Source organism: Cydia splendana, chromosome 11, assembly GCF_910591565.1.
Source record: "Cydia splendana chromosome 11, ilCydSple1.2, whole genome shotgun sequence".
Classification (NCBI taxonomy): Eukaryota; Metazoa; Arthropoda; class Insecta; order Lepidoptera; family Tortricidae; genus Cydia; species Cydia splendana.
In genome coordinates, this window is record NC_085970.1 from 8041522 (window position 1) to 8113610 (window position 72089).

A 72089-nucleotide genomic window follows, 5' to 3' on the forward strand; every position below is an offset into this window, starting at 1 on the left:
CAAATGAAGACACAAACGTACATTTTCTGACTCTTAGCACCCCGTTTTCGTACCAATGTAACGTTGAGCGGTCCACACAGATCCACTCCAGTATGAGCGAAAGCCTTGGAGATTTGTAGTCTGCATTCTGGCTGATTCGCCATTGCAGGTGGCGTTATTCCCTTTGGACGTGCCTTGAAACACCGCAAACACGAATCGACTCTGGAGCGCACGATCACTCTAGCAGACAATATCCAATACCGAAGCCTTAACAACGACAACAAATGCTTTTCCCCTGCATGGCAATTCTTGCGGTGCGTATTATCTATGATCAGGTTAACGATATGATCCTTCCGTGGCAGCAGAAACGGATGTTTGTGATCAAAGGTGAGATTAGCGTTGTCCAACCTACCTCCTACTCGCAACACTCCATCTACTAGGATGGGTCTAAGCTTCCGCATAGCCTTCGAGGCTGGGGCTTTGCCAGTCGGATTGGCCTCCAAATATTCCGGAAAGTGCACAGTCTGAATAGCCTTGATAGCGGCTAACTCAGCCGCCTCCGTGTCTTCTGTCGTAACAGCGCCTTTGGATGACAGCAATTTTATAAAGCGTAACACGTAAACGATAACGCGCAGGTATCTAAACCAGGATGATATCCTTTTGGACAACGTGTACAGCACAGGCTCCTCCGCTGGAGGGGCTACAGTAGCTACAGTGGGTAGGGCTATTACCTTTTGTTCTGGTACTTCACCTTCCGAGCTCGCCACGAAAGGTTTTATAGGCCACTTTGAACGTTCCAGTCGAGCCCACGATGGACCTTGTAACCACAGCGGATGTTCCAATAGTTGGGAGGGTGTAAGCCCACGCGACAGGCAATCACTTGGATTCTCCTTTCCTGACACGTGAAAGAAACAATCCGATGACAAATTCTTTTGGATCTTTGCCACCCGATTCGCGACGAATATTTTCCATCGGTGGGGGCTGGAATGAATCCAGTGTAGGGTCACGGTCGAGTCCGAAAATGCATAGATATGAGAGAGTGAGATGCGCGTGCTATAGTTATCCATAACTACTCGAACCAATTTCGACATAAGCCAGGCTGCACATAATTCCAAACGGGCCAGGGACACAACCTTCATCGGGGCCACCTTGGATTTCGCGCACAGAAATCGCACTGATATGCTTTGATTAGCAACCACATGTAAATACAGTACCGCACCGTAGGCCTTCTCACTCGCATCTGCGAAGGCTAAAAGTGTAACCGTGCAGGAAGACGTTACACCTACGTGACGCGGTATTCTCATTTGGCTCAGAAGCGGTAAATCTCTAACGAAATTAACCCACGCGTCAATAACAGCTGAGGGTGGGGTTTGATCCCAGTCGATGTGTTCCGACCATAGCTGTTTTATCATAAGTTTAGCATATAAGATCACTGGAGCCGCAAACCCTAAAATGTCCCACAATCTTGCCACCACCGATAAAATGTTGCGCTTGGTGCATCGTTCTGTATTTGAATTTACTTCGAATGAAAATGAATCGGATCGCGGCTCCCACTTTATGCCTAAAACCTTTTGATAAGACCCGTCACCAAACTCAACCCAACTCGGGTGTAGATATTCTTTAGGTATGGCCTTGAGGAGCTCTGGTGAATTACTCGACCATTTCATCAGATCATATCAATAAGCTGTGCCGCCGTTTCAGAAGCTATTTTTTCAGACGGTGCACTGGATGCAACATCGTCCATGTAGTAATCTCCTCGCCTGATAAGTTCAGCCGCGCGTGGATACTGGGCTCCCTCGTCAACCGCTAATTGTTGAATGGTTCGTAACGCCAGATATGGGCTCACGGATAAACCGAAACAAACACGCTCAAACTCGTATAATTGCAAAGGATCACCAGGTTTGAACCTATACAAGATTCGTTGATATTTCCTAAACTCGGGGTGCACCTGAATTTGAAGGTACATTTGTTTAACGTCGGCACAAAAGGCGACGGGAAATAATCTGAAATTCAACAGGACTAGAAATAAATCCGACTGCAGATTAGGACCTGGATTTAAAATTGAATTCAGCGAAACGTTCTTGTCGGTCGGCGCACTAGCGTCCAGGACTAGACGCAACTTGGTAGAAATTTTGTCGTTCCGCACCACTCCATGGTGGGCAATTACATAACCTTCCTCTCTACTGTCCCCTGTTACGATGTTCAAGTAACCCTTCTCTAGGTACTCTCGTACGATGTCGTCGTAAGCGGTTCGCAAGGCTGGCGTGGAGCTAAATTTCCTTTCCAGCGATAAAAAACGTTTCTCGGCAAGAACCAGCGAGTTCCCAAGTTCCTCTGGACTGCTCTTAAAGGGTAATGCTACCGAATATCGCCCCAAGTCATCCCGAGTGGTAGTATTCTTATAATTTTCCTCACAGGCTTGTTCATCGGCGCTCATGAATGTGGAAGTACAGGTAGGTACTTCTTCTAACTCAAAAAAGTTTTCTACTAATTTGTTTAGCGGTGCCCCCGTGAACGCACATAATGCTACGGATCTTGGCTTAGACTGTGGTAGTGCTACGGGAGTCTTCCCCATTACTAAAAACCCAAGTGTGGATTCCAACACGTCAGGTGAGCCGGGTGGGCCGTGAACGCGACCGCTCATAAGCAAGGTCCCAAATAATTCGACTCCAATAAGTAGGGCGATGTCTCCGGTAACGTGGAACTCATCATCCGCGAGCGGCACTCCGGACAAGAAAGTCAGCGCGGCGCGGTCAACTCGAGCGGTAGGTACGGGCAGCGCTATGCGGTCCGACACTAACGCCGTTATGTCGTAAGTTACATCCTTCCTATAGCAAGATCGGATCGTAAGTTGGGCTTTACCCTTAGTAGCATTAGGAACCCCTCCAAATCCACTTACTGTCGTCGGTAATTCTTTATTTAAATAACTTAATGACAGCTTATTAAAGGCAGCGGTAGTTATGAAATGATTTTGTGACCCGTTGTCAATCATACAACGCAGATAATGTGTTTTCCCATTTTTGTCTATTGCGGTCACCTTGGCGGTAGCTAACATTGCTGTCGTTACTTCGGGCGCGACGTTTGCTTGTAAATAATTATACGACACATGTACGTTATTTGTAGTATCCGCTCCCGAAGCAGTCGCAGAAACGGGCGAGTCCAAATGCGCGGGCGAGTCCATTATCGCGGACGAGTCCACGTGCGCGAGTATCTCAGCGGCTGTGGGAGACAGAGAGGGCGCGGGGAGCGCGTTGCGCGCGCGCGCTCCGCCGCACTGACAAACTGCGCGATCTCCTATCATTGCATTACTTGGTGTCACAGCCAACGAAGGGGCAGCTACCTCAGTTGTGGTTAGCGATGTCGATATATTTTCCACGAAATGTAATAACGAATGGTGAGTATTAGCATTACAGCTATCACATACTTGATTGGAACGACAGTTCCCACTCTTATGTTTGTGGCTAAGGCACCTTACACACGCACCATATTTTTTAATTGTATTGTAACGTTCACGCGGATTTAACTTTTTAAACTCTTTACATTGATAAAAATGATCGTGTTTTTCGTTGCACAATTCGCACGTAGCCGTGTTTTCCAAAGTTGTTACAAATGATTGAGTGCGCTTCGCGATCGGCTGTTTACCCTGTGACTTTCCCGTACGCTGGGTCGAATTCGCACATGCTACATTAGAGGCGGGACCCGGGTCCCCGCGACGTTCCAATATTTTGGCTTGTTCCTTAATGAACGTAAGAAAGCTAGCGTATTTAGGCAGTTTCTCTGAACGCACGGAATTTTCGAACATACGCCCGGTTTCGGGATCGATCTTCTTTAACGCTAAATATAAGAATATGAACTCTTTCTTGTCCGATATTTCCAGTTTATCGAAGGCCGCGGCAGATGTTACAAAACAATCTACAAAGTCATTTAATCCTTTCGCCGACGGTGATTCTAACTGTTTAAAATTGAACAACTCGTCCAAATATGACGTACCTAACAACCTCACGTCTTCATATTTGTCCACCAGCGTATCGTAAATCAATTTATAGTTTTCACTACAAGGAACAATTCCAGCTATTGTTGCTAACGCCTTACCCGAAAGTTGACCACACAGGTAAAACACTCTTTCCGCATCCGTAAGGGCCGCATTACGATGCACCGTACTATTGAAGCACTCGAGAAACGAAGCGAATTTTTTTTGATCGCCATCAAACGTCTGAAGAACAATGGGAGGAAGCTTTAAATTAGGTTTAAGATGCGCCGGCGAGGCTACTGGCGCCAGCGGCAGCGCCCCATCGGACTTGCCGGGCGTCAATTGTTTTATGACATGTTGAATGTGCGAAAACATTTCCTCAAAAGCTTCCCATGTTTGAAACGACGGTACGTACTCTTCATTAGCTTGCATACGAGCAGCATTAAGCTGTTCTACCAGGTTATTAAATTCCGAACGTAGTACATCTACTCTTGCCGATTGCGACATAAACCGTTCTTGCGTCTTGGCTGTCGCGACGTGCGACGCCAAGTCATAGATACCTTGTAATCTACCGAAATACGCCTGAATTTTAGCTTCTAATAACTTAATATTAGGCCCTACTTTTTCCTCGGTAACGGACATTTTTAACCAACACGTAAAAATAGTATATAAGTAGACTGCGTATACAATTATAACGTACAATGATACCCAATTTTGATCTGCAATGATTTCAGATACCTACCTATTAAAATACGTATATGAAACCACGCGTAAGTCGATAAGTACCTACAGTCGACGGTAACCCAAACAGCTGACCGTGTAATTGTACCGGCCGGCGGAATATTCACTGCCTATATTTATATACCTACTCCCAACGTAATGTTTACTAGACGACGACTTAAGATGTAAGTAAGTATCGATTCGAATGTATTAATTTACTATTTTGCAATGCAACGCGTCTTCTACTTATTTCTTACAAAAGTATTTTACTGTCCGCTATTTAAGTACCTACGCGTAAGAATGGCGTGGGCAAGATGGAACCCTAAATTCGCGAACTATACGGAAGTAGATATTTAGGTAAATAACCCTAAATGACGACGTAATTAGAATTAAAACTATATCAAAATACGCTTTATTGCGAATAGGCACGTACAGAACGTCCGATACTCACTAATAGGAATGTATGTAGTTTATAGGTTAGTTTGGTATGTAAGAAATATACCTTACTTATGTGTATTTAAAACACTGAACTGATAATCCAAGGGCGAAGGACCATTAATATGAATGAGCCACGGGCTCGTAAACTACTGCCACTCTTGGTCTCATAAGATTTGAATTGAAAAATAAATAAATATTCGTACGTTTTCGAAAAGAAAGCTACGAACGCGGAAAATGAAGGCGGGGTTTGCTATACTTTCGCCGATTAAAACCGAAGAAATGACTTTGCCTTATTCTAGGGGCTTACTTGGTGGGTCCTTGTTCTTCTCTCAGGCGTAATCCGCAGGAAATCTGGCCTTTGCTGGTGGAAGCACCTGGTAGCCCGCCCGATGACGAAAACACTGTCACTTCTCGGTCTATATCACAAAATCCGATGTTGTCTTCAAAATTCACAACCCCGGGGCGAAATATATCACAAAAAAACACTAAATAGTTAGTAAATGCGGTGCTACGGCGGCGATGCAATAATTTGCTTGCAGAACGTAGGAGTATCGAGCGAAAACTGATCTTAATCATGGCCGCGGGCGTTTACGCCGTGTCACCCCTAGGTGGCGCTGTCATACTCAGTTTCAATAGACGGGTATAGCATTGGCTCGAACAGGCAATTTGCAGCACAGAGAAACTATGCGCCCGTTGCTGGCGGTTTTCTTAATGCGATGCCTTATTTCTATCTCCTCTTCAATTTGGAGGTCGGACTTCCTAACCCAACCAGTAGGGTTCGGAAACTGGACCATGGTCTCATCTGTAATCCTTCTAAGACTTCTTTCCAACCCTGACCAGTCTTGTGGTGAGCTCTTTATGAAGTTCCTGATTATAGAAAGCGGCGAGAGGCAGGTCATGCCAACTGTGTGCATGTACGTAGCAACTGAGAGAGGCCGACGGATTGACAGGGCCAGGTCACCCCTAACACACCCCACCTCATGCACTATACACAGGTACTCCTCTCCTGCATACAAGGTCCACTGTGTTGCCGGCAGGCCAGCCACTTTTTGAAACACCACTCTGGACGCAGGATGCCACCCGGCGGGAGCGGGGGACCCTACCCTCTCCTTGAGTAACAGGAAGCACTCTTCTGGTCTTGTTATTCCGCACCATGGCAGGTGTTCTCTCCCTGTGACTATCCACAAGGTAGGGTGCTCAGACTCTTCTCTCCGTACGGGGTTGGTAGATCCGATGTTCGCCAGGAACTCTCGTTGGTTGTAGATCAGGTTGCAAGGGTCTCCTGTCACGTACAAAGGGCCTGTTTCCAAAAGCGTCTGCAGCTCCTTATTAGAGGGCACCCAGTAAGGAAATCCTCCCTTCACCACTTGTGGCATCATGTGACACATTACTGAGTATAGCATTCCACCTGGGTCCAGGGTGGTGATTAAGTTGAGGCCTTCCCCCGCAAAGCCATTAAATATGTCTCTCAGTATCACGAGGGTTTCGTAGAGTTGGTTGGCGTCTCTGCCTCCTGCTATACACCAGGATGCCTCCTCTACATCTTGGGAGACAGAAGATCCCATCATGATGGGTCCATGTGAATGTGTCGGAGAGGGGAGCCTCTCTATCGGTCCTCTCCCTGGTCTCTCGGTCCTCCTGACCCCGGCTATGCTTTCCTCTTCTGATAACGCCATGGAGGGCAGCCTGAATTGGGTGTTCATCTTGGCAGCCCTTTTCTTGATCCCCTTTATCGCCGCCGTCTTGTTTTTCGGGTCTGACAGCGGGAACACCATATAGACACGGAGGGCAGAATATAAGGTCCTTATCCACTTGACAGAGAGGTGGTCTTCTTCTTCAGGGAGCATAACCATCCATCTCATGACACACTTTACCGGTCCTTCAGTGTAGAGTGCGCGGATATGGCTGCTCAACGCCACCCTCCATCCATCCCTGTCCCCCAGGTCCAGCACCGACACATGGGCCGCCTTACAGAATTTATGGGTGAGGCCACTGAGCTGCAAGGTGTCTATGAGGTCATCCATCCCTGTACGATGCCTAGAGGACCGCAGCTCGTTCAGCAGGTTCTGTGGTGTTAACGCACCAGCGGTCAAACCAGTCCCCGAGGGGTGAGGGCCAAGGGGCATGATGACGTCACGACCGCGGTGAGTGCTCGTCGCGGTCGTGACGTCATCATGCCCCTTGGCCCTCACCCCTCGGGGACTGGTTTGACCGCTGGTGCGTTAACAACCTGCCCCCCTTGAAAGCTGCTGCTTTCAAGATCGTTCATGCAGGGGAGGGAGCACACTCGGTTGAGTGCTCTTCTGACCACGCCCTTCTGCGTGGTGAAATCTGCAACCCTGCAGACTCCGTCAGCTCCTGGATAAAGGTGTAGGACTCTCCCGAGTCTCCATTTGAGTGGTGGGGTGTTCTCCTCCTTGAACACCACCAGGTCTCCAACCTTGAGCTCCTTCTGCCTCTGGCGCCATTTGGTACGTTGCTGCAACTCGGCCAAGTATTCGTTCCGCCATCTTTGCCAGAAATGCTGGCGCAGCTGCTCGATCCTCTGGTACCTATCAGGGTTTTTAAGACAAACGGGGGGTGACGGCAGTGAAGTCATGGGTCTCCCCACCAGAAAGTGCCCTGGAGTCAGAGGGTAAAGATCAGTAGGGTCTGACGAGAAAGGAGTGAGGGGTCTGCTGTTCAGGATCGACTCAATTTGAGAAAATAACGTGCTCAGCTCCTCAAACGTCAGACTAGCGTTACCCATAATTCGCTTTAGGTGGAATTTGGCCGATTTAACAGCTGCTTCCCAAATTCCACCGAAAGTAGGAGAGTAGGGAGGAGAAAAAATGAATTTAATGTGTTCCTCATTGCCAAACTCATAAACTGAATTTTGAGCGGATCTTAGCATTCTACCCAATTCGTTATTTGCCCCAACAAAGTTAGTGCCATTGTCGCAATAAATTGTATGCGGTCTACATCTACGAGCCACAAAACAACGTAAGCTTAGGATGAAGGCATTAGTGCTAAGATCGCTGACTGCTTCCAGGTGGACGGCCTTAGTTGCAAAGCAGACAAAAATGTTTAAATAGCATTTTGTTAAGGGTAACCCCTTTCCCTTTTTGCTGGAAATCATGAAGGGTCCCGCAAAATCAAGGCCGCATACCTGGAAGGGGTAAAACGAAGTAACCCTATCTGCAGGTAGATTGCCCATCAGTGGCTTCATAGCTTCACCTCGAAGTCGTACGCATGTTACGCATTTATGAACAACGCTACGCGCTAAAGCCCGACCGCCTACTGGCCAGAATTCGTCGCGTATGGAGCTAAGGAGCAACTGAGGGCCAGCATGTAGTAGACGTAGGTGTTCGCCTTCCATCAAGAGCCGTGTGAAGTGATGCTTACCGTCCAATAGGATCGGGTGCTTTTTTTCGTAATCGCAATCGGCATTTTGTAAGCGACCACCTGCTCTAATTACGCTGTCACCGTCAACAAAGGCAGCTAACTGCAACAGATATGATTTAGTTTTAAGTTTCTTTCCCTGTAAAAGTGTAGTTAATTCTGTAGCATAAGTTTGATTTTGTGATAGTTTTACTAAGTAGGTTAATGCGTTGTTTATTTCTTCTAATGTTAAGGTTCCTTTTGTTTTAGTTTTAGGGTTTTTACAGTTGTGAATAAAGCGAAAGATGTATGCTACAATTCGTTTTAATTTATTTGCCTTCGAATAGTTTTCAAATCTTATCAAGGGCGATTGCTCAATATTAATCATGGCAAATATTGAGTTATCGCTCTGCTCTTTCCTTTCAGGTAAATTGGTATATATAGAACCTATATTCTGTGGCCAGTTACTCTCATCATGTAATAAAAAGGATGGGCCATGCCACCATAAATTCAGTTCTGGCAATTGGCCAGGTTCGACTCCTCGCGAGGCCAAGTCCGCAGGATTTAAGGCGGTTGGCACATGCCGCCAGGAATCTCTGGTAGTTAATTCATGTATATCATTAACACGATTCGATACAAAAGCCTTAAATAGTTTTGGTCTGTTGCGTATCCAGCCCAACGCCACGGAACTGTCAGTCCAGAAAACCTTGCGGTCCAGAGAACAGCGCAATGCATTGGTGACCTTGGCTGCTAGTCGCGCGCCTAGCAGCGCTCCCGATAATTCAAGTTTTGGGATCGTTAATAGTGCCCTAATTGGGGCCACGCGCGTTTTGGCACATACAAGATTAATAGTCACATTGCCAGCGCCATCTGTCGACCGCAAGTAGATACACGCCGCATAAGCGGCTTGAGAAGCATCCACAAAACAATGCATTTCAATTGAAGTTGGGCTAGAACACAAAACGTGTCTAGGTACCTTAGGGTGATTCACTTTTGTATGGAGAAAAAAAAGTTGTAATATTTTTCCTGACTTTGCTCACCAATGGAGCCTCCCCACACTAAAAACTATCTATTTCAATTTTCGAAAGAATCGAATAACGTTTAGAGGTTGCACAAGTTGAAAAGGTAGAGAGAGAAAGAGAAGTGGAAACTAAATAAAACTCGTAGCTCGTAATAAAATTGTAATCTTGCCTAGTATTGTTCTATTTGTTATTGTAATTGTAACTATTGTTTGTAATTTCAAATTCTAAATGTGCTTGTTATTTTCCAAATTCTAAATGATGCTTGTTATATATATATATATATACATATATATTTTAATTGTTCTTGTGGAATATCTTACTTGCTGAATGTTACTGTTTAACCAATTTCTAAATTCAAAATACTTAATAATTGTACTTTTTTTCGGAGCAAAGGAATTTTGTATTAGCTATAAGTGGAAACTGTTTTGGCTTATGTTTTAACTATATCTTTTACCTTATTGTATTATTATGTGCTGTATGTTTCCCAAATAAAAAAAAAAAAAAAAAAAAAAAAAAAAAAAAAAAAAAAAAGCCCCCATACATTGCGTGAAAATGAACTATGTTCTAAAATGACAAAATATAATGAACTGATACTAAAATCGAATGAGAAAACTGAATTTTGCGTCTAAAACACGATAAGCACTTTTCCTTTGGAAACAGGTGGAAAAACTGAAAAATCTTAATTAGAACATTTATCAAGTAACCAAAATCCAAGTTTACTACTAATTTTAAAATTTATTTATATGTAGAAGGTTCAGTATCACTCTACTCTCCGCTTGGATGGTATCCGCTTAAACCATTTTCTACCCTCCGATGTAGAGTCGTTGGTTATTTGAAAAATCTTTGTTGATGTTGTGCAACCTCTAAATGTTGACCGATTTAAAAAATTTTTAACGAATAATATTATTTTATCAGTTAGAACAAGAATTCAAGCAAAGTCAGATGAAAATCGAAAATTCGGAAAAATGAAACACCCTAAGGTACCTTTAGGCTCGCCAGAACATGCACGTTTGATAAAAATTTAAGCCAGATTTTTTTTACGTCCATTGGTACTTCATCTTCCCAAGATAATTTAAGAATCCATAAATTTTGAAGTAATATTTTTAGCCTTATTGTGCATGCGCTGAGCAAGCCCAGTGGGTCAAATATTTTGCAAGTATTGGACAAAATTACCCGCTTTGTTATGGCACAAGTATTTTTGTCCAATTTTACTGAAAACTGTAGGTTATCATGATCAGGAAACCAAATTAAGCCTAAGACGCTGGCCTGTTTATTTAAATCTAATGACCGAGTTGAAGTACAGTCATCTTCGAAAATTTGTGGACAATTTGTTCGAAATTTGTGAATAGGAAAGCAAGCTGAGGCAAGCGTTTCTTTAACTATCTCGTAAATGTGCCTTAGCTCGTTTTCACTCTCAGCGCCACTCAGGAAATCATCATAATAAAAATCATGTTTAATTATTTCTGACACTACTTTGTCGGGACATTCATTTGCCAACTGTACTATACACCTCGCGCTTAAGAAAGGCGCTGAGCTGGTACCATAAGTCACCGTATTTAGCCTAAGTACATCAAGCGGTTTGGTTTTATCGTCCCTCCAAAGGATTAATTGTAGATGGCGCTGCGATTCGTCCAAGACAATCTGCCGGTACATTTTTTGTATGTCCCCAGACAAAACAAATTTATGTTGGCGAAACCTAATCAAGATATCGAATAATTCGTCCTGTATAACGGGTCCTATATGCTGTATATCATTAAGGGATATTTGTGTGCTTGATTTAGCACTACAGTCAAAAACTACCCGCAATTTTGTAGTTTCGCTGTCACGAATAATTGGGTGGTGGGGGGCGTAATAACCGAAGTCGGGTTTATCAATTTTACTCAAGTGACCTAGTTCTTCGTACTCCTTGATAAAGTCGCAATACTGTTTTTTAAGTCCTTGATTTTTTTCCAATCTAGTTTCTAAGTTCAAGAATCGTTTTTTCGCCATATTAAAACTATCGCCAAGTGCGGTTTCCGGATTTTCACGTAACGGCATTTTAACTAAGAATCGACCGTTATCTAAACGCCGCGTATTATCTAAAAAGTGTTTTTCGCAAATATTATCCTCCTCGCTATTAGTGACGTTCGGTAATGAAATTTCTTCAAGTTCCCAAAACCGTGTGAGATCTTGTGAGATTTGTTTCGTAAAGCAACAACGCACAATCTCGTCCTCATCCGACTCAACGTCACCCGTGGGCCCCGCGACCAACCAGCCTAGTTTTGAAGATTGAAGAATAGGCTTGTTTGGTCCAAGTTCTATTTTCTCCGACGTTGTGATATTGAAGAAAAATTCAGCACTAAGTAGCAAATCGATTTCAGAAGGACGATAAAACCCAGGATCCGCCAGCTGAATGTCCGCAGGTATGTTCAATTCTGAGGTATCTACATAATTGTTAGGTAGGCTGTCTACAAGATGCTCCACGACGAAACAACGAATATTAACTTCATAAGGACTCGTTAACGAACTTACAGTGAGCTCACATCGATCTGAGACCGTAAATGATAATTTATTTAAGCCGTACACGCAAGCTGACTTTTTGTTATTGTCCGAACATCCTAACTTATTTTTCATGCGTTCAGTTAAGAAACATTTCTGCGAACCGGGATCTAACATAGCTCGAATAATGTGAGATTTGTTATTTTTGACATTCGTTATTTTAACTAAAGCTGTGCATAACAATATCTCCGGATCAGCTGACGCGTTCGCGGCGCACGCGCTGGCCGCGCTAATGACGGGCGCCGGACCAGCTGTTTTATTATCTGCCTGTAAGGATAATGATTTATTATAATTATGTAATAATGTGTTATGTTTTTCCTTACAGACCTGACACGAACCGAGCCGGCATTGTTCGACGTTATGGCCACGCCTCAAGCAGTTCAAGCAAAGATGTAACTTCAAGGCTTCGCTTGACCTACTTTCGACGTTCATGTCCTTGAACTTGACACACTCCGAGATCCTATGCGCGCCGTGGCACACTGGACACGTCGGCGGCGCCTTACTAGAGTGTGTTTGTTGTTTACGAGATGCAGTTGCAGCAGCGACAAACGCCTTACTAGCCTTAGGCTGTAGGTATTTATTTTCGGCTGGTTTATCGCTCCTGCAAGCTACCATTGTTTCGAGTACATCGGCCCGACTGCGCAAGAATTTCAAGAACTCGGATAATGCAGGTAAGTCTGTTAAATCAGCCTTATGTTCTTCCCACTTTCTTGACGTAGTGGGGTCGAGTTTACTCGCGACTAAGTAGATGATTACGTCATCCCATGAATCAGTCGGGCGGCCTAAAGATTTAAGGGCGCTTAAGTTTTTTGTGACGTGATCAATAAGAAATCGAATTGACCTATGAGACTCTCGAGTCTGCTGATCTATGTTAAATAATGCCTTCATGTGATTATTTATAAGTAGATTTTTATTATCAAATCGTTCGCATAGTAATTCCCATGCCGTTTTGTAGTTTTTAGCTGTAAATTCAAGTGATTTTATTACGACACTGGCGCTGCCCTCAAGAGAGGAGCGTAAATAATGATATTTATTTATGTCCGGAATGGACTCGTTCACATGGATCATGGCTTCGAAGGTGTCGCGAAACTCCAACCATTTTAAGTAGTTTCCATCAAAAGACGTGTGACTAGTCGTATGCCTATTGCCTAGTATTAACCACCTTTTTCATTGAAACACAGAAAATAAAAGGAAATACCTTGTAAAACTAAAGACCTCTTCAGTCGCATATTTCATTCATGATTCCATCGAATATTCTAACAGTTGAAACTTGAAGCAATTCCATGGTAATCCATAATAGGTATCACGTGTCTTTCTTTTTTTTTATCTTTATTTTAACTTAGAAATAAACCCTCAGGAAATAATCAACAACAAATTAGTATTGACGTTGACAATAAAACTGTCATCAGTAGACATCAGTGACAGCTCGACGTTCCGTTACGCTGATGCTCTAGTACAATTTCGAAACATAAAATCTAAAAATTCATAAGATAAATAAAAATATTAAAATAATTAATTCTCTAAATTCCGGATGTCTTAAATAATATATTAGATACTAATAAACATAAAAAACTTCAATACAGGAACGTTTTTCAGAAGTAAACTAAAAATATCTCAAAGTAAAATAATGCTTACAAATTCGTACGTGATGAGTTTTCGAACGTTCCCTTTTATCATAATTTAGTCTACTCCAACTGACTACTCGACTATTGCCTATGAATGTGTGCGTAGATGTCATTAAAAATAGCTCCGTCTTTCTCTAAACTGCGTGAGTAAAAAGGACATGATTTATATTCTGAAGTAAGCAATAGTGAACCTTAATATTTAAGACATATGATTTAGTAAACAACCTGGAACTTATGATCTTTCTTCTTGAATCAAACCTTGTTACACGCCATGAGGTTAATGACATCTTCCTCAGTTCTGGTATCCTGGTACTTTTGGTAAACGTTTGTCTCAATAAGACACCTGTTGTCGGTTACCCGCCCGAGGCAAACGACCTCTTCTGCAATTCTGCCATCCTGGTACTTTTGGAATAATGTTTATGCTATCGCTGTTATGTCGCCGTTATGTCGCCATTATGTCGCCATTATGTCGCTATTATGTCGCCAATATGTCGCCGTTATGTCGCCGTTATGTCGCTATTATGTCGCTATTAAGTCGCCAATATGTCGCCGTTATGTCGCTGTTATGTCGCCGTTATGTCGCCAATATGTCGCCGTTATGTCGCTATTTTGTCGCCAATATGTCGCCGTTATGTCGCCGTAATGTCGCCGTTATGTCGCCAATATGTCGCTATTATGTCGCCGTTATGTCGCCAATATGTCGCCGTTATGTCGCTATTATGTCGCCAATATGTCGCTATTATGTCGCTGTTATGTCGCCAGTTGTCTTTGTTTTGATTCATGTCGCCAATATGTCGCTGTTATGTAGCCGTTATGTCGCCATTAAGTCTTTCTAGGTAATGTCGCTATTATGTCGCCAATATGTCGCCGTTATGTCGCCAATATGTCGCCGTTATGTCGCTATTATGTCGCCAATATGTCGCCGTTATGTCGCTATTATGTCGCCAATATGTCGCCGTTATGTCGCTATTATGTCGCCAATATGTCGCTATTATGTCGCTGTTATGTCGCCAGTTGTCTTTGTTTTGATTCATGTCGCCAATATGTCGCTGTTATGTCGCCGTTATGTCGCCATTAAGTCTTTCTAGGTAATGTCGCTATTATGTCGCCGTTATGTCGCCAATATGTCGCCGTTATGTCGCTATTATGTCGCCAATATGTCGCCGTTATGTCGCTAATATGTCGCCAATATGTCGCCGTTATGTCGCTAATATGTCGCCGTTATGTCGCTATTATGTCGCAAATATGTCGCCGTTATGTCGCCAATATGTCGCCAATATGTCGCCGTTATGTCGCTAATATGTCGCCGTTATGTCGCTATTATGTCGCTATTATGTCGCCAATATGTCGCTATTATGTCGCCAATATGTCGCCAATATGTCGCTATTATGTCGCTGTTATGTCGCCAGTTGTCTTTGTTTTGATTCATGTCGCCAATATGTCGCTGTTATGTCGCCGTTATGTCGCCATTAAGTCTTTCTAGGTAATGTCGCTATTATGTCGCCGTTATGTCGCCAATATGTCGCCGTTATGTCGCTATTATGTCGCCAATATGTCGCCGTTATGTCTCTAATATGTCGCCAATATGTCGCCGTTATGTCGCTATTATGTCGCCAATATGTCGCCGTTATGTCGCCAATATGTCGCCAATATGTCGCCGTTATGTCGCTAATATGTCGCCGTTATGTCGCTATTATGTCGCCAATATGTCGCCGTTATGTCGCCAATATGTCGCCAATATGTCGCCGTTATGTCGCTGTTATGTCGCCAATATGTCGCCGTTATGTCGCCATAGTAAAAAGGTATAAAAGGCCGGTGCGGAGCGTTGGGGAATTCATTCATTCTTCGACCGGGCTAGCAGTGACTCTGGTTTTCGGGTGTAACGTAGTGCGGGGAGGTGAAGTTTCTCCGCGACTTTTTCTGTGTTTGTTTTTTACTTGGAATTATCCTAGTGAATTTAAACTTAGAATTTGTGTCTGTGCTTGGTTTTGCGGGGATTTCAATCGTCGTAACGCTAAGTTTGGACTTTTGTGGAGATTCTTTACTACCATGTGTGGGTTTTTAGTTATTGTGAAGTTTTCTTTACGCTGTGTGTTCTAAGTGCCGTCATGTTATGTAGGGACAATGTCAATGCATAGCCGGGGCTAGGAATATTGTCTGTGTTTGGTTTTGCGGGAAGAAATTCTCGTAACGTTAAATATAGATGACAGTGTTTAAGGGAATTTCACTTTTCTGTTGAGTTAGTTAGTGATAACTTAGTTATTTTAGTGTTTTTCTATGGGGTATTTTTGCTATTTTAAAAGCCAGATCATTGTTTGGACTGACAGTTTGTCCAGCTAACCATTCACTCCGCCTAACGGTGCCAAAGGATTGGATGGTTAGGAGTCTATTGCTCCAAGTTTGAGAGGACTTGGTGTCTCTTTTATATCAACATAAGAGACGAATTATCTCACTAGTCTCAAGGCCCAGCTGTTTAGATGGATGTGGGGACGTCACGTGCGCGTCATCCGGAGTAATCTGGGCCCACTGAAGTCGACAGTAATTGAGACTAGGTCTCCTATTAAATTTATTTATATATTTCGGTGCTCCGGTTCATGCTAGTGCTGGTTGTGGGGACAGACTTCTGTCGTGACTGATATTACACTTAGTCTTTGTTGCGGCAGAGTTTCCCTCGTAATTAGTGCGTGTATGTGCTAGGGTACTGGTCCACTTATATACACGGAATAGGGCGACTTATTCTTATCCACCATGCCCGCGGGCGATAAGGAGGGAGTCAAATACACTGGCCTGTAGGTTGCCTTCTCGGTTTCGCCTGCCGAACTTTACAGCTTCTGGTAGGGACCACACTTGCGTATATTACAAAGCATTAGGTCGATGGTAAGAACGAACTATGCTTTGAATGTACTAGATTAGGGACAATGGGTAGAGTTAGGGTAGAATCACACACTCATTTTATTGTTTATTAGGGTTCTTTTTTAGTGCTGGTCTATACAATTGATATGGTTGATATATATTTCTCTTTAAGGGTTTAAAAATATGGTTTCTTAATCCTAAAATACGAGTGTTTAAAAGGTGAAGGGTTCATCTGCCTAAATCTTCCTAATTTCTCATTTATATGGGGAAAGAACCAAAGTTTCTATAAATTCTTATTTCTATTTTTCATTTCTGGTTGTCTGGTGTAGGGACGAGGTACTGAGTAATATAATCAGGTAATACATACAACAACATACAACACAATCTCTTAATTATCAATCTGGATTTAGGAACGCAGACTATTCTGGGATTGAAGAACGGTTTGCTTTAGGGAACCTTTGTCAGGCAAGAGCAGTATAAAGGATAAATTGAGTGATTACTCAATTTCGGCCTCGATTAAACATAATAATTAGTGAATAAACTCGGTACTTCGTTTATACATCTAGAAAACTAGGAATTCTGTCTAGATTATCAGCTCTGGGGAATGGGATTAAGGGATTAGCATCCCTAGCTTTTGAATATAAAAAAGATAAGTAATTATGATGATTGATGGATACTTTGACACTTCTTTTCATCATCATCTAGGTGCGTTTAGGTTACGAAGTGTTGGTCATAGCCCGTCTGGCTAAACTGGTAGGGTAGGTGTTCCGATTGATACTTGCAAATCGGACTAAGAGCTTCCAGACCTGCATCGGGCGTACGGAGCAGCACGTGTGATTAAATCACACATCGTTTAGAAGATGATAGTTAATTATAATTAACCTTGAAATGCTAGGGTGTAAAAGAGCTTATCTCAGGAGTGCTGCTTCTATGTTATCCCGGGAGCTTAATAGGTGTGGCAGGATTTTACCAACAACATTTTTATATATTTATATCATCATATATGCTGTAATACTTAAATACATTATAGTAAATTTTACACCATCATTTACATTGCACTAATAAATTCTAATAATTTTCTATTTTTGTAATTCATTTTTCTTTAAATTATTTCTTACTTGCATAAATAATTATTTTATTACCATAAATATCTGTTCTCAAAATCTAGGTAATAATAAATAAAGTCAGAGTCCAAAATTTAGCTGATACTCATTAAAGAATTTGAGGTTACCGCGGTTCACTTCAAGGGGTCCTAACCACTAGCTAGACGATCACATGGCCATATTTTAAGGGTAAATCGAAAGGGGATGTTATATTAAGGTAGGTTAGGTAGTTAAGTAAGGGGGGAGTTACATTTTGGTGAAACCGTGACGCAGGATGTAGTTTACCTGGGTTACTGCGGTTCTTCAAGGTATATCTATGTAAAAGTAGCCTTTCAGGCTACATTTTGTTGTACGTGAAATGGAATGGGTACACTTGATTTTGGACTCTGCTTTTATTACGGGTTTAAATAAAAGTCATGAAGCATTAATTTTTATTATTCAATAGTTATTATGTACACGTGGAAAGGTCTTAAATAAAAGTCATGAAACATTAAGTTTATTATTCAATAGCTACTATGTACATGTAGTAGAAAAAAAAACTATTACTATTACTGTAGTAAGGGTTACTATCCGCAGGCGAAAACAACGTAATTATCTTAGTCGGCTTATTTATTAAAACACTAACTATGTACAATTACTGATAACTTGTGCGTAGCTGCTGTGACCTCAGCAGGGGTATGCACTTATGCAGCCAACCAAGCATTAATCATCTCCTAACTTTAAAAACGATTGGTAATTTGCATCTCGGATATCAAGATTCTACGTCGACACATCGTTGGCGCGTTCTATCTCGGAGGTGGCGCCATCTCTTGACGAGTTTGGTACTACATTTTTTTACTCGTTCTCGGCTCGCCGTAATTAGGGATTTCCTTTTCACATTTCTGAGTTACGATGTGTGTCTTCACAAATATCTACTTTAGATCCATGTTCTTGCGTCTTTGATATCTGAAAAATAAAGTAACAAGAATTACAAAATTAAACCCATGTAGTATAACATTAGCACTTATTAACGCTTATTTTAAGCGAAAACAATCAGACTTATTTCTGTCGCGGCATAGATTCGTTAAGGAATTAGCTTCATCGTAGGTACAATTAATAATAATGAAATAAATAAATAAATATTTTAGGGACATTCTTTCACATATCAACTTGGCCTCAGGCTAGGCAAAGTTTGTACTGCTGGTACTAGGCGGCGCAGTACATACTTGTATAGATAAATACATACTTAGATTAACAAATAATGTCCACGACTTGGAAACGCATATTCGTGGTAGACGCGCCTTTGCCAGGCAGCATTTGTAGACAGGGTTACTTTAGTTTGGGTTAGGAGGCTGTTACCATAGTCTAGAGATAAGATTAGTTTACCTAAGTTAGCCTAGGATGTGGTCAGATAAGATATCTAGTTGTGTAAAATCATATACTTTAGTCGAAAAATCATGGGGGCGTGAAACTGTTCATTTCACTTAGGCTCTCTTGAAATATTACAGAACAGGGGGCGTATTACAAATATATACATTAGTTGTAAAATTATGGGGGCGTGTAATTGTTCATTTACACGCAGGAATACTAAGCCACTGGGGGCGTATTTCACAACTTCCTTATTCTCCCATCTTAAATTCCGGCAATGCATTTGCAACCACTCTGGTTTTGCGAGGGAACAGTAATCATTCACCACCGGGTAATTTGTCTGTTATTTTGCCTTTTATATCATAAAAAAATAAATAGCTATAGGTACTCATATGTGATAACATCGGAGTTCCATCTTTGTTACATGGCTTGTTTACTGATAAGCTATCACTATAATAAGCTAGTTAAGTTACAGACTGGATAATAAAACATCATACATCATCTGATGGTCCTACATAGGCCTGTCAATCAAAGAGTAAGAGTAAGAAGCAGATATTACAGATAATTCTGTTAGGTTTTATTTGCTTCACGTGTGGGTCCGAATGACAACCACACATGCTAGTAATAAGCTTAAATTTCATTAATGTACGAAAACATCATACATTTGCTACCGTAGGATAAGGATGAGCTTGGATTTGAATAGGAAATAGTATGTTAAGACTATTTTTAGGCCAATTTATGGATATTTAGGTTAAGAAAACAGTAATAGTACATGCTGCAATCACTATTGGAGCATAAGTAGAACATACACATTTGTATGAAAATTTATCTACATATTTTTCAGTACGGAACCCTAAGAGTCACAACATTTATCGAGAACAGCGCTGAGATATGTATAGTTAACTGGTTATAGTTATTACTATTATTTACAAGGACTCCTGCGAGCTGCCTTGTGTACCTTATTGTTATTATTTAAGCCGCTCAAATAACTTCATGAAAATCAATTGAGAAATGCAACACGCCAATTAGTTGGACGAACAGCGTGCATACAAAGACATATTTGTAGTATGAAGGTAGCCTGTTAACTTATGATTACAGTACAGTTCTGCTGACGGTACTTTTCAATAGTATTCTGATTGCTATTAAGTAATAATATACAATAATTGGTTAAGCTAACACGCTAGTACCTAACATTTCTTTCTTGTATCCATTGAAGACTAGAGCGACCTTAGCAGCAAATTCTTGAGATACGGCCATCAAACAGGAGTGTTGAAGTATTGAAGTCAGAGGTTCTTGGTAGCCTGGAATAAATTAGGCAAGTATTAGGAAACCTTAGAGAAAAGAGTTGAATAAGTACAATAATAGTAGTAAAATATCAACAGTCATTCATTAGAGGGGGCGCATCATTATTTTATTGTCAAATACACTCATAGGAAATATTAGGTTTCACAAAAGTAGACTAGACAGTACTTAAATTCTTCAAAATCCAAAAAAGTTTGAGAATCTTTGCCTTACAGGGCACATTTCCATAAAGTGAGGTCACAAATAAGCTAGATTAAGTTACTTAGTCAACAAAATCATAATAGGATGTAAGGTTAATGGCAGTTTTCATATCTCCGATCTTTCATCCGGAACCTCTTCGCTCATTATTTTGAAATATTAGAGTCAGACATAAGTTAAGAGTTTTTATAGCTTATGATAAGTTTGGTATTTATATAATGAAATAAAATACCTGTCATGACTGGAGACAGTCTATAGAAGTACATTGAAGGCAGGCATATTGTTACTGTGGAGCGATGCCATTTCTCCGGGAACTCTGAAATTGATAAAGTATAAAAGTTAGCTAAAGTAGGGTATATTTAAGAGAACCTATTCATAAGTCTCATTAAAAGTGTTTATTATTTAGTACAAGTAGGGTCTTTACAGTCAAGATAAAAATAAAATCAATTTTTATTTTATTTTTGAGAGCGATGAAAAATTTTGAAGTTTGTTTTTCTAGGTACATATGTATATGTTACAGTAGTTTTCTAGTAGCATGGGTGTTATACTTACTAGGGGACTGTTGAAAGGCTCGGAAGAACCCATGAGGGCATCAATGGAAATTTGCTCCGCTCACTGACAACTAGGTATTGGGTTTCGGTTGCTGAAAAATAACAGCATAAATTGTAAGATGTATTGCAAAAAGAGGAATATTTATGACAGGTCTAGGGTTAGGCTCACAAATTGTATTAAAATTACCGGAAGACTGCGGGATCCTTTTGTAAAGAAAATACATATTTATTAACAAATTTTCATTACCATGCAAGAAATCCTGTTTATTTTTAGTTGACATTATCATATAATTATGATTTTTATAATATGTTGCACTTCCAAATTTAGGAAGCTAGTATTTCCGAAAGAAATTGACCCGGGTCATCTTTTTAGAGCGACAACATTTTTCAAATTCCAAAAGCAGTATGGTCAAACCAGTGAGTAAATGTCTAATAGTAGAAATATCATACTTACGTTTCACAGTTGTTTTGATTCATCGAAAATAGCAAGGGAGTCTTCACAGCAAAATTTCAACTTCTTTTCTTTCGATAACGATATATGTATACCGGGGTTCATTCTAATAAAGTTGTCAGCTTGCTGAAAAATCAAATATACTTTGTAAATCTTATTGCAGCAGAAAACAAACATGTAGTGAAGAACAGATATTACATTAGACAGACAGGATAAAATCAAAAATCAACATGTCATTCCTTTAATACTGATTTTTACTTTGATCACTTTCAAGTTTTGCAGAAAAAAATGTGTTTTGTTGCTGAACAAAGAATAAAAATAAGGCAACTCACTACATAAGGTAAAAACATTACAAGCGTAATTATATGAAATTAGGGAAACCTTAATGTTTGTCTGTATTCGATAAGACCAAATAGAAAGCAGATTTATTGATAGATAGGTCAATTTGTGATCAATTACTTTTCACTAGTTGATATTCTAATAAGCGAAACAGTTTTTAAATAGGAGCAACTTGTTTAATGAAGGAAAAAGAATAAAATCTTACCTTGCTCAAAGCAACAGTTTCCACATTTAAGTCCATTCCATTCGCACTATCGACAGCTAGACTCATTACACATCCTTTGTACTAGATAGTTCAAACACTAGGTCATAGTTATGGGCACTAGACAGGTTCACAGAAAAATAGAAGACGCAAGCTGAGAAAAGGTCAGCCATGCGGCGACGAAACAGAACTTTCACTTCATTCGTTTTATAGTAAATTCTTCAAGGGGCTATATTTTGGAAACCATTAGGGCATTCTTGGAGGCAATCCTTACTCGCTACATCGGGTAAAGCTTGCGTCGTGGTATTTTACTGTAGGAAACCATTGTGAAACAAAGGCAATGGCTTGTATTCAAAATGGCGTTCCAATTTTGTTCTGAGCATGTTTTGAGCGATTGTCCGATGTTTAGGTATTTGATCAAAATGTCGCCGGTAACTGAGGTAATTTTAATTATTAACATCACGATTAGTTTACTTGTATTAAGGATAAATGTTTCAAAAAATAAGCATAATGGCGGATCTGAAATGACAGCAGTCAAAATTTGCCAAAGACAAAATTTCGTTTCACTCATGTTTCACTGTCAAACGTTTATAATTCAGTCTCGAATAGTGTTTCAAAACCAGTTATTCACGCCATCTATCGGAATTGTTGCTTAACAGGTCGTACTAAGAACCCGACCAAATTGAGTGGGTTGTGCTTAGTATGTTGCCAGGAGTATTAGGACATGTTTTTGATTTTGTCGCATTGCATGGACACACGCGCATCCGTTTACACTCTCGTTCCGTGTCTCGTTTCGCGGCTCGTCTCACCGCTTGTCTTGTACGCGATTGTAAATTGGTTATTAGTATTTGTCTATGCGTAAAAACTTGTTCACACGATCGATTTCATTTAATATTGACGATAATTAATAGTAATAATACTAATTGTTTCTTTATAAACACAGATTGATACAGATTAATCCTTAGACAAAGAAATAAAGTAATTATGACCACTCTGGGATTATTGAAATAAAATCAATTCTAAAACATTATCTCCTTCTATTTCTGATTTTTTTTTATCATGAAATATAGATGTCGTTAATAGTCTCAAAATCCATCTATAGCCTTCATGTTTACGTCAAATTTTGACAATTCGGTTGGACCGGTCGGACGTTGAATGCGCAAAATAAACAAGGAACAATTTTGCGAATAATTTATTATTTTGTGAGAAAGTATAGTATTGTTTGGTTCGAAGTATGTGAAAATGAGTCCAATTTGTGATTATTTATGTGCGCGTGTGACGACATTTAGTGAATTTTGCAATTCTACGCGCCTTTCAAAGTGATGTATTTGAGCAAAAAGTTGCCAAACAATTACGACAAATACGTCGAGATTTGTGGCGATTGCTGAATATGACAACGAAGACTTGCTACAACTGTTGGACCAGGCAACCAGGACTCATTCGAGAATACAGGAAGAAAATATCTTATATACCAGACTAAAACCCATCACTGCAATCAATGCTTCAAGCATGGTTTACCTACGCGTCAGTAAGCTCAACGAAGAAATACTATTGCTTCAATAAAGGTTCGGGATATAGGCGGACAAGGAGAAAACCAGGTGTAATGTAGACAATCATTGACACTCTCAACGATGGAACACAAATAACACACTCAAAGGAACCTCTCTTCGCAAGTATGATAGAAGTCGAGGTGATTGCACAGGTCAAGGACAGTGGCGAAAGAAATAAACAGATCTTTAGGGAATGCACAAGTGCCCATTATTCTCATTTTGCAATCACAAGAAACATAAGGTGTATAAGTGCATTTTGTAAACAAAGTAGGTACGAAAATCATATGGTTTTCAATTGCGAAAAAAAGTCGTGTAGTAAGTTTATATTATAATGATCATTATTGTGTGCATCAGTGAGGTGTAATAGTGAATGAAAAAGTGGTGAAAATAGTGTACATCTGCAAGAAATGTGCATTCAACAAATAAACACGTGAGTAGAAAAATTTGACAAGCCTATTTTAACAATTTTTAGGATATGTTAGTATGTACATATATAAAACGCATTATCGCTTGTTTACATTGTATAAAATAATGCTAAATTTACATTAGGGTCTTTCAAGCTTTTCAATATTTGATGATTCAGTTAGTAACACGTTTTCAGGAAATTCCATAATAATTTGTTCGTAGGTACATGCGTAGATATTTGCGTTATATTTTATGGGTTACCTGTTATAAATAAAATTCTTTTCTGTTAATCATTTTGTGCGTAAAACACTTGAAAAATAAAACACTTTATTATGAAAGCCATTGTTAAATTTGTCGCAACTTGTAACTCACCCGTGGTCTAGTGGATCTCAAGGTGGACAAACGTATGAAGATTACTTGAACGTGGAGCGGGTTCGAATCCCGGTGAGCAAATAAGTTTTGTTTTTTATGTTTAGTTTTTTTTTGGTTTTAATTTATTAGACTTGTTTGCAAGTTTATTAAGATACTTAGGATCCTTTTAGAACTTTATATTATTTTATTTGTTTTAGTTCCGTGCTCTGTTTTTCTTACAATCTTTCTATACAAGTTATTTTGGATATGTACCTACGTGTAGTGTTATAAAACAAACTGGAGTTATGAATAAACTTACGTTCAATAGATTACTTTTACACAAGCGAATAATTGCACAATGTTTAGATAAATACTTACCTACTTACTCTTTATATCTAAGGTGGACTTATTACCTACCCAACCCTTATAATGCATTTGTATTTGTATTAGGAACACCTGCGGGCTCGGCACGGTAACATTTTTGTCGACTGTCACTATGCGCGTCCCTTTCGCACTTACATACTTGTTAGAACGTGACGGGCATGGTGACGAGGGATAGGAGCGCGACCGTGGTGAGTCGCCTGGGTACTATTTCTTAAAATACCTGGATGTTCGCTCACGTATTTTTGATCACTCGCGCGGCATGTTTCAGAGTGCCTAGGCCTCCATTTTTAAGCGCTGACAGTGCATAAACGAGTCAGTAGGTCTCACAATAGTAATTTGAATACCATGTCTAATCGTATTGTGATTCGGGAGATTTCTTTTATAGGTACGTTAAGTCAAACGGTGTGTGTTTTATGGTGTAATTAGACGTGTTAAAATATTTTCAAAACATTATAAATGTCATATTTGTTTTTCTTTTTTTTACTTATTTTATTTATTTATTTAAACTTTATTGCACACAATACAAATAAAATGTACAAATGGCGGACTTGATGCCTAAAGGCCTTAAGTCTTTTATTAAGTTATTTAACTTATTTGTGAGCATGTTTGCATTATTTTGGCTGGCCAATGAGCTAATTATATAGAGACAACGTACAAGTAGAGTCAATAATTATGATTTTAAATGTATGGATCGCATTACCGCTTTAGGTCAGTTTTTTATGTATTGGCTTTACCTGGTTATGGGGTATTGAGATTAGGGTCGTTTAAATGCCATACAATGTACGGTTATGGGCTTCTTATAAAGTGATAGTTAGACGTCACAAACAGCCGCGTGGACTGCCAGGGTTTGGCAGCGGAATGGTTAAGCGCGTATCAAGTTCGACTCGTCATTGTCTGTATACTTCCGCGGTGGTTTAATGCATAGTAGGTTGTCGATGATGCGCGTTGAACGACAGTAAGAGAGCGAAAGATAGGTATTATAGAGAAATTAATCGCGGAGCGTTATCATAAAATATAAAAACAAAAGTGCAGATTTTTCTTTATGTGCGTATCATTTGATTCTAATACTTAGTCAAAGTACGTTTAACTAGTAATTACTAAATAAAAAATAAAAAAACAAAATAAAATAATTAGTTGGAAAATTGAGGGACGTTAAAATCATCTGGGAATCATCTACATAAATGTTGGGATAGTGTGAGGCTAGGACAAAATGAGTATGTTTTTTTTTTCTTCCTTTTCAAATGATTATGATTTATGAGACAATAAATATATTTTTTTTCTCGTTTTGATTACTAATCGATGCGTTGGCTGTCTGTAGATATCAGTGTGAAAGTGTAATAGAGGAGGAATGAAAATGTGTGTGCATTGAGTGTTTATAGTTATGAGTCTGTGGTGATTTATGAAAGAGATGTATGATATGAGATGACGGATGTCAAGTGGATGTATGTACTTTTATTGGAAAGATTGGATTGATACAGATAGACAAAAGCTGGAGGGTAATCAAACTAGATTTGTCGGTATTTGCAGGGGAACAAACTGGGGAGGGAACGGGATACACAACTAGCCAGAAAAATCTTATCGGTAGGTTAAAATTTCGACCCATTCACAAGGGTAGGTTTTTATGGCTAGTACTACACAAGGTAATAAGACCCTTACGAAACCCACACACTCATATTGGGTGAGATATATCTGACACTCGACATATTTTAAGGGCCGTGAGCGTCTAAAAGGACGAGGCTCTTTTCAAGAGGTTAATTAGATACAGTTACATATCTTATGTTGCTTTCAATATGAGGTATAATAATAATAAGCAAATATTTTGTTTATTTTGGTTTTTTTTTTTGAAACAAAAATATCTTTATCATACCATATTGGGGTATTTACTTATGTCAATTTTAAGTTTGTTTATATATAAAAAAAAATACACATCCAAACAAACTTAAAGGTCGGTATATTTTATTCAAGTATGAGACACGCGCCAAGAAAACGTGGTTGAGGGTGATAAGGCAATGAAATTGGTTCGAATTTTGGCGATGGAACTTGAAAGCTTCGTACTTATAAAAATTAAAGGTCTCTTCGTTTTGCTTGGGGAGTTTTTGCTGTCTCATCAGATGCTCTTCTACGGAAGTGTACGGCGCAATTCGGGTAGAGACAAGAGTAATACTCGACGCGGCCGGGTTGAGCTGGCAAGGACGGGTTAACTAGTAGCCTATTAGATTCACAACCTAATATCTTTGGTGGAGCGAGGTGACTGGGGAAAAAGTTGTCATGGTTCATTGACGGAATTCTGATGAACTAATTTCAGAGCTGAGTCATTAGCGGTCACTTAGTATTGAGACACACACTACACGTTTAGAAAAGGGGGGATATATCCGACTAATCTAGAGTAGATTGAAGTCTTTTACAAATTACTGTAGTAATTCATAAAACACTTAAATCGGGGGCGAACTGTGACTAGTCGTATGCCTATTGCCTAGTATTAACCACCTTTTTCATTGAAACACAGAAAATAAAAGGAAATACCTTGTAAAACTAAAGACCTCTTCAGTCGCATATTTCATTCATGATTCCATCGAATATTCTAACAGTTGAAACTTGAAGCAATTCCATGGTAATCCATAATAGGTATCACGTGTCTTTCTTTTTTTTTATCTTTATTTTAACTTAGAAATAAACCCTCAGGAAATAATCAACAACAAATTAGTATTGACGTTGACAATAAAACTGTCATCAGTAGACATCAGTGACAGCTCGACGTTCCGTTACGCTGATGCTCTAGTACAATTTCGAAACATAAAATCTAAAAATTCATAAGATAAATAAAAATATTAAAATAATTAATTCTCTAAATTCCGGATGTCTTAAATAATATATTAGATACTAATAAACATAAAAAACTTCAATACAGGAACGTTTTTCAGAAGTAAACTAAAAATATCTCAAAGTAAAATAATGCTTACAAATTCGTACGTGATGAGTTTTCGAACGTTCCCTTTTATCATAATTTAGTCTACTCCAACTGACTACTCGACTATTGCCTATGAATGTGTGCGTAGATGTCATTAAAAATAGCTCCGTCTTTCTCTAAACTGCGTGAGTAAAAAGGACATGATTTATATTCTGAAGTAAGCAATAGTGAACCTTAATATTTAAGACATATGATTTAGTAAACAACCTGGAACTTATGATCTTTCTTCTTGAATCAAACCTTGTTACACGCCATGAGGTTAATGACATCTTCCTCAGTTCTGGTATCCTGGTACTTTTGGTAAACGTTTGTCTCAATAAGACACCTGTTGTCGGTTACCCGCCCGAGGCAAACGACCTCTTCTGCAATTCTGCCATCCTGGTACTTTTGGAATAATGTTTATGCTATCGCTGTTATGTCGCCGTTATGTCGCCATTATGTCGCCATTATGTCGCTATTATGTCGCCAATATGTCGCCGTTATGTCGCCGTTATGTCGCTATTAAGTCGCCAATATGTCGCCGTTATGTCGCTGTTATGTCGCCGTTATGTCGCCAATATGTCGCCGTTATGTCGCTATTTTGTCGCCAATATGTCGCCGTTATGTCGCCGTAATGTCGCCGTTATGTCGCCAATATGTCGCTATTATGTCGCCGTTATGTCGCCAATATGTCGCCGTTATGTCGCTATTATGTCGCCAATATGTCGCTATTATGTCGCTGTTATGTCGCCAGTTGTCTTTGTTTTGATTCATGTCGCCAATATGTCGCTGTTATGTAGCCGTTATGTCGCCATTAAGTCTTTCTAGGTAATGTCGCTATTATGTCGCCAATATGTCGCCGTTATGTCGCCAATATGTCGCCGTTATGTCGCTATTATGTCGCCAATATGTCGCCGTTATGTCGCTATTATGTCGCCAATATGTCGCCGTTATGTCGCTATTATGTCGCCAATATGTCGCTATTATGTCGCTGTTATGTCGCCAGTTGTCTTTGTTTTGATTCATGTCGCCAATATGTCGCTGTTATGTCGCCGTTATGTCGCCATTAAGTCTTTCTAGGTAATGTCGCTATTATGTCGCCGTTATGTCGCCAATATGTCGCCGTTATGTCGCTATTATGTCGCCAATATGTCGCCGTTATGTCGCTAATATGTCGCCAATATGCCGCCGTTATGTCGCTAATATGTCGCCGTTATGTCGCTATTATGTCGCAAATATGTCGCCGTTATGTCGCCAATATGTCGCCAATATGTCGCCGTTATGTCGCTAATATGTCGCCGTTATGTCGCAATTATGTCGCTATTATGTCGCCAATATGTCGCTATTATGTCGCCAATATGTCGCCAATATGTCGCTATTATGTCGCTGTTATGTCACCAGTTGTCTTTGTTTTGATTCATGTCGCCAATATGTCGCTGTTATGTCGCCGTTATGTCGCCATTAAGTCTTTCTAGGTAATGTCGCTATTATGTCGCCGTTATGTCGCCAATATGTCGCCGTTATGTTGCTATTATGTCGCCAATATGTCGCCGTTATGTCTCTAATATGTCGCCAATATGTCGCCGTTATGTCGCCGTTATGTCGCTATTATGTCGCCAATATGTCGCCGTTATGTCGCCAATATGTCGCCAATATGTCGCCGTTATGTCGCTAATATGTCGCCGTTATGTCGCTATTATGTCGCCAATATGTCGCCGTTATGTCGCCAATATGTCGCCAATATGTCGCCGTTATGTCGCCGTTATGTCGCTGTTATGTCGCCAATATGTCGCCGTTATGTCGCCATAGTAAAAAGGTATAAAAGGCCGGTGCGGAGCGTTGGGGAATTCATTCATTCTTCGACCGGGCTAGCAGTGACTCTGGTTTTCGGGTGTAACGTAGTGCGGGGAGGTGAAGTTTCTCCGCGACTTTTTCTGTGTTTGTTTTTTACTTGGAATTATCCTAGTGAATTTAAACTTAGAATTTGTGTCTGTGCTTGGTTTTGCGGGGATTTCAATCGTCGTAACGCTAAGTTTGGACTTTTGTGGAGATTCTTTACTACCATGTGTGGGTTTTTAGTTATTGTGAAGTTTTCTTTACGCTGTGTGTTCTAAGTGCCGTCATGTTATGTAGGGACAATGTCAATGCATAGCCGGGGCTAGGAATATTGTCTGTGTTTGGTTTTGCGGGAAGAAATTCTCGTAACGTTAAATATAGATGACAGTGTTTAAGGGAATTTCACTTTTCTGTTGAGTTAGTTAGTGATAACTTAGTTATTTTAGTGTTTTTCTATGGGGTATTTTTGCTATTTTAAAAGCCAGATCATTGTTTGGACTGACAGTTTGTCCAGCTAACCATTCACTCCGCCTAACGGTGCCAAAGGATTGGATGGTTAGGAGTCTATTGCTCCAAGTTTGAGAGGACTTGGTGTCTCTTTTATATCAACATAAGAGACGAATTATCTCACTAGTCTCAAGGCCCAGCTGTTTAGATGGATGTGGGGACGTCACGTGCGCGTCATCCGGAGTAATCTGGGCCCACTGAAGTCGACAGTAATTGAGACTAGGTCTCCTATTAAATTTATTTATATATTTCGGTGCTCCGGTTCATGCTAGTGCTGGTTGTGGGGACAGACTTCTGTCGTGACTGATATTACACTTAGTCTTTGTTGCGGCAGAGTTTCCCTCGTAATTAGTGCGTGTATGTGCTAGGGTACTGGTCCACTTATATACACGGAATAGGGCGACTTATTCTTATCCACCATGCCCGCGGGCGATAAGGAGGGAGTCAAATACACTGGCCTGTAGGTTGCCTTCTCGGTTTCGCCTGCCGAACTTTACAGCTTCTGGTAGGGACCACACTTGCGTATATTACAAAGCATTAGGTCGATGGTAAGAACGAACTATGCTTTGAATGTACTAGATTAGGGACAATGGGTAGAGTTAGGGTAGAATCACACACTCATTTTATTGTTTATTAGGGTTCTTTTTTAGTGCTGGTCTATACAATTGATATGGTTGATATATATTTCTCTTTAAGGGTTTAAAAATATGGTTTCTTAATCCTAAAATACGAGTGTTTAAAAGGTGAAGGGTTCATCTGCCTAAATCTTCCTAATTTCTCATTTATATGGGGAAAGAACCAAAGTTTCTATAAATTCTTATTTCTATTTTTCATTTCTGGTTGTCTGGTGTAGGGACGAGGTACTGAGTAATATAATCAGGTAATACATACAACAACATACAACACAATCTCTTAATTATCAATCTGGATTTAGGAACGCAGACTATTCTGGGATTGAAGAACGGTTTGCTTTAGGGAACCTTTGTCAGGCAAGAGCAGTATAAAGGATAAATTGAGTGATTACTCAATTTCGGCCTCGATTAAACATAATAATTAGTGAATAAACTCGGTACTTCGTTTATACATCTAGAAAACTAGGAATTCTGTCTAGATTATCAGCTCTGGGGAATGGGACTAAGGGATTAGCATCCCTAGCTTTTGAACATAAAAAAGATAAGTAATTATGATGATTGATGGATACTTTGACACTTCTTTTCATCATCATCTAGGTGCGTTTAGGTTACGAAGTGTTGGTCATAGCCCGTCTGGCTAAACTGGTAGGGTAGGTGTTCCGATTGATACTTGCAAATCGGACTAAGAGCTTCCAGACCTGCATCGGGCGTACGGAGCAGCACGTGTGATTAAATCACACATCGTTTAGAAGATGATAGTTAATTATAATTAACCTTGAAATGCTAGGGTGTAAAAGAGCTTATCTCAGGAGTGCTGCTTCTATGTTATCCCGGGAGCTTAATAGGTGTGGCAGGATTTTACCAACAACATTTTTATATATTTATATCATCATATATGCTGTAATACTTAAATACATTATAGTAAATTTTACACCATCATTTACATTGCACTAATAAATTCTAATAATTTTCTATTTTTGTAATTCATTTTTCTTTAAATTATTTCTTACTTGCATAAATAATTATTTTATTACCATAAATATCTGTTCTCAAAATCTAGGTAATAATAAATAAAGTCAGAGTCCAAAATTTAGCTGATACTCATTAAAGAATTTGAGGTTACCGCGGTTCACTTCAAGGGGTCCTAACCACTAGCTAGACGATCACATGGCCATATTTTAAGGGTAAATCGAAAGGGGATGTTATATTAAGGTAGGTTAGGTAGTTAAGTAAGGGGGGAGTTACATTTTGGTGAAACCGTGACGCAGGATGTAGTTTACCTGGGTTACTGCGGTTCTTCAAGGTATATCTATGTAAAAGTAGCCTTTCAGGCTACATTTTGTTGTACGTGAAATGGAATGGGTACACTTGATTTTGGACTCTGCTTTTATTACGGGTTTAAATAAAAGTCATGAAGCATTAATTTTTATTATTCAATAGTTATTATGTACACGTGGAAAGGTCTTAAATAAAAGTCATGAAACATTAAGTTTATTATTCAATAGCTACTATGTACATGTAGTAGAAAAAAAAACTATTACTATTACTGTAGTAAGGGTTACTATCCGCAGGCGAAAACAACGTAATTATCTTAGTCGGCTTATTTATTAAAACACTAACTATGTACAATTACTGATAACTTGTGCGTAGCTGCTGTGACCTCAGCAGGGGTATGCACTTATGCAGCCAACCAAGCATTAATCATCTCCTAACTTTAAAAACGATTGGTAATTTGCATCTCGGATATCAAGATTCTACGTCGACACATCGTTGGCGCGTTCTATCTCGGAGGTGGCGCCATCTCTTGACGAGTTTGGTACTACATTTTTTTACTCGTTCTCGGCTCGCCGTAATTAGGGATTTCCTTTTCACATTTCTGAGTTACGATGTGTGTCTTCACAAATATCTACTTTAGATCCATGTTCTTGCGTCTTTGATATCTGAAAAATAAAGTAACAAGAATTACAAAATTAAACCCATGTAGTATAACATTAGCACTTATTAACGCTTATTTTAAGCGAAAACAATCAGACTTATTTCTGTCGCGGCATAGATTCGTTAAGGAATTAGCTTCATCGTAGGTACAATTAATAATAATGAAATAAATAAATAAATATTTTAGGGACATTCTTTCACATATCAACTTGGCCTCAGGCTAGGCAAAGTTTGTACTGCTGGTACTAGGCGGCGCAGTACATACTTGTATAGATAAATACATACTTAGATTAACAAATAATGTCCACGACTTGGAAACGCATATTCGTGGTAGACGCGCCTTTGCCAGGCAGCATTTGTAGACAGGGTTACTTTAGTTTGGGTTAGGAGGCTGTTACCATAGTCTAGAGATAAGATTAGTTTACCTAAGTTAGCCTAGGATGTGGTCAGATAAGATATCTAGTTGTGTAAAATCATATACTTTAGTCGAAAAATCATGGGGGCGTGAAACTGTTCATTTCACTTAGGCTCTCTTGAAATATTACAGAACAGGGGGCGTATTACAAATATATACATTAGTTGTAAAATTATGGGGGCGTGTAATTGTTCATTTACACGCAGGAATACTAAGCCACTGGGGGCGTATTTCACAACTTCCTTATTCTCCCATCTTAAATTCCGGCAATGCATTTGCAACCACTCTGGTTTTGCGAGGGAACAGTAATCATTCACCACCGGGTAATTTGTCTGTTATTTTGCCTTTTATATCATAAAAAAATAAATAGCTATAGGTACTCATATGTGATAACATCGGAGTTCCATCTTTGTTACATGGCTTGTTTACTGATAAGCTATCACTATAATAAGCTAGTTAAGTTACAGACTGGATAATAAAACATCATACATCATCTGATGGTCCTACATAGGCCTGTCAATCAAAGAGTAAGAGTAAGAAGCAGATATTACAGATAATTCTGTTAGGTTTTATTTGCTTCACGTGTGGGTCCGAATGACAACCACACATGCTAGTAATAAGCTTAAATTTCATTAATGTACGAAAACATCATACATTTGCTACCGTAGGATAAGGATGAGCTTGGATTTGAATAGGAAATAGTATGTTAAGACTATTTTTAGGCCAATTTATGGATATTTAGGTTAAGAAAACAGTAATAGTACATGCTGCAATCACTATTGGAGCATAAGTAGAACATACACATTTGTATGAAAATTTATCTACATATTTTTCAGTACGGAACCCAGAGTCCAAAATTTAGCTGATACTCATTAAAGAATTTGAGGTTACCGCGGTTCACTTCAAGGGGTCCTAACCACTAGCTAGACGATCACATGGCCATATTTTAAGGGTAAATCGAAAGGGGATGTTATATTAAGGTAGGTTAGGTAGTTAAGTAAGGGGGGAGTTACAGACGGCAGCGAAATGGTCGGTAAACGGATTTTACTAACAGGGCCCGTTTCGAAAGTCGATTGGGCTGTGCGTGCACCTTCGGAACCCCGGTCATCATTGTTCTGATGATAATCAATTATCTCTTGCGTGGCTGAGATGAGAGAAATGAACTGCGTTTCTATGGCGTCCCTTTCTTCCATCTGTTCATCTAACTTAACACTATTCATTTCAATCTGTGTTTGAATTGAGTCAAATTCCGAAAATAACGTTTGTAATCTAGCCAAACGAAGAGACAATTCTTTAATTTGTAATGAAGTTATGTTTGAACGATCCATTTTTTGTATATTAGAAAGATAATCCTTATATCTCGTTACACGACCCTTATAAGTGCCTCTTTGTTTTACTAATTCTTTTAAAGCTTCCTCTGACATTTTCAGTTATTTATTTATAAACTAAACACACTAATTCAATCAAGGGCAAATAAACAATTAGATAGAATAATTTGTGCACTCAAACCCAATTAAAAGTCTTGACAACTGGTCCACTGGCACGTTGACTTGCAGCGAAGTAGGTGACGTGACGTGCGTGCGTGTTGTCGTGCACGTCACGTCACCTACTTCGCTGCAAGTCAACGTGCCAGTGGACCAGTTGTCAAGACTTTTAATTGGGTTTGAGTGCACAAATTATTCTATCTAATTGTTTATTTGCCCTTGATTGAATTAGTGTGTTTAGTTTATAAATAAATAACTGAAAATGTCAGAGGAAGCTTTAAAAGAATGCTTGGCACAGGAATGTGGGCAGAACCCCCGTAATCACTGGAATGCACGGTTAGGACCGTATGAATTTAAAGAACACACTAATTTCCAGCTGATTTAGGGAATATCTTAAAGTTTGAATCGAAATTCCTAACGGAGTTCTTGTTATTCTGGTTTTAGGTTACTGAAATTGTATTAAAGCAATAATTTGTTATAAATTTACTAACTAAATAAAAATAGCTTAAAGCAAGATATGAAGTGAAGAAGAAAGATTAAATTTTATAAGAATTAAGCCGAATAAATGCTATTGCTATGCAAAGCTGATGCAACACAAAATGGACGCCGCTTATCGCACTGAGTAGATACACCTATTTAATGTTTGCAATTTACGTAGTTCATGAATGCAAGTAGGCTATCCTTAACTTTATGCACAGGAACGAATAAGCAGCGATTTTAATAGCTATAGCACTGATTAATTAATATTTTATCACGAATTATGAGCACTTCAAGGTCTAGACAAAGCTGAGGGCTGAGCACTATATTCACACAAATTAAGGGGAATGGATGGATCACAGGTGTTAAGGAAAATATAGGATGGGCTACTTTCCTGAATAATTGCGATGACGATCACTGGATGCAGGTGCAATTGTTGCAATCCGTCTGGAATATTCCGCTCGCCCGTCGATGTCCCGTTAGATTGGAATGTGGACTTTGGTACCAAGTCCTGTCACGGTCGCCACTTGTCGGAGCTGTTATTGACGAACAGCTCAGCTGAGGGGTTGACTCTTCAAGAAAACTCCTGCTTCACGTTAACTTATTTTAATTTGCTTTTTACATATGTTTAGGTATCAAGTAGGTACATATGAGACGGTAGTCGAGAGCCGTGTGTGGTATGCGCGGTGAGTGCTCCCCGCGGTCGTGACGTCATCATGCCCCTTGGCCCTCACCCCTCGGGGACTGGTTTGACCGCTGGTGCGTTAACACCTAATTCTTTCGCTTTTCGTATCAATGTATTACAAAAATGGTAGTAACACCCACATATCTCCACATTCAATACCGGTAATGCGTACATTACTGCCCTCTCAAAATCAATGGTAACCTTTTCAGGTTGCCACTCCGGCACCTCAGCCTTAATCAAATTGAACAAGGTGACGTATGCCTTTTTGGTTTGGCGCGACATAAATGCATACACTAATGGGACCGTATTGTTCCCATCAGTGTCATTTACCTCTGCATGAATTACATAAATCTGGCGAAACGGTGCTGGACATGCTTGGCACGTCCCATCCATGAAAAACTTTGTGTACTTGCCTAAACGAGATTTTGCGTCGGACGAACAGAAGACAATAATTCTCATTCCGTCGTGAAAATAATCAGCTAGTAAGAAATCCTGAAATTGAATTGGTACCTCTACCAAACCTGCTGTCTTGGCCTTGGTAGTTTTGACACCCGCCACTTTATTGCGTTTTCTGTATATGGAGGATTTTTTCTCATCAAAGGTGGGCACTGGTTTATCAGTAGCCAAATGCCACCCTTGAGTTTCGATTTTAGCTAGTCCTTTCTTGAATATCCTCGGAGCCGGTTCTCTCCCTTGTGTAGCTTCCTCGCACGTATCATGAATTGTGATTTCTATAAGATTGTTGGCCACATCTGCGCGGCAAGCGTCACAATGTGGCCTGCTCTTTGTAATTTTTCCACTCTAGAAGAAATCAATCAAGGTATTAAAAAAACCGGCCAAGTGCGAGTCGGACTCGCGTTTCTAGGGTTCCGTACATAAGTCCGACTCACGCTTGACTGCACATTTCTAATAGGTTTTCCTGTCATCTATAGGTGAAGATTAAATAACGGAGTATTTGAAAATTATTAAATAAGAACATGTCCATCTTTAGGTCACTAATTTACATATGTGTACCAAATTTCAACTTAATTGGTCCAGTAGTTTCCGAGAAAAAAGGCTGTGACAGACGGACAGACAGACAGACGCACGAGTGATCCTATAAGCGTTCCGTTTTTTTTCCTTTTGAGGTACGGAACCCTAAATATTATAAAAAAAACGTGTCCATCTTTGGGTCACTAATTTACATAGGTATGTGTACCAAATTTCAACTTAATTTTTCCCGTAGTTTTCGAGAAAATAGCCTGTGACAGACGGACAGACAGACAGACGCACGAGTGATCATATAAAGTTTCCGTTTTTTCCTTTTGAGGTACGGAACTCTAAAAACTAAAAAAAACCGGGCAAGTGCGAGTCGGACTCGCGCACGAAGGGTTCCGTACCATAATGCAAAAAACGGCAAAAAAAAACGGTCACCCATCCACGTATTGACCCCGCCCGACCTTGCTTAACTTCGGTCAAAAATCACGTTTGTTGTAAGGGAGCCCCACTTAAATCTTTATTTTATTCTGTTTTTAGTATTTGTTGTTATAGCGGCAACAGAAATACATCATCTGTGAAAATTTCAACTGTCTAGGTATCACGATTCGTGAGATACAGCCTGGTGACAGGACGGACGGACGGCGGAGTCTTGGTAAAACGGGACCCGTTTTACCCTTTGGGTACGGAACCCTAAAAAACGCAATCAAACCTACCTACTATGAATAGGGGGTATATGCTACTACCTATACCTGGAGCAGGATATACTTAGGCTTATTTTTCGCAAAACATCTCGTAGAAAAGCCCTAGGGAGAGGATGCAGGAGGTGTTGGTAGAATAATTATGTTGTTAAACACTTAGAAAAGGATACACGCGATTAAAAACGTAGCCAGTAGTGCTTTATAACACTGCCGATTTGAAAGGGAGGCAATTGCGCAGCAGCAACTTCCCCGCGGGCGCGTAAAGCTGGGTCCAAACGGGTGAAAAGTGTAATGTAAGATTACTAGTAGGTAATACATAATATAGCGTCAACGTGTGGATGGCGCTACAAGCGCCTTCGCACTAAAAACTGACACCTGCGAAAACCGATGAATATGGCACGACTGGCACGAGCGTTACATGTAATGCTTGTAGTGCTGCCGTCCACACGTAGTATTTCTGTTCCATTACACGATGGATTACATTACACGTGAAACTCGTCTGGACGTGGTATAGTATCGCCGCGAGCGCGTAACGATATCTTCGCGAGCACGCAACGAACTTTCAATGAATAAACTTAAAAAAAAATTCAAAATTCGTTGCGCCTTCGCGGCGAAATGTGCGCTCACGGCGATGTGCGCGCTTGCCTCGCTTCCAACTCTACAGCAAGATACTCACTGGATTAACGGTGATAGTCCCGCTGCAGTTCAATTTATTTTTCTTGTAAAGATGGCACCGCCACAAGCAGGTGCCATTCTTATTTGCGATATTGTGACTAGTCGTATGCCTATTGCCTAGTATTAACCACATTTTTCATTGAAACACAGAAAATAGAAAGGAATACCTTGTAATACTAAAGACCTCTTCAGTCGCATATTTCATTCATGATTCCATCGAATATTCTAACAATTGAAACTTGAAGCAATTCCATGGTAATCCATAATACTTATCACGTGTCTTTCTTTTTTTTATTCTCTATTTTAACTTAGAAATAAACAAAATAAACCCTCAGGAAATAATCAACAACAAATTGGTATTGACGTTGACAATAAAACTGATGAAGACAGCTCGACGTTCCGTTACGCTGATGCTCTAGTACAATTTCGAAACATAAAATCTAAAAATTCATAAGATAAATAAAAATATTAAAATAATTAATTCTCTAAATTCCGGATGTCTTAAATAATATATTAGATACTAATAAACATAAAAAAAACTTCAATACAGGAACGTTTTTCAGAAGTAAACTAAAAATATCTCAAAGTAAAATAATGCTTACAAATTCGTACGTGATGAGTTTTCGAACGTTCCCTTTTATCATAATTTAGTCTACTCCAACTGACTACTCGACTATTGCCTATGAATGTGTGCGTAGATGTCATTAAAAATAGCTCCGTCTTTCTCTAAACTGCGTGAGTAAAAAGGACATGATTTATATTCTGAAGTAAGCAATAGTGAACCTTAATATTTAAGACATATGGTTTAGTAAACAACCTGGAACTTATGATCTTTCTTCTTGAATCAAACCTTGTTACACGCCACGAGGTTAATGACATCTTCCTCAGTTCTGGTATCCTGGTACTTTTGGTAAACGTTTGTCTCAATAAGACACCTGTTGTCGGTTACCCGCCCGAGGCAAACGACCTCTTCTGCAATTCTGCCATCCTGGTACTTTTGGAATAATGTTTATGCTATTATGTCGCCGTTATGTCGCTATTATGTCGCTGTTATGTCACTATTATGTCGCCAATATGTCGCCGATATGTCGCCGTTATGTCGCTATTATGTCGCTAATATGTCGCCGTTATGTCGCTAATATGTCGCTGTTATGTCGCCAATATGTCGCTGTTATGTCGCTATTATGTCGCCGTTATGTCGCTATTATGTCGCTGTTATGTCGCTAATATGTCGCCGTTATGTCGCTAATATGTCGCCGTTATGTCGCCGTTATGTCGCTATTATGTCGCCGTTATGTCGCCATTAAGTCTTTCTAGCTAATGTCGCCATTATGTCGCCGTTATGTCGCCAATATGTCGCCGTTATGTCGCCATTATGTCGCCAATATGTCGCCGTTATGTCGCTAATATGTCGCCGTTGTCGCTATTATGTCGCTATTATGTCGCCGTTATGTCGCCGTTATGTCGCTATTATGTCGCCGTTATGTCGCTATTATGTCGCCGTTATGTCGCTATTATATCGCCATTATGTCGCCATTATGTCGCCGTTATGTCGCTATTATGTCGCCGTTATGTCGCCATTAAGTCGCCGTTATGTCGCCATAGTAAAAAGGTATAAAAGGCCGGTGCGGAGCGTGGGGAATTTCATTCATTCTTCGACCGGGCTAGCAGTGACTCTGGTTTTCGGGTGTAACGTAGTGCGGGGAGGTGAAGTTTCTCCGCGACTTTTTCTGTTTGTTTTTTACTTGGAATTATCCTAGTGAATTTAAACTTAGAATTTGTGTCTGTGCTTGGTTTTGCGGGGATTTTAATCGTCGTAACGCTAAGTTTAGACTGTTGTGGAGATTCTTTACTACCATGTGTGGGTTTTTAGTTATTGTGAGGTTTTCTCTACGCTGTGTGTTCTAAGTGCCGTCATGTTATGCAGGGACAATGTCAATGCATAGCCGGGGCTTGGAATAGTGTCTGTGTTTGGTTTTGCGGGAAGAAATTCTCGTAACGTTAAATATAGATGACAGTGTTTAAGGGAATTTCACTTTTCATTAACTCATAGTTTAATTTAGTGATAACTTAGTTATTTTAGTGTTTTTGTATGGGGTATTTTTGCTATTTTAAAAGCCAGATCATTGTTTGGACTGACAGTTTGTCCAGCTAAACATTCACTCCGCCTAACGGTGCCAAAGGATTGGATGGTTAGGAGTCTATTGCTCCAAGTTTGAGAGGACTTGGCGTCTCTTTTATATCAACATAAGAGACGAATTATCTCACTAGTCTCAAGGCCCAGCTGTTTAGATGGATGTGGGGACGTCACGTGCGCGTCATCCGGAGTAATCTGGGCCCACTGAAGTCGACAGTAATTGAGACTAGGTCTCCTATTAAATTTATTTATATATTTCGGTGCTCCGGTTCATGCTAGTGCTGGTTGCGGGGACAGAAACTTCTGTCGTGACTGATATTACACTTAGTCTTTGTTGCGGCAGAGTTTCCCTCGTGATTAGTGCGTGTGTGTGCTAGGGTACTGGTCCACTTATATACACGGAATAGGGCGACTTATTCTTATCCACCATGCCCGCGGGCGATAAGGAGGGAGTCAAATACACTGGCCTGTAGGTTGCCTTCTCGGTTTCGCCTGCCGAACTTTACAGCTTCTCGTAGGGACTACACTTGCGTATATTACAAAGCATTAGGTCGATGGTAAGAACGAACTATGCTTTGAATATACTAGATTAGGGACAAAGGGTAGGATTAGGGTAGAATCACACACTTGTTTGATGTCTATTAACGTTCTTTTTTAGTTAGGGTCTATAAATTTGAAATGGTTGATATATATTTATCTTTAAGGGTTTTAAAATATGGTTTCTTAATCCTAAAATATGTGTGTTTAAAAGGTAAAGAGTTTAACTGCCTAAATCTTTCTAATTTCTCATTTATATGGCGAAAGAATTAGTGCTTCTATAAAATTTTATTTCTACTTTTCATTTCTGGTTGTCTGGTGTAGGAACGAGGTACTGAGTAATTTAATCAGGTAATACATACAACAACATACACCATAATCTCTTAATTATCAATCTGGATTTAGGAACGCAGACTATTCTGGGATTGAAGAACGGTTTGCTTTAGGGAACCTTTGTCAGGCAAGAGCAGTACAAAGCATTTATTGAGTGAATACTCAATTTCGACCTCTACTAAACATAATAGTTAACAAATAAACTCGGTGCTTCGTTTATACATCTGGAGAACTAGGAATTCTGTCTAGATTATCAGCTTTGGGGAATGGGACTATGGGATTATCATCCCTAGCTTTTGAATATAAAAAAGATAAGTAATTATGATGATTGATGGATACTTTGACACTTCTTTTCATCATCATCTAGGTGCGTTTAGGTTACGAAGTGTTGGTCATAGCCCGTCTGGCTAAACTGGTAGGGTAGGTGTTCCGATTAATACTTGCAAATCGGACTAAGAGCTTCCAGACCTGCATCGGGCGTACGGAGCAGCACGTGTGATTAAATCACACATCGTTTAGAAGATGATAGTTAATTATAATTAACCTTGAAATGCTAGGGTGTAAAAGAGCTTATCTCAGGAGTGCTGCTTCTATGTTATCCCGGGAGCTTAATAGGTGTGGCAGGATTTTACCAACAACATTTTTATATATTTTATATCATCATATATGCTGCAATACTTAAATACATTATAGTAAATTTTACACCATCATTTACGTTGCACTAATAAATTCTGAATAATTTTCTATTTCTCTGAATAATTTTCTTTAGATTATTTCTTACTTCCATAAATACTTATTTTATTACCATAAATATCTGTTCTCAAAATCTAGGTAATAATAAATAAAGTCAGAGTCCAAAATTTAGCTGATACTCATTAAAGAATTTGAGGTTACCGCGGTTCACTTCAAGGGGTCCTAACCACTAGCTAGACGATCACATGGCCATATTTTAGGGGTAAATCTAAAGGGGGTGTTTTTACTATGGGTAGTTTAGATAAGTAAAGGGGGGAGTTACAATATGTCTGTGATACCGGTAGCCCCCAGCTAACACTTTCCCCCCCTTACTATTTATTATCACCGGATGTTCGTCGTCTGCCATTGTTATCAATAAAATTGATTTCTTATTGTTTTAAGTAAGATAAGTACCTATGCCAAAAAATTACTCAACGCAACGGCAACGAAACTGAAAAATTTGAAATTTCTTTCAACTGTTTTTGGACCATAAACTGTCTATGAATTGAATATTTTCTATTCTATTTTCATAATAATTTAATCATTTTTGCTGAGGTTTGAACAAAATAGACCGAATGACAACGGCAACAAACTTTGTGATGGAGATAGATTGACGTCATATTTATATATGTCAAGTAGAATTAGCAACTAGCTACATCTATGGTTGAGTAGAGGAATCAAAGCGTCAGTAAAAATAATACAACAAGTTTTTAAATATCAAATTGGATGTACTTAGTTATATAACGAGTACTTTGAAGAATAAAGTTACAGATTTACTTACATATATTTCTGAAGTTTAATTTATAATGTCCAAGTAACTGCATCTTTTTATAAATAACCACTTTTTAGCTTTAGAAAGGACTTCAAAATGCGTTAACAACGAGCAATCTAGTAAAATGCATCTTTTCAGCTGGGTTAAAATAATATTATAACTAGTGACTCTGTGAGCTTTAGACAGACTTTGTGACAACTTTAAGCCTTCACGAGAACCGGTTGAGAAATACGACCTGTAAAGGAGGACATCCGGACATATGGAAGTAATTTCGCCCACGCTGAAACTCCGGCTCAGACGTTGACGCTCGGCCAATTAAGGGCCTATCCACATTGCGGCACTATCTACTTTGAAATACTCACATTAAGTACTACGCATAGTTGAAAAGCAGAGCAAGCAAATACGAGTTTTGTTCAAAGTAGTGCCGATATAATATCCTAACGCTACTCAACAATGGCACATTATTCATACAAAATTGCCTGTTCTCTTTGTGCAAGTGCAAGATCTTAAACTGCGTTCAAAAGAGAGGTATGGGCACTGTGAATGTCATCTCGCTTTATGTGGTAGGGCACAGCACAACGGATGTCATTCCAGATCTAGAGCAGAGCCCAACTGGGGAAATGGAGGTACCTTACAAAATACCGCAGCCAAATAACAGTAGAACCTACTCATAGTGTGTGTTCCTGCCGGTGAGTAAGGTTGACTGAGCTCAACGAGGGTGCGGCTTGTGAGGGTCGGCAACGCGCATGTAACACCTCTGGTGTTGCAGGCGTCCATAGGCTACGGCAACTGCTTACCACCAAGCGAGCTGTATTATTGTTTGCCGCCAACGAAGTATATAAAAATAACTATTAAGTAATCAAAATCATTATAGATCTAATTCTCCCGATCTTAGTGATTGGCGGTTACATTCCAAAGGGACCCGACGGTTGCTTCCCAAAAAATACCGGAACTAAAAGGAACCCTCGGGAGTTGCATCCCGAAGGAACCTCCATATTCATTACCGCACGACAAACCGCTAGGCCACCAGCGCTGACAATTATATTGGATATATCCTTCCATTCAATTAGAATTAACGAGATAGAGAATTTCAGATTGATATAATAACGTAAGTAAAAATTGGATCTTGCGATAAAAAAAAATCCCACTAGATCCATTTATCATTTCAACTGGATCTATTACTAAAAAAACTTCTCTATAGATCCATCGGAAAGAAGTTGGATCTAAGAAGAAAAACTTTTCTCACTAGATCCATTTTGGATCTAGCGACTGGATCTAAAGAGAATGATTGGATCTACGTAAATAAAACATCGACCGGCCGGAACGTAAGACGCTGGCGTAATGGCTGCCGTTCTGTGAATTGCGCAATTCCTTTCTCCGCCACCCGCGCATACACCGTGGTGTTGGCACAACTGTTTGATTCGTTCAGACTACAATGCATTATAGTAACCACAACATAATAACTTGTAACGTGTACACTCGTATCTTTATTTTTACATATCAATAGTTAGTGTTACGATGCATATATTAAACGAGACAAACGTTTAATATTTACAACACTTGCATCTTTACATATACAACGAAATTGTAAGCAGTACTAAATTGCATTTAACTAGAATTAAACAGTGATGTTTAAAAAACAAGTTTTACACGATACAACATTTTTTGTTATTACTACCGGATTTTAGTAGGTATAACTATATTTTTAATTACTATACGTTCTGGTAGTATTGTAGAAAATTATTTTTTTCGGTGCGTCGCGGTTTTGTTATCGAACCCATGAAGGGCTGAATTCTGTCCTGCGTAAATTATGGTTTTGATGAGATAACCTGTCGATGATTCACAGAGCTCGAACATCTTGAGACCGAATCTGGCCGCCTTGCTCCTGATGCATTGAACCCAACTTAGTCTGCCTTTCCAGAGCAAGAGAGTCTCGTCCAAAGACAGTTCCCGTTGGGGGACGTAAATTTCCGTAAATTTTTGATTCAGATAATTTATTACGGGTGCGATATTTGCATTTTTTTTGGTAGGACGTCATACCGATCGTAACGTTGGTGTTATCGGTGAAGTTACAAAATCGCATCAGTAATTGGAATCTATTCCGAGACATCAATTTCTGGAAATCTTGCGATAGTCTGTTTTATATTGCGTCAAATTTTAATAGCCTCTCACACCATGCACCTACTCGTAATGCGATTACCTATTTAAAGTGTTTAAACTATGCACTTGATTATTAATTGTGTCTTTACTGTATTTTGACTGCGCATCAAGCAGTGCCGAGATCGGAATAAAAATTAAAAGCCTTTTGCGTGTTGAGTTAAATTGTTTTAGGCGGTCTACAAGTTATTATCGAAATTATACCTACTTTCGTAGAAATTAATAATACAACCATATATATTGAAATTGCATGCAGTTAGCTAAAGCAAATTTAATATAACTGCTTCAATAGTAGATTGTTAACCAAGGGTTGAAAGGCACCCATTTCTGTCGAGGTAGTTTGGCGCTCGAACGCAGTGAGAGCGCCAATAGTCCGAGACGGAAATGGTGCCTTTCACCCGAGTTAAACACTCTACTTTTCATATCGAATGCGAGGAAACCAAACAAGACAAAGCAATTTCGCAAAATTAGTAATTAAAGTACCTAATAGACCCACGGCCATGATTTTTTTCCTTAGGACTTACTTGCAATCGGAGACTTTACATATGTGAAGATTAATAACCCCTAGCAAAATCATTTAGATTGCAATATTTACGAAAACACACATTTTTTAACAAACTGCAGTAATTTTAAAATGATTTGTTCATTATAGTATGAAAATCAGCGGGATTGCCTCTTACTTTTTAATTTTATACTTTTTCGTTCTAAAAGCCGCAACAGACTACCGGACCGCACCGCGACCTTGGTAAGAACATAATAATAACATATTATAATAAAAGTATTTTAAATATTAAATAACAATTTAATTAATAATATAAGAATTTTTTATCTTGTATTTTAATTTATTTTCATGAATATAGTGCAAAATAACTTTAAAACCCACTTTAATATCGTACAAACGTTTAACTGTGGCTGTATAAGATTCTGCCTTTGCTCATTTACGCAAGTGTAAGGTTTAAAAAAATATTTTTGGTGTATTCCTTTTGGTTCCCGCCTTATGAAATCGAGTAAATAGAATTCAACGAAAGAAATCAAGAATAATTTGTTTTTAACAATTTACTTACATCTTTTTTTATAAAAAAAAGATCAACGTGGGATTAGTAAAATTAAACAATTACCAATTGTTCCAGGCGAGGAAATAAAGACACTATTTTTCAATTTTATTTCCACCCAGTTGTTCGTGGGACGGGGACGCAGAGGAGTACACCACTTTTCTGCGCTAGAGCATAAACGTATCACTTTCTGCGCACCTTTTAGAACAACAACGACCCACTTTCAGAGCATGAGATATGAAAAACTTATTTCAACTGTCTTCGGTTACCGCGATAGTTACTCATGAAACTATTGAAATTGAAACGGATTATATCGCGTATCTTTACTTGAATAAAGTTGTAATGTAGAACTAGCCTTATGAAACAATTTTGCATGTATTACTGGCCTTAAAATTTATAGGTTATGATGGTTCATTATTTTGTAAGTGGGTAGTTTTTGCAGTGTAGTTTTTTCTCAGTCACCCGTTGACCACGAATGCTGTAAAGGGTTCGAAACGTCGGGATGTAGTATTAATTGTATTAATTCAATATACGCGATATAATCCATTTCAATAGTTTTATTTTATTTCAACTGTTGGAAGAGCGCTTGTCGAACGTAATGAAAATTGTAACTCTTAATTTGTGCTACTTCAAACCCTTGACAGCTTGCGGTCGGTAGCTCTGTAACACGGTTGAACCAGCATAGGTATTTACAGCAAATGTTTACGGTATTTTCGCCTTTTTAATATGCGTGAACTGAATCGTTACAACCATGTAAATTTTATCGTTTTTCGCAGCCAATGCTATTAGCTATTAATTCCAGAAACAAAATTAATAGCATTGGTTTTTTTATACAGTTTTTTTTGTGTTTTAGGATCAGTCATGTCTTGCAATAAGCGAAGTAATCCCCTTTGTGTCCAGCCGAGTAAGCATTTTACCTGAAGATTTCTTAAGACGCATTGGCAGTAAGCTTTCAAAGTAATTGAGTGCCATACTTAGTGCTTAGAGAAAAAGGCCAAAAAATAAGCTTGATTTATTAATAAAAAGCCTTTCAAGTAAGTCCTTTAATTGCTTCCTTTTACTGGGGCCCTTTTAACATCAGTTTTTAAAGGAATAATTCCCAGCGGCCTTGGCCTAGGAGCCGCCGTATTCTCATTTGATAAAGATTGTATTTAATAATGAGGCTGACCTGAGGGGCTACCGCGAACACCGAAGTTCGCAAATTGCGGGCATCTTTCTCTTTTACTCCAATTAAGGCGTAATAAGAGTGAAAGAGAAAGATGCCCGCAATTTGCGAACTTTGGTGTTCGCGGTAGGCCCTGTTTTTCTTGCGGCGGCCGTCGACATATGTAAATGTTGGTTCGTTACTCTCCTCTTGTTTTATTATTTCCTCAGTCACACTCACGGAACTATTATTCTAAATAATATAGTTTATTATTTCCATAAAAATATATATGTTTATTTCACTTACCAAGGACTTTAAATAATTACTACCAGCCTTATTCATAAAAATTCCTTAAGTCTCCTCAGGTGATCTTTACGATTTAGTTTGGTTTCATGTGTTAGTAGTTTTATCTATACCTACTATCTCTTTTTTTTGCACAAACCTGTATTCGGCGCGTATTTCCTCACCTATGCATTTTCGGCCGCTTCTGCAGCAGTAGCTGCCGCCCTCACAGAGGTTCCGTAGAAATGTGACGGGGCCAGCGTGTCTTCGCAGGTTGCATCCCACTCTAACACCCGCCCCATACTCCACGGAATCAAAGACATCCCGTCAGGTCTCTTGTCGTCACTTCTCAATTTAAATTTTGACAATTGAAGGTTGGAGGTATAAAATTTGGGTCTGATTTTGATGAATTAATAAGAACGATATTTTTAGCTAAGTTGTTGTGTTCAATGGCAATATTGTGTAGTATTGCTAAGCGATGACTGTAGTCTTCACGTTTATAAGATCTGCAGACGTGCCCTGCAGCAGACGCCGAAGACGTTCTTTCCACACGTCGAAGCAGCGATCGACGGAATTTGGGAGGCTGAGTGAGTCAAAAGGGTCAAGTTGTACGGCTCCAATTTGTATCCGGAGTCTCCTATGAGCTTCTTTTTTCTAAACTCGCCCGCATTAAAGCGCTCCTTGTGCGAGCACTCATTAAAATGCGAGCATATCTGGCTACAATGTCGTTGTTTTCGAGGTTGGCGTCACATGTATGCCATCCATCGTCCGTTTTTCTTAATTTACTATGACTAAATACCTAACATGGTGGCGATATCATGACAGCACAGATACTGATGATGTTTTCCTGTTCCTATACTGCACCCAGAGTTCCTCAAGCCGAGGTAAAATTTGCACATATTGTCGCGCACAGGCGCGCGGCGTCAAGGAGGGCGCGCACAGGCGCGCGGCGTCAAGGAGGGTGCGCACAGGCACGCGGCGTCAGGAGGGCGCGCGGCGTCAAGGAGGGCGCGCACAGGCGCGCGGCGTCAAGGAGGGCGCACACAGGCGCGCAGCGAGGGTCACCAAATCTGGGAGGCTTATCGACTTCAAGGTGGCACACGACGTTCGTAATTTATAGTAGTAGTATTTATGGTAGGAAGTTACCCCAGGAAGAGGAGGGTTTCTTGAAGGTGCGGGGCCTCACTTGGCCCCGCACGGACCCTTCATTTTGAATACGCTCAGAAGAGAGCTGGCGATAAACTCCTCAGAATGACGGTTGTACCGCTTTTATAGGTGAACTTAGAAACTAGAATTACATAGTTTGAAATTTAAAATTAGTTGAGTACCAGTTATTATTTGTAACGAAATTTAGAATAACCTTTGCCGAAAATATACATACTAGCCTTTTTAGTGGTGAAATCCGAACAGTTGAAGAGTGATGGACGGGTTACGTCAATCATCTTGCAAAATGTAAACAATGAAAGAATCACGGAATATACAGCATTAAAATCAATGAAATTCCCCTAAAAGTACATAAAATAATTGGAAAAACCTAAAGGTATGTATAGAGGTGGCTTAGGGCCGCATTGCATATGGAAAGTCATAGAAATAATAGCCCAAAGTAAGCCAGGCAGAAGTCCCAGTCTTCCCATGTATCCCGAGGGTTAATAAGGACTTTGAGAGTCTTATTAACGTCTGTAAATTTCAGATATAATTCACGAAGTATCGTAATGTGATCGCAGACATAATAAGCAAGTCAGAATGATCGGACGTGGAAAGCTAATTGCTGGAATTGGAATATAGTACGCAGAAAAAGGAAGGAGGTATCCCAAGGTAATGCTACAATATGTAACTGCCAGTACCACCACATCCGTATCCACAGTACGAATCGTGAGTTTTGTAAATCCTCGATCGACAGCATCAGATGCATGCACCATGATCCGAGTGTAATTTGTAATTTATATAGTCTGAGACTGATCTCTTGCTCAAGTTAGGTTCGTACATCGACTTCTCAATAGCCTATTGTAGTTCCTCCGACAATGTTTTTGGAGTCAGCGTAGTGGTACTCGTAGTTGTTGAAGCTAAATACAACTTGATCCTTTCTCGAATCTCACTGATTACTGCGGGTGTGCCCAAGCTATTGTAAATCATCAAAATAATTGAACTTATGTATATACAACAGTATAAGCGAAAAAATCAAAATTGCACGTTTTGACAATAGGCTGTAAACCCGGCGGTAAATCCCCTGGTTTGCTCAAGTAGAGCTGCTCGGACTTTTAGCGACTATCTTGTGATGAAATAAAATTACCAGCTTATTCTGTTACTTTCCGAGGTCTTGTGATTCATGGTTCTATACCGAACTGACTAGACTGACCTTGTGGCTTGCCATAATTTCCATTTATTTTCCCCTTTCTTCCTATTTATTCGTCAGGTCGGTGGACGGGACGTGGTCATGGTTACGTTTTGGCATTATTGCGCACAGCACTTCGTTTTGTTCAGCACTTAGTGTGATCTCTTTTAAGCTCGCAAATTGTTCAGTTTAGGCAATTAAACTTTGATTTATATTAAAAAAATCAGACTTCGCCTTTAGGAAACGGTAATACTGCCTGTTAATCATATCATGCTACTACATACAATATCTGGGTTTCGTCGATAAGGGATTTATCTCTGTTCGCAAGTTCTCTATTAGCAACTTTTCTATTGTGTATATGATTTTTATATTCTTCTTCCGATTTCTCTTTTTTTTCAGTGGAATTTTCGTACGCAACGCAATCTTCGCATTGATCTTTTTTAGGTTTGAAGAAACTAATATTGAATTCATTTTTAAATACACTTCTAAGTATAAGCGAGCATTTTGACATAGTCTAGTTCTTTTGTAATGCAGTCATTTTGGTAATCTCTGTATAGATCCGTTATCGTTTTTCCTCCCTCTGTATACCCCCGATTACACCTTTGTCGTAAAAAATGACTCTCTATTTTCGGAATACCGTTAATGGGCCTCTTCACCTTATTAATTAAATCCTCAGAAAAGGAAGTTTTAAAGACCACATCTATCTCGGCTTCAAGTTTTTTAATTACTTCACCTTCCAGCCTTTTCCTTCCTTTGATTGCTTTTGTTTTTGGCATTTTATATTGTCCTCAAATACCTTGCACCAATGACCCGAACATTGTGCTGCATCGTAATGTTTCATGGATATTTGAGGCAGTAATAAAAAAACATGCAACGAGAATCTGTAATCATATGTTGTGTAATAAATAATTCTAAACATAATTCATTTTATATTATGAAGTTATTCAAGTACTTACCTAACAAAATACTGGAAACTTTTCCATAAGGTAGCATTGCCGCGCTGACTGGCGATGCCAATTCGTTGGGCAAAGAAGTAGGTACATAACCAGCCCTCTGGTCACCCGTAGCATCAGCGAGACGCTTCGCTAGCCCCCTAAATATACAGCGTCCTCCGGGTCCCCAAGGCCCGAGGCTCTCCACCCCAAATGGTTCAAACATGCAACCAGAATCTGTAATCATATGTATTCATTTTATATTATGAAGTTATTCAAGTACCTAACAAAGTACTGGAAACTTTTCCATAACCTAGTCTGGTAAGCGTAACGAAATGCGACTTTGAGTTTGAAAGTTACAAAAAGATACACAGGAACGGCGAAAAGCTCTCGGCACACATGACACTTTAATTAAAAACTCTGTAAATAAGTCAAGCTAGTTCAACTGCTTTTAACCACGCTGTGTTTATACAAGTGGGTACTATACTTTGAGGGTTGTTGAAGCGTGTAAAAAGTTAAAGGGCACGCAAAAAAAAAACCGGGCAAGTGCGAGTCGGACTCGCGCACGAAGGGTTCCGTACCATAATACAATAAACGGCAAAAAAAAACGGTCACCCATCCAAGTACTGACCCCGCCCGACGTTGCTTAACTTCGGTCAAAAATCACGTTTGTTGTATGGGAGCCCCACTTAAATCTTTATTTTATTCTGTTTTTAGTATTTGTTGTTATAGCGGCAACAGAAATACATCATCTGTGAAAATTTCAACTGTCTAGCTATCACGGGTTCGTGAGATACAGCCTGGTGACAGACGGACGGACGGACGCACAGACGGACAGTGGAGTCTTAGTAATAGGGTCGAGACTTCCGGTTCGAGCGCCATCTTGATGGCACGCGTCGGGATCAATTGCTTTGTTTTTTGCTCATTAATATTGTTTAACATGTAATATCGATAGCCTATTATACAGTAAACTAATGTGGTAGTGTGCAGTGAATGGAGAATTTATCTTGAAGCACGTTTAACCATCATTTTGGAGTCAACGGCCGGTTGTCCACGTGTTTCTTGTAAAGCCCGCTATCGCTTTACAAGAGCTAAATCACCGTACACTGTCTTATACTAACCGTACAATTTGAATCGTTTTACCCTGCTACTACGACCTTGACACTGGCGAAATAGCCCCAATGGGCTGAAGCCATAATTTTAAAAGAATGAATAGTAATAGGGTCCCGTTTTACCCTTTGGGTACGGAACCCTAAAAATACGCAAAGGCTCGACGCAAAATGATGGGGAACCATGTTTGAAATGAGGTCGTGAATTTAACGACAGGTCATTAAGAATGCATATCAAATTTATTATTTCGAATTTGGCTGTGAAGCGCATTTTGTTGGAAAACCATTACACATCAAAATTTCAAGTACCTTATATCTTGTTAATCGGCAAACAAACACTTGTCCAAGATTTTTGTTATTTTTTATATACCTACTACGTAAATAACAGTTAACATAAGTCATAATCATAAGTATTTTTTTCTTAAATCTAATTTACACGTTATATAAATGGAACATATTTACAATATGCCGTTAACAAACTCAATTTGAAATAAATATAACATCACATTATTTGTAATAATATAAAAATAAGCATTACTTACTTGACATCCTTTTTATACCTATGACATTTGTAACTAATCTTACCTGATACAAATAATTCAATTTCTAATTTCATAATGTATGTACTTCGTACTAGTGAAGTGAATCGAAAACGTGCTTATTCGTGTCACTACCTTTGCTTAGCGTAGCCTAATGTGATGGGGTGGGGCATCACATTAGGCAACGCGTTTTTGTAAAAACTGTTTTTTCTTTTTTTGTATAAACCACACATAGACGGTGTTTAATTTTATCTCGTGTCACAGGACCCACCTCGCATAACACATAATATCTGCGTCAGGACATTTTTATTGGGTGGACTAGCAATTTGTGATGAATTTTCGTAGGTACATTAGCATATGAGAGTGTTTGTTCTGTCCTGAGTGTGAAAGCGTTTGCACAGGGCGCGGTTTTTCTGTAATACTGGTGAGGCGGAGGAAGGTGTACTTAAAACACATTATTGTTAGTAAAACGAATCCCAAGAGTAGACCTCACAACAGACATTGTTTTTATAAGAAATAGTTTTTTGTTTTAAAAGGGCAAAGTTGTTGTTTAACCCCTGTTCACAGTCGCCAACTCAACATCTATTTAAAAATGCCGTGTATCCACATGTACTTTGTATTTTAAAAATTTGAACAGCCGAATGGATGTTTTGGTGGATTTATCGGGCAAAAGAGCATTAATTACCGGAATTATGGTGCTGCCAGTTTCCGAGTTGTGGTTTAACTAAGCGTGTATTATGTAAAGCTGGAAAAAAGGATTAATAGCCACTTTGAAAGTTCCATCTCCAAGGAATCTAGTGGTCCGTATGACCACATCAGGCTTGTTTAGACGAGATCACAAGAATTTTGCCATGAGACCCATCATCTGAAATTAGAAAATTTTCTGCTATTAACTCGGGCACAATTACATCTTTTTAATTGCAATTTACCCACTTTTAGATTTTTTTTTCTTAAAGGATATAATACCTTTTTTTGCATTGTAAATTGGGCATCTATACCTAATTTACAATGGTCTTCGTTAAGAGTACCTATCCATCGCCTCTTTAAAGAAAGGCTGGATAGGCTCAGTTTCGCATACTTTTTTTTGCATGTTTCCATCGTCCGCTCAACATCATTGCATACACAATTTCTGTGTCACGTATGTTTACTTTCATCGGTTTTTTTAAAGGAGTGTTTTTGATAGACGTGGTGCACAATTCTCTTTCACTGCACCTGAAGTTTTGAGTTCCAGTTTTATTCTTTCTATTGATATAAGTATTTGTACCCATCTGTGTAGCAAACATTTTATATCTTTAGAAGTATGATTTTTTTTTTCTATTTTTCACTTTTTAGGTCTTACTCGCTGATTTTGTTTTCAATGGATTTTATTTGATTTATAACGCCCGGGGGGAGGAGGCTGCAATCATTTAAAATTTTCTGCATTAAAGATTGTCATTGGCATATTTTGCGTGTATAATCAAATAAGGTAGAATTCTCAGTATTTTGTTTCTTCTGCAAATTTGTGAAGTTTGCAGTCGCTGCTGCAGGTTCTGATGCGCGGTTGCGGATCGGACGGGCTGGCTGCCTGGGTTGAGCTATGCGTGGGAACGCAGCCAGCTCGGGAAGTGTGGCACCGAGTGAAAAGTGGGAACAATTTCAATTTCACTTTCAATAATCCTTTATTTAACAATCTTATCAACTAGTCTTACAAAATATAATAGAAACATCTTATATCTCTAAGTTAACAAAAATAAAACTATGACTATATTTTCGCTGTCAGACATCGGAGTCAAGATTGTCTTGCTTTCCAGCATAGGCCTCCCCCAAGTACCTCCAAAGTTCCCGATCATAGACTTTCCTTCGCCAAGTGGGAACAGGATTCACATAGGTGGAAGAGTGAACTTGAGGAAGTGCACCCAAGTAACACAAAAGTAGCTGAATATTGTTTGAATAATAGAGCATGCCGTACTGAATGCTGAATAAGGTAGCTGTATATCTTCTGTATAAGCGCTAATACAGACGTTATACAGAAGGTTTGGGCGCAAAGTGGGCATGCCCATGCCGCTTAAAACTGAATAACAGTAATGTAATAGCTGTATAAGTGTGTGCCCACACATTGGATCGCTGAATAACACTTGTATAGAGGCTGTCAAAAGCTTCTATACCGCTTTTAAACCAAAGTTATCCAGCTTTGTATAGAATGACTCAGTTAGTCACACGTTATGAAGCTTTTGGTTCAAAAGTGCATTGTTACAGAAAATATATTCAGCTATTTGTGTATGATTTGTCTTCCATTTTAATTTGTGAACTCGTGTCAAAGTGTAGTTTCTGAAGTGAATACAAAATAAGGAGGACATTACCCACATATTAATTTGATGTTTACATAACATCAATTTCATTGCGCATGCGACTTTACTGTAAATATATATATACATTTTAATTAAAATTTTAAAGCGCCACGTAAATAATGCACTGTTTAGAAAGTAAATATAGAAAATTTAGTACTCCACTTTTAATTTTTTTTGCGGTGTTTAGATGTTTTAGTGATAGAAAATGTACTTTAACAAGTTATGCTACGATAAAACTAGTTTTATAAATGAATATAAATGGGTTTTTCAGTTCATTTTAAATTCCTATTTAATTGTAGAGGTTAGAATATGAGCAACCGTAATGGCGTCCGACTGTGCTGAATATAAGCTGCTGCCACAGCTATTATGTGCTAAATTTCTGAATAAGCATTCACATTATTCGCGTTACTAAGCTACATGTTAGATAATAATGGTTTTAGAACAACAAGTTTTGAATAACATCAGTATAATAGTAATTGTTTTCTCAATCTTAAAGCCTATTAGGGTTCTATACACAAATGGTAAAAACCACATAGATCCTCACTAGTTTGATGAGAAACATTATAGGTATGTAACACGGGCAATATTCAATCCTACTTCCTACTAATATTATAAACGCGATATAATATTTAAGTTATATGATAAATCTGGGGGCACGGCAGATTAGACAGTTATTTTTTCCGTTATCAGTTCCGACAAATATGTAGTAGGTAAAGGTACACGCAAAGATGTACGACGTGAGTACGAAGATGTATATATGAGTAGCTTAACTTCAAACTCGTGTAAATCCATCTGTCAGATTATGCGATATTGGTATTAAGATAAGGTAATAGGGTAGATATTTGCTGAGAGGGTCGAATGGATTTACCCGAGTTTGAAGTTAAGCGATACATATGTATGAGTATGGTATGGTTACGAGTATGGTATGAATATGAATATGGTATAGGTGCGAAGGTGCGGGTATATTAGTAGCGGGTATCACGGGTATGAGTACAAGTATGGTTTGGTATGGGCAGTATTGTTTAGGTATGAGTACGAGTATAGTGTGGGATGGGTATGAGTAGACCCACTTGAAACCTAAAAACAGTCCGTTCAAAATCGACAGGAGAACCGATTTCGCTATATTTTAATGGGGGTGATTATTTTATTTTTCACATACCCAGTCCAGTCTACAAGTTTTTAATGCAACAATATCAATAACTAGCATTCGACACCTTGTTTGCCAACTAGCAACAACCTTAAATGGCCATTGGTAAACCTTATCTCGTTGCAGTAAGGTATGAAAATGGTCCGTTAACAGTGTTTACGATGGAAGCTAGTAATTGTTTACGTAAAATAACCAATCGAAAAGAATTGTTAAGAAAACTAAACCTCGATTTTTTTAATAATGATTGGATTAAAGAATAAATACGCAAGATGCGTTCAAAATAAAATAAAAACAAGCTCAAGATCAAGGCAATCAGGCTCAAGTAGCACCGTTGACCGTGTATAAAGCTACGGAACCCTCTCCACCGCGCACTTGTTGATATTAAGCAATAGTTTGAATAGCGCTTGTCATTGCGTTCATTTTGCAGCTTTTAGCAAGAAAAGATAGTGCATGTGTACTAAAATCGCTATAAATCAAGTATAAGTGTTGTTTTAGTATTTATTATTCAGACGTTATGTCTATAAAAGCCATAATTAACCCATATATGCAGCTACTGAATAACAAATAAGATTTGGATTTCATTACAGCTAGTAATAGCGTCCACCTTTATTCAAAAACTAGCATTAAAACAGAAACTGCAACCGCTTTTATACAGTTGAAAGTCTCCACCGACGCTTCTTTTCAGCATTTAGTAGCACCTTCACATTTTTCTTAATATTGTCTGCTTAATATTGTCTGCTTAATATCTCACAACACAGAATATATACAGCTAATTGCTGCTAATGCCGCTATTATTCAGCTTTTAGTAACCACAAATGCTTTTAGCTGAATAATGTCCGACTAACTGTGTAAGAAATAAGTAATATTCAGTTTTAATATGCAAAACCGATACTATGCAAAATTTATTCAGCATTAATTGGTATATAGGCCCCACTAGGCCCACATATTTCTTTATTCCGAATTTAGTAATTTCCACCGCTTATACACAAAATGTATGCAATCATAATTTGAATAAGATGATAATTTTACTCTATTATCCTGCTTGTGTGTTACTTGGGCAGGTAGTGAAGGACGTATGGGACGAGCGGGACGTTGAGTGGATAGGGAATGTGTAGGGTAACCAAGCATTACATACCATACCATTCAAACTGCGTATGGATCACTGTCAGTAATCAATTTATTGATTATGGAGTCTATTTCCAAACTGAAAATTGCTGGCCCCATGGGATCTCCTTGTCGGCAGCCGGCTTCTGATGACACCTCGTTTGATTGGCACATTAATTTTGTTGGATCAGCGTAACAGTGCAAGAGATAGTTATGAATTTCACGAATGTCTTATTTTACTTCTGCTAATAACGTATCTCCATCCAAAGAATTGAAAGCATTTTTCACATCGCTAAGGAAGGTCCGGAGGGTATACACGGCGGCTTCGCACTCTTCATAGCATCTTTTTTTTCCTAAGCCTAATTGAGTGGGAACAGGATTCACATATGTGGAAGAGTGAGCTTGAGGACGTGCGGCAGCAAGTGCAGGTCGTGAAGGATGTATGGGTCGAGCGGGACGGTGAGCGGATAGAACGGAACGTGCGGTAGGGCATTCCCAAGGATAGGACATTTGCTGGGCTGGTCGAAACTTCGGTAAGCTGGTGACGCGGAGAGGAGACACGTTGTAAGTGTGTAATAATAGTGGCGGTGACGGTGGTTGATGATGGTGCAAGGAAGTTCATGCTGTTTATGGGGCTATTAAATACTGTACCGGCATCTAAAAATTCGAGGCAATCTGTTACTAACACTGTCTAACTAGGGTTATCAGCTCATGCAAGTTTGAAAGATAATTATTACTAGAAAAAAATCTTAATCTCCTCGCCGAGTAACCCTCTTCAAACACTGATTGTTCAATGGTATCACAACATAATTATAAAGTAATGTATAAATAAAAGGGGTATTTTACCTTTGATATTAATTTTACTGTCCGGTTCGAAGGACCAGAAATAAGGACGCGAGAATGAAGGACCAGCAACAAGCGCAGCCCGAGAAAAACAAATGGGCTATAGCTAGGAATGAATTGATGTGGCCGACCTTACCTGGCTGGGTATAATTCTGTTGGAACGCGGCGGCCGCCAGATTAAGTATGTATTTCAATTTTGTGGTTATTTTATTAAAAATATGAACTACAACAATGACAACAACTAAATAATCAGTAAGTCATTTAAGACTTTCATCAAGGAGTAAACATAATAATTTTTGCTCTATCTAAAACGAGTCTAATAAACACATTTACTACATTACCGTGCCCCCAGATACAGTGCCTCCAGAGACGGTAGTGCAGAAAAAGATGCTTCTTGACGGAGAATATGTAAAATTTTCATCAGCTGCATTTTACTTTTGTTTATGTTTGTATTGAGTTTGTGGTTCCACCCTTCAACTACGTTGTTGGTACTATAACGTAGCTCATACACGCACCAGTTTTTATAATATCCCCCCTTCATCCAGTTATCTCTGAAATATTTATTTTTAACCCCTCCCTAGGAAAAAACAGATAACATTCATTTATCTCAGCCTTGAGGAACCGACTAAGAAGAAGGAAAAAACATTTTTTTTTATATAATTCCAGCACTCTGGAATATGAGTTTCTGGCAGAAAGGGCAATTTGCAACACAGGGAAATTATTCGCCCGTTGCTGGGGTTTTTGTGATACCCATTGCTCTATTTCTCCGAGTAAGGGAATTGCAAAAATGGAAATAGCTTGGCAGTGCCACCATTTCGTTAAAAGCATAAAAGGTTTTTGTGAATAGGTAGCCACGATTCCAAATTCCTTTTAAAGGATTGGTGAGACGGTGCATATCTTATGTTTTCTGGGAGGCGGTTGTATATCGCAGGACCTGTGAGTCGCTGTGATAAGTACACAGAATGTTATCTGTTCTGACTTTGTGAGTTTGGGAAGCGGTGCCAGGCTTTCCTCATGGACCAACTACGTAAGCACAACTATAGTACAGTAAAATTATACATTTTGCGTTTGCGTCAAATCCGGTAGTTCTGATTTTTTGCGGACTTGTTTATGATGTTGGCCCAATGAATAATCCAAGTTTGTGACCTCGAGCGCCGAACGCAACTTTGTCAAAAATCTAATAAACCGCGACTAAATTTGCTACAATAAGACACTAGAATTGTCTCTGTACATCTAATATTTTCCGAGATAAAGCCTTTCAAAATGTATAATTTTTTCCAACTTGTATTCGTAGGCTAAGTAAGTGCAGTGAGTTATACACTTTTGTCTCAGGCGATGCCGGTTGGCGCAATTGTTTCTAAGGTCAATCAAAGCTGATTTGGCCCGGTAGCCACAAGATCGTACTCACCCCCTGTTTTCTACGCGCCAAGTCGATAAAAATTAGTTTTAGTCTGTGGTTCTCGTTCAAAACCGTCAAGAAACGTCATCTGTCAGCTGTCAAGAGTGTCAAGTGAACAGCGAATCAAATTTTGGAGAAAATAATTGTTTTATCAGTAAGTAAATGAAATATTTTGGTATTTGTTTAACTTAGTTAATCACAATTTCGTGATAAAATAACTCTATATAGTGTAATTTTTGAAGAGTGCGTTGTTAATTGCATATAATTTTGACCTAAAGTTTAACAATTTCAGACAGCCGTCGTCCGTGCCGGTGAAGGCTCCGGGCTCTTCTTCCACGCTGAGAAGTCCGTACAAAGTTGGCGCGTACAGTCAGAGCTGCCGCTGCAATCACGCCTTCATGGCAGTTACCAGTGCTAAGGACGTGCACTGCTGGCTTACTTGACCAGAAGAGACAATACTTTAAGCGTTAGTAATGATTCAAACCGTGAAGTGAAAGTGTGGCTAGGTTTGCCCGAATCAGTTTAACCTCAGTGAACTCATTTACTTCATAGACTTCAAACATTTTCGAAATTAACAAAAGTCAAGCGGACATTGAATACCATAGATGTTATGCATTAGATAAAAGCTGCCTGTGAAACCAAAACGAATAAATCATATTGTTACTTAATATTATTTTTTAATTACCTATTCTCTCTGCTTTTTGTTTACTCAGTAATAGAAGTACCTAAGTGAGTGAGGTGTTAAAAATGAATTAAACACATCTTTATTATTTAGTCAATGGAAATTTGGGAAGGTAATCTCACCCGTTAAGCTACTGGCTGTTCATATTTAACCTTTCGTGTGCTCCTGTCAAAAATTTGTCATTTATATATCAATCATAATTAATGCATTTTTAAGTTGAATATAGGTAAGTACATGGGAGCAGATCTGCTCCTAAGCATACCAAAGGTTAAGGTGGTAACCACTATAACCACTCACTCCAATAAATGAAACAATGATTGGGTCAAAAAGTAAATTTATTTTACTGAATATCTAATCTATTAATGAAAGATGCAGCAGGTACTTTTTGCCGGCAACATGAAATCAGTAGCCAAGCATTCTTTTCTTGTTTGTACATATGTACAGTGTTTTAAAATAGTAAAACAACACTCAATACATTTTTGTGGTTGTACATGTGTCATAGTTTCTTCCCTTGACCCTGGCTTTGGAGCACCATAAAGTATTGGTTCATATGCCAAGGCTGCAATGAATATCCAAGTCACCTGAAACAAAATTAATGCTTAGTTTTTCAACAAACTGGGTAACATTTGGTTATAATACTTATTCTCTACCAGTCATTCTTAAGAAATTAATAAAATTATATTATAGGTATGTTGAAAAAAAAAAACTAAATGTTTTTGTGTATAACACATGTTAAGATTATTTTTATATAGTGTGTAGGTACAGTCAGCTGCAGAGAAAAGGTACCACCACTACATAGAAGTTGGTATGCAGGGGTGGTACCTTTTTCTCTGCAGCTGACTGTACCTGCCTGCCAAAGGAAGTCATATAATACAATATGTTTCATAATATGAAAAAAGTTTCATTAATATGGTTGATAATTGATATATGTATGACAACAGCCGGTCTGGCCTAGTGGGTAGTGACTAGTGACCCTGCCGGTTAAGCTGATATTAATCCTGAGTTTGAATCCCCAGTAAGAAAATTTGTTTGTGTAATGAGCACAGATATTTTGTACCTGAGTCATGGGTGTTGACTATGTATTTAAGTATAGTTTGTCAAAGGACTGTCTTATTTCAAACAAAGACAGAGAGAATCATACTAGCTTTGTCTTATTCTAGTACTAGCACCCAAAAGATAAGTATGAGTATAGTTTTCCTGATTCTTACTGACTAACAAATTGGTTTGACCATCTATAAATAGTTATCTAAGTACCCACAAAACAAGGCTTTTTGAGCTTACTGTACAGTCCGACAAGAAATTGTAGAAATTAAAAAGTGGCAACACTGTAGTCTCGTCCCTTTCAAATACACTACAATATTGCTAGTCGGTAGTGACCTTAGGGAAGGTGATGGTTCTGCATCCCGGGAAGGGCATTTATTTGTGTGAAGAACATTTGTTCCCGAGTCTTTATCTATATTTGTAAAGCCTTTACCTATATACCTTTGCCTTTACACATTCAATTCACTTTCCTATTGAAGAACAAGTGCTTGCCAGTGTGCATATGGGTACCAAATTTAATCAACACCGTTCATCGGTTTATATTTGAAGTCGTAACAGGAACATATAAGAAGTTATTTTAGCATCAATAACATATTTTATATACTTATTAGTAGGTGTAGGGATAAGTTATTGACTCACTCTTACCTTGTAGGGACGTTGTTTCATGTTGCATTTGTGGGTGCATAATCTATTTTTCCATGACACTGTCACTATAGGTAGGTATTCAGCGCCTCGGTCACATTGGATCCTTTGGGTAAAATGCTGCGTACGGCCCACAATCCTTTGATCTGACCCCGTAGCATAAATTCTAAGAGCACCAGCTAAGAGCAGTCCTTTCCTAAGCAGTTTCAATAGAGGCGATTTTTCAGACGGTGCCTGCGTCTACGCGAGACTTCCGCGTTGTTCGCCGCCCACAATAATGTTAAAGTGTGCTTTTTACTACAAAATCTAATTTACAAACATTATTATACGGCATTTTCTTGTGCTTCGATAAGTTATCTGCAACGGGATAGCTCTCGCTACGTATCGACACCTAGGAGGCGATAACGAATCCATTTCGCTTGTCAAAAGTGTCACTTGGCTAGACAATGTATGGCAGATATCGAATTCCGGTAACGAATGTTTTGCGTTTCGTTACAACATTGCAACTTGGCTAACATTTTTGTATTCGTTAATATTTTTCGACAGACTCATCTACGGTACCTGTCATTCTCATACATTTTTTATCGATTCGTTAGCGATATCTTTTTTCGAAATGCGTTTCGGCTAGGCCCCCAGGTTACAAAATTCGACAAAGTTACTGGATTATAGTTGTGCCATAAGGATTTTTTTTTCTAAATACTTCCCACATAGACACAACTGGTTTACTGTCATTTAATTTTAGTTCCCAAATACACAACTATAACTTGGTATAGTCGCGGACGGTCTATAATGCAAAATGACCACTTTTTTATATCCCTAGGGTAGGTTAGGTTCGTTAGTTATCTTCAAATGGCCGAAGGCCAAAACGTGTAGACTAAAAGTGATATAAGCAAAATATTACAGTAGTCATTTTGCGTTCTAGACCGTCCGCGAATAACCCCTATTCTTAAATCTTGCCTGTAGTTGTGTTATAAAGAATGGTTAGAGAGCACATTAGTTGTGCTTAGTTGTACCAGTTGGGCGTAGTTGTGCCATTAGGAATACATATTTTTGATGGCACAACTAGTTGTGCATACGTAGTTGGTCCATGAGGAAAACCTGAGCGGTGCAACTAGAATGTGTGCTCTCGCTCGACAAAACTATCGCTTGCATTGCACGTCGTCGCTCGTTGCATCTGCTGCCATTAGTAGTTTTAGTTAATGCATACTTTAGAGTAATTTATAGCTTTACTTCCTTGTAACTCTATGACCGCTGGCTGTAACTCTATGAAAGCCATTTCGGAGCAATGTTGCTGTAGTAAAATATTTTAATGTTAATTACTGGTAACTTTTTCTTCAGAACAACACACAAAAGCTTTTGGCGCACACATCATACATACTCAAAAGGTCTCCACGGAAAACCAGCGTCAAGATACCTGAAAGGTAACTTGACATCAAGCTGAGGGGAGACCTTTTCAGTGACGTTTATGTTTTATACCAATAAAAGTTTTAAGCAATACCGTAAGCGACCTAAATAAATGTATTTTCTTCTTTCTTCTATTTTCTTAAATTATAAAGTGTCATATCTTTCCAAGGAAGTCAATAGGCCTTGCTTAGGACGCGAAACGGTATTAACAATTATTTATTTTTATTTTTATTTAAAATTTAAATCAGGCAACAAGGCCCATATTACAAATACCTTACAGACTAACATACATATATATATATTATAAACTTAAAAACTAAACACACACTAACAATGGAGAACTGCCTGAACTGCTATTACGTGACGTATGAAATTTGAATAAGGGTGAGTTTGTCTAGATAATGTTTTGACTGAAAATAACTAGAAGGTAATCTCATTGATAATTGATTAGATTAGATTCCTTTATTTGAAATAGAATTGAAAAACTTCACTAATTCTGAGTTAAAAAATACACGTCTAATAGCACCATACAACACAATATAATACAAAATTCCGGTTCGAAGGATTTTGTGAGCTGATTCGCTGAATAAAGTAGAAATCTTGCAAAATATCGTGTAATTTTTTTAAGTGACATAAGTGACAAACAGAGGAAAAATTGTGACATGTAAAAAGTATAAAAAAGTATACCTACAGATATCAAAAGGAGGCCGTCATCTACACCAATATGAAAAGTAAGTCAAGTTCATCCCATTATGTAAGTACTAGTCGAGAGTTCTAGATAAAGGTCTCTATATCATATACATATATTTTTACCTATAGGTACCTATATATTTTAACATTTTAAATAGTATATCACAATCCAGGTAAGGTATTTAACATAATAATTCATAAAACACATTAAAAATATTATACAAATACATATACACAACTAGTCCAAAAATACAATAATTAAAACAATACTTAATCTATCCTCCACCATTTATTATCACAATAAAACAACTAAATAAATCATATTAGTAGTACAATTAAAGTAAATCATATTAGTAGGTACGTATCCTGAAGAGCCCTCGCTTTATTTTTATTTTTAAGCCCATTACCTACATTGAAACGTCATTAGATTTATCTTCATTAAGGCAAAAGTAATAGGCGGATAAAGTATTATGAAGAAATGTTTATTTGATATTTTTTTACGTTGAACATTTTTCTACACGTGTTCCCTTTTTAATGTACAAACAGCAACACTCCTAACTGTACATCTGTGGACCTTATTAGAAAAGGCATAAGTTCCGATGTACAGTTAACTTTGTGGGCGATGGTAGATAAAGATCACGTTTACGAGTTTAATGCAGAGTGTACAGAGAGTTAAATAATTGTTTTATCAGTAAGTAAATGAAATATTTTGGTATTTGTTTAACTTAGTTAATCACAATTTCGTGATAAAATAACTCTATATAGTGTAATTTTTGAAGAGTGCGTTGTTAATTGCATATAATTTTGACCTAAAGTTTAACAATTTCAGACAGCCGTCGTCCGTGCCGGTGAAGGCTCCGGGCTCTTCTTCCACGCTGAGAAGTCCGTACAAAGTTGGCGCGTACAGTCAGAGCTGCCGCTGCAATCACGCCTTCATGGCAGTTACCAGTGCTAAGGACGTGCACTGCTGGCTTACTTGACCAGAAGAGACAATACTTTAAGCGTTAGTAATGATTCAAACCGTGAAGTGAAAGTGTGGCTAGGTTTGCCCGAATCAGTTTAACCTCAGTGAACTCATTTACTTCATAGACTTCAAACATTTTCGAAATTAACAAAAGTCAAGCGGACATTGAATACCATAGATGTTATGCATTAGATAAAAGCTGCCTGTGAAACCAAAACGAATAAATCATATTGTTACTTAATATTATTTTTTAATTACCTATTCTCTCTGCTTTTTGTTTACTCAGTAATAGAAGTACCTAAGTGAGTGAGGTGTTAAAAATGAATTAAACACATCTTTATTATTTAGTCAATGGAAATTTGGGAAGGTAATCTCACCCGTTAAGCTACTGGCTGTTCATATTTAACCTTTCGTGTGCTCCTGTCAAAAATTTGTCATTTATATATCAATCATAATTAATGCATTTTTAAGTTGAATATAGGTAAGTACATGGGAGCAGATCTGCTCCTAAGCATACCAAAGGTTAAGGTGGTAACCACTATAACCACTCACTCCAATAAATGAAACAATGATTGGGTCAAAAAGTAAATTTATTTTACTGAATATCTAATCTATTAATGAAAGATGCAGCAGGTACTTTTTGCCGGCAACATGAAATCAGTAGCCAAGCATTCTTTTCTTGTTTGTACATATGTACAGTGTTTTAAAATAGTAAAACAACACTCAATACATTTTTGTGGTTGTACATGTGTCATAGTTTCTTCCCTTGACCCTGGCTTTGGAGCACCATAAAGTATTGGTTCATATGCCAAGGCTGCAATGAATATCCAAGTCACCTGAAACAAAATTAATGCTTAGTTTTTCAACAAACTGGGTAACATTTGGTTATAATACTTATTCTCTACCAGTCATTCTTAAGAAATTAATAAAATTATATTATAGGTATGTTGAAAAAAAAAAACTAAATGTTTTTGTGTATAACACATGTTAAGATTATTTTTATATAGTGTGTAGGTACAGTCAGCTGCAGAGAAAAGGTACCACCACTACATAGAAGTTGGTATGCAGGGGTGGTACCTTTTTCTCTGCAGCTGACTGTACCTGCCTGCCAAAGGAAGTCATATAATACAATATGTTTCATAATATGAAAAAAGTTTCATTAATATGGTTGATAATTGATATATGTATGACAACAGCCGGTCTGGCCTAGTGGGTAGTGACTAGTGACCCTGCCGGTTAAGCTGATATTAATCCTGAGTTTGAATCCCCAGTAAGAAAATTTGTTTGTGTAATGAGCACAGATATTTTGTACCTGAGTCATGGGTGTTGACTATGTATTTAAGTATAGTTTGTCAAAGGACTGTCTTATTTCAAACAAAGACAGAGAGAATCATACTAGCTTTGTCTTATTCTAGTACTAGCACCCAAAAGATAAGTATGAGTATAGTTTTCCTGATTCTTACTGACTAACAAATTGGTTTGACCATCTATAAATAGTTATCTAAGTACCCACAAAACAAGGCTTTTTGAGCTTACTGTACAGTCCGACAAGAAATTGTAGAAATTAAAAAGTGGCAACACTGTAGTCTCGTCCCTTTCAAATACACTACAATATTGCTAGTCGGTAGTGACCTTAGGGAAGGTGATGGTTCTGCATCCCGGGAAGGGCATTTATTTGTGTGAAGAACATTTGTTCCCGAGTCTTTATCTATATTTGTAAAGCCTTTACCTATATACCTTTGCCTTTACACATTCAATTCACTTTCCTATTGAAGAACAAGTGCTTGCCAGTGTGCATATGGGTACCAAATTTAATCAACACCGTTCATCGGTTTATATTTGAAGTCGTAACAGGAACATATAAGAAGTTATTTTAGCATCAATAACATATTTTATATACTTATTAGTAGGTGTAGGGATAAGTTATTGACTCACTCTTACCTTGTAGGGACGTTGTTTCATGTTGCATTTGTGGGTGCATAATCTATTTTTCCATGACACTGTCACTATAGGTAGGTATTCAGCGCCTCGGTCACATTGGATCCTTTGGGTAAAATGCTGCGTACGGCCCACAATCCTTTGATCTGACCCCGTAGCATAAATTCTAAGAGCACCAGCTAAGAGCAGTCCTTTCCTAAGCAGTTTCAATAGAGGCGATTTTTCAGACGGTGCCTGCGTCTACGCGAGACTTCCGCGTTGTTCGCCGCCCACAATAATGTTAAAGTGTGCTTTTTACTACAAAATCTAATTTACAAACATTATTATACGGCATTTTCTTGTGCTTCGATAAGTTATCTGCAACGGGATAGCTCTCGCTACGTATCGACACCTAGGAGGCGATAACGAATCCATTTCGCTTGTCAAAAGTGTCACTTGGCTAGACAATGTATGGCAGATATCGAATTCCGGTAACGAATGTTTTGCGTTTCGTTACAACATTGCAACTTGGCTAACATTTTTGTATTCGTTAATATTTTTCGACAGACTCATCTACGGTACCTGTCATTCTCATACATTTTTTATCGATTCGTTAGCGATATCTTTTTTCGAAATGCGTTTCGGCTAGGCCCCCAGGTTACAAAATTCGACAAAGTTACTGGATTATAGTTGTGCCATAAGGATTTTTTTTTCTAAATACTTCCCACATAGACACAACTGGTTTACTGTCATTTAATTTTAGTTCCCAAATACACAACTATAACTTGGTATAGTCGCGGACGGTCTATAATGCAAAATGACCACTTTTTTATATCCCTAGGGTAGGTTAGGTTCGTTAGTTATCTTCAAATGGCCGAAGGCCAAAACGTGTAGACTAAAAGTGATATAAGCAAAATATTACAGTAGTCATTTTGCGTTCTAGACCGTCCGCGAATAACCCCTATTCTTAAATCTTGCCTGTAGTTGTGTTATAAAGAATGGTTAGAGAGCACATTAGTTGTGCTTAGTTGTACCAGTTGGGCGTAGTTGTGCCATTAGGAATACATATTTTTGATGGCACAACTAGTTGTGCATACGTAGTTGGTCCATGAGGAAAACCTGAGCGGTGCAACTAGAATGTGTGCTCTCGCTCGACAAAACTATCGCTTGCATTGCACGTCGTCGCTCGTTGCATCTGCTGCCATTAGTAGTTTTAGTTAATGCATACTTTAGAGTAATTTATAGCTTTACTTCCTTGTAACTCTATGACCGCTGGCTGTAACTCTATGAAAGCCATTTCGGAGCAATGTTGCTGTAGTAAAATATTTTAATGTTAATTACTGGTAACTTTTTCTTCAGAACAACACACAAAAGCTTTTGGCGCACACATCATACATACTCAAAAGGTCTCCACGGAAAACCAGCGTCAAGATACCTGAAAGGTAACTTGACATCAAGCTGAGGGGAGACCTTTTCAGTGACGTTTATGTTTTATACCAATAAAAGTTTTAAGCAATACCGTAAGCGACCTAAATAAATGTATTTTCTTCTTTCTTCTATTTTCTTAAATTATAAAGTGTCATATCTTTCCAAGGAAGTCAATAGGCCTTGCTTAGGACGCGAAACGGTATTAACAATTATTTATTTTTATTTTTATTTAAAATTTAAATCAGGCAACAAGGCCCATATTACAAATACCTTACAGACTAACATACATATATATATATTATAAACTTAAAAACTAAACACACACTAACAATGGAGAACTGCCTGAACTGCTATTACGTGACGTATGAAATTTGAATAAGGGTGAGTTTGTCTAGATAATGTTTTGACTGAAAATAACTAGAAGGTAATCTCATTGATAATTGATTAGATTAGATTCCTTTATTTGAAATAGAATTGAAAAACTTCACTAATTCTGAGTTAAAAAATACACGTCTAATAGCACCATACAACACAATATAATACAAAATTCCGGTTCGAAGGATTTTGTGAGCTGATTCGCTGAATAAAGTAGAAATCTTGCAAAATATCGTGTAATTTTTTTAAGTGACATAAGTGACAAACAGAGGAAAAATTGTGACATGTAAAAAGTATAAAAAAGTATACCTACAGATATCAAAAGGAGGCCGTCATCTACACCAATATGAAAAGTAAGTCAAGTTCATCCCATTATGTAAGTACTAGTCGAGAGTTCTAGATAAAGGTCTCTATATCATATACATATATTTTTACCTATAGGTACCTATATATTTTAACATTTTAAATAGTATATCACAATCCAGGTAAGGTATTTAACATAATAATTCATAAAACACATTAAAAATATTATACAAATACATATACACAACTAGTCCAAAAATACAATAATTAAAACAATACTTAATCTATCCTCCACCATTTATTATCACAATAAAACAACTAAATAAATCATATTAGTAGTACAATTAAAGTAAATCATATTAGTAGGTACGTATCCTGAAGAGCCCTCGCTTTATTTTTATTTTTAAGCCCATTACCTACATTGAAACGTCATTAGATTTATCTTCATTAAGGCAAAAGTAATAGGCGGATAAAGTATTATGAAGAAATGTTTATTTGATATTTTTTTACGTTGAACATTTTTCTACACGTGTTCCCTTTTTAATGTACAAACAGCAACACTCCTAACTGTACATCTGTGGACCTTATTAGAAAAGGCATAAGTTCCGATGTACAGTTAACTTTGTGGGCGATGGTAGATAAAGATCACGTTTACGAGTTTAATGCGGAGTGTACAGAGAGCTTATTACCTACAAGATTTTATTTAACATTGCCGCACTAACCAAACGCTCAAAGTCAATTTATATTCAACTGTACTTAAGTTATTTAGGAATTCGCAAGAACGACCGGGTAAACCGAGAGCTTGTTAGGGTGTTAGAATAAATTGGGCTAGTTAATATCTTCTTCAACGTAAAGGGACCCGAATTTGCACAGGTAAAATATTATTTATTATGTCAATATTTCTAGGCGCATGAATAAATTGATACAAAAAATGTCTAGACATTTTGTTTACTATGTATTTCTATTTGAAGATTGTTTTTTGAAGACTGATTCATCTCGAGTAAAACTTAATTCCCTGGGGATTAACTTTTTGATACTATCTTCTAATTATGTCTATCTCTATAGTAACGTTTAACAATTTATTTCAAATAGTAATATTCAAGTAGATACAGGTAGTCATTATTTTTATCCCCTTTTCAATTATTACCATGGACAGAAGTGACTGAACCTATAGTCTGTATCTTTAGGTATTTAAAAACCGGCCAAGTGCGAGTCGGACTCGCAAACGAAGGGTTCCGTACCATTATCTATAAAAACGGTCACCCATCCAAGTACTGACCCCGCCCGACGTTGCTTAACTTCGGTCAAAAATCACGTTTGTTGTATGGGAGCCCCACTTAAATCTATATTTTATTCTGTTTTTAGTATTTGTTGTTATAGCGGCAACAGAAATACATCATCTGTGAAAATTTCAACTGTCTAGCTATCACAGTTCGTGAGATATAGCCTGGTGACAGACGGACGGACGGACGGACAGCGGAGTCTTAGTAATAGGGTCCCGTTTTACCCTTTGGGCACGGAACCCTAAAAAGAGTAAACAAAGTCTAGCCTCAAATAGCTTCTTAAGCCAGTTGAGGGTAGATGAAAATATTACATGATCAAATAACGTAGGTTAAAGTCAGGTCGTTCAGTGGCAGTCCCAGGCGGTTTTGTATTAGGTTGGTTAATCAATAAACTACCCGAAAATTTTCTAATTATTTGTTTACTTTAAGTACCTAAAGATACAGAGTATAACACTAAGATACTAAACATGCTTGTGTGAGCAGATTATGAATATTTTCAATAATTATCATAATTGCAGGTATTATAGGGAGTATAAAAAGGGTCATAAAATATTCAAACTATTTCAATTTCTCGGGCAATAAATTTCTGTGATTAAATTATTTTAAACTTGTTTAGTGGTTATTTCTATTTGACATCATTACGTGGTTAAACTCAAGATGGGCTTTTTAGTACTGATTTGTGGTAAGTATCTACACATTGATTAATATAAATAAATTATTACAATTAAAACATTGATGCCTGAAAAATAATCGATTTTATAATTAATCTATCCGGAAAGCAGAATTGATAAGGTGGCTACGAAAACAAATCAGCATATACACGGCACGGTGGCCAAAAATTAACTGCAAATGTATGAAATAGCCTAATTTTTTCGCGATTTCGGGGTTGGTCTCATAGTAAAAGTTGCTCAGTATCTCAAAACCTCCCTGGCAACGGGAATGTAGTTATTTTTTAGCCATCCTGTATAAAAATAAATAGGTCACGTCTTATACAAACCAATGATGAAATCCGCAACAGGCTTCTTTAGCCTTATCCAATATTTACGTACCTAATTTAGCCGAAGGAACCGTCACGAAGCGTGGATACCGTACAAATACATTTGAGGAAGTCGACGACATTCGTTTTTATGTATAAAATGAAATAAAAACACAGTCTTGTTTCCAATGAATACCTGAATAATGTAATAGTCTTGTTATGATACCCTTAGGCTGTCTTTCCATTGAGGCAGAGACGTGCATTGGTTGGACACCCTTAGCATTGGTTGTAATCCAGCGGAGCGGAAAAAAAGATGTTAATTGAAACCATTGTTAGGAAACACATCTCTTCTCATTTCTGCCTCAGTGGTAAAAGGCAGCCTTAAAGCATTGTTTTTGGTCATCATTTGGTAGAATCCTAAGACATCCACACCAAGGGTAACCAGATCCAAATTTGGAATTTCCTGACAAAATTCCCGATTTGCAAATATTTTTCCTGACGCTTACATCGGCGACGGGGGGCTAGCCGTAAGCGATATCTATGTATGCTTGATACATTGTTTAAAATTATTTATTTTGGATTTATATGTGAGTAACGTACCTTTTTAGGTAATAATAAAAAAGACTGTTAATTACGCCCTTAAAAAAAATTGTTTATTCGGTAAATATTCGGCAGTTTGAACCGAACTATTTGGCCGAAGAATACCGCATAATTACCGAATATTCGGCCCATCTCTAGTTCTTAGTCATCCGTTGACCACAAAGGTTTCGAAAGTATTTCAGGTCGAGATGTATTTGAAATTCATTACACTTACGCGATTTAATCCGTTTCCATAGTTCTACTTCACAAATAACTACCGTGGTAACCGAAGACAATATCATTAATATTGTGACTATCATCAACATCCCTGCTAGAGGCCAGAGTTGAAGTAGAAACCAAAAAAACTTTACATCTATGCGAAATGCAAGTGACAAAATTAATACACTTTTTGCGGCGGTCGAAAGCTTTTATCCTATAATTTACGCCGCTAAAAGGCATAAAGGGCTTTTAAGTTTTAACACAGATTGATGGTAGATAAAATATAACTTTCATATTAGGTCTAGTCTAATGGATGTTTGATTCATTTTGCCTTGACATTACTTACATCCCTTCGCTGGTCGCTTAGTTGGCAAGGGATTTTTTCCGTCTGAATTATTTTCTTTGCATAGGTACCTATTACGTGCGCTAACTTAAATACCCACGTCGCCATACAGTCAGCAGGTAGTTGCTAAGCGGGCCAGGTGTTCAAAATGATCTCGATGCGATTTTAATGTTAAGAGAATAAGAGCGTGTCAAGGTAATTTTGAACACCTCGCCCGCTTAGCAACTTCTGCTGCTGAGAGTACTACGAGTAGCTGTATAGAAAAGTGGTTACTTATTTAAGGGAAGTGCTGTTTGTGAAGGAGTCTCTGATGAACAATATGTGTTGTTTTTGCCTGTTTGTTTCCAGTACAAGCTTGGAACTTGTTTAGATGGGTTCCTATTTAGTCGACTGTACCTATTTAATAAG

General features: G+C 38.5%; 1 protein-coding gene and 1 long non-coding RNA gene across 2 annotated transcripts in view; one reads left to right on the forward strand and one right to left on the reverse strand.

The window, feature by feature from the left end:
* Window positions 1–11440: 11440 nt before the first annotated feature.
* On the reverse strand, window positions 11441–34538 carry LOC134794772 (uncharacterized). The gene is made up of 2 exons (XR_010144720.1): window positions 34470–34538; window positions 11441–12294 (listed from the first exon to the last, which is right to left on the reverse strand). It is a non-coding gene; the product is annotated as an uncharacterized LOC134794772 (long non-coding RNA).
* A 35593-nt stretch (window positions 34539–70131) lies between these two features.
* Window positions 70132–72089, forward strand: part of LOC134795026 (uncharacterized) — a 6924-nt gene continuing 4966 nt past the window's right edge. Inside the window, exon 1 of the mRNA XM_063766873.1 lies at window positions 70132–70246. Within this exon, the coding sequence (XP_063622943.1) occupies window positions 70222–70246 (25 nt within the window). The 5' untranslated portion in view covers window positions 70132–70221. The remainder of the gene's footprint in view (window positions 70247–72089) is intronic.